This window comes from Ixodes scapularis, unplaced genomic scaffold, assembly GCF_016920785.2.
Source record: "Ixodes scapularis isolate PalLabHiFi unplaced genomic scaffold, ASM1692078v2 PGA_scaffold8__174_contigs__length_109621045, whole genome shotgun sequence".
NCBI classification, from domain to species: domain Eukaryota; kingdom Metazoa; phylum Arthropoda; class Arachnida; order Ixodida; family Ixodidae; genus Ixodes; species Ixodes scapularis.
Window position 1 is genome coordinate 68,830,534 of NW_024609883.1, and position 62,360 is coordinate 68,892,893.

The window sequence follows — 62,360 nt, forward strand, 5'->3', positions numbered from 1 at the left end:
GCTGCAGTCAGAAAGTGGCATTCTAGGTGCTTATGGTTTGTCGATGATAGGTGATATTTCTATCGAAGGGCCAGTAGCCCCGTTAGGCAGATCAGGAGACGGAGAGTTGTAAAGGCGCGCTGTCATCGAACCTAACATCTAAACATTGTGCTGAAGAAATTGACTGGCTAGATCCAACATATCTCATAAAAAACTGACCAGGAGATGTTTGACAAATCTCGTTTCTCCTTAGAAGACACGGAATTGATGGAAGTGACGGTATCGCGTCTGATTGGTGAGAGGCTGAAATGACGAAAGAGGGAACTTTCATCATTTGTGCCTCTAACCAATCCGACGCAATATCGTCACTTCCATCACTTCCGTTTCTTTTTAGGAGAAACGAAACATTTGTCGAACATAGCCCCCCAGGTGTGTTGAACATTGGTCTTGGGGGAGAAAAGGACGGGCATGTCAAATGCACCTCCAAACACAGCTTTATTCTTTACCACATTAGCCTGTAGTTACTGTTAAAGCAACTGGTTTGTATTCGCACGCGTTATGCAAAACAGTTTCGCGTCTGTGCAGTTTTTTTTTTTTTTTTTGCGTAGTATATGAATAGCTGTTTTGAAATACCTTTACCGCGACTTTACCTCTACCTGTTTAGACTATGTTTATTGATCTTAGGTTTATCATTTTTATGCACATAGCTTGAAGGCTAACATCCAAACTGTTCGTACTATCGTGTCTGTTCGCTAATACCCGCCAGCAACCGCATCATTACATGTGCTGTTTGTAACGTTTTCGTATAAATTGTACTATGTATAGCGAAAATAAACATTTGCCTGCTTGAAATAACTCTTGTGTGAATAAATCACCTGTGATTGTCGTCCAGTGGTGCGCACGTCACAATAAAGCGAAAACGCAACGCAAGCGGACGCGAGAAACGGGTAAACGAAATGCCATGGGGGTCGCCATCTTGAAAAGCAAAACGATAAAAAAGAAACATAAAATGTGGTTAGTTACCCCATCCGTGGTGAGAGGGCGCTTTTACAAGTTTAAATAATTATTTGAGGAACTTTCGCTCTTTTTGAATTATTTGGTTATCAATATAATTTATATTGTGTGAATAATATATAATGAGTTTAGTTCTACAATGTACTTTTATTCACGCAAGGCCCTCGATCACGTGGTTTGCGATTACCACAGGCTTATTTTACAGTGGGCAAACTGTATGATGAACTGTGGCTAGGGCATCCTGTCAACGTCATCCTCGCCGCAGCTTTACTCGTCCCGAGACCGCCTACGTCACGACTGCACCAGATGTCACGTTCTGTAGACTGGCTGCTCTCCGAGCGCACGAACAGAGTAGGTCGTTTATATAAAAAAATATAGCTATCAGGCTCAAAACAGCAACGTGCGATTGTCATTTACGGATATTGTGGATCATGTTCAACCTATCTCTGTACACGACGGGTATATTTCAAATTTCTTTAAGTATTCTTTTAATGGGGGAGGCTATGACCAACGGTGATGAAGAATGACACCAAGTCTACGATGCAAGGACATTATACGTAATCGCACGATTGAAGCATCTCGGTGACTAGTTTTCTTAACGGTTCTATGGGAAGCTGCACTAACGTACTAGAATGAGCCTGATCGTTTTAATGTATTTTTATTACTTAATTTGATATTTTTTTTATTTTCCGCATAGTACTGGAGTCGCCTTCTAACCGCGTTGGGTGGGCTTTTGTAATGTTTGTCTGTTTGTTCGCCGAGTCCCTTCAAAATGCCGCTCCATGCAATCGCCAAACACGCCGCAGGCCGGAAGGAGTGGAAAGGAAAGGTTAGGGAACAGTAAAACGGCGAGGAGAGGCATGGGAGACAAGGATGAGATTGCGATGGACGGCGAATCAGCGATTTAAAATGAAAGTTACTGTCGATATGCCACATGTCGGTAAAAACTAGAACTTAAACGCCTCCGGGAAAGTTAGTCTTGGGGTCAATCTGAATGATAATCAACAATCTCTTTCTTCCCCTATTGATGTCTCTTCCTTTCCATCTTAAATTATCTACAAGTGCTACTAAATAAATATTAATGTGATACAGAGAATAAATATTTATCTCATCTCCACCTGCCTGCTTCGGATCACTTCTCGTGTTTGTAATTAGCGTGTTAAACGCTTAAAAACAAACATCTGAGTTTATTCGTTAAGTAGTTTATTGTACTTAACATGGCAATAAATTGTGTGTTGCTCCAAATAATTTATTGGAAAAATCTTACATTACAGGTAAATTTGTATTTGCAATATACTATACGCACAACGAAAAGAGCCATCTAGTGTACTCATGCTCGATTATCAAATTTCTGAAATTTTGGGGTGTCCCCCACCGATAGTTTGGCCAAGCAAAGAGGGAGCCCTAGGTGTAAGATATTATTGCGTGCTACCAGTTCAGTACGAACCCTTCACACAGTCTTCGAATAAGACCGCTCGCTGACAAGCAAGTTCCAGTTCACTGCTTGAGTGACGATCCTAGAGACCTGGTTGCTGACAATTTGTTTTCGAAAATTTCGCGGCACTCTTTCGTTTCCTCTTTGAACCAAAACTAAACAACAACCCATTGAGTATACAAATACACTATCCTAATATCATGGAAATCCGAGTCAAAGGCAGAAGTGCCTCGTCCACAACTGGGAGATTTGAAGAAAACGAAATATTGCGGTTTCGAAGGCATGGTGATGATTATGCCAAGTATATTGCATATGGCCTATTAAGTATGTGCATTTCTTACAATACTAGAAGCTATGACCTACATCTATTAAAACGTAATTTCAGAGTAATAGGTTTGGATAAAAAATATGGTTCTGTTTAAAATTTAATTCGGGAGAGCTCTAAACTTGGACAACCGTCGATAAAGGAACTGTCCTACGGTGCTCTATCGGCGTTGTATTTACTACAATCCAACAACGCCTCAACTTTCAAGCGTAAACTATAGAAGAACATACTACGCGCTCTACATAACGTTAAACACTTCTAAATAAATATAATTAATAATGTGCCTCGCTGAAACAATCCAAGTGAAACTGCCCTCATGAAGAAGCACATCGAGTACAATCAAATTTGAAGTAAAACAAAAATAAACAATGTCACTAGGCAGGACAGCTGGTTGTTATTCGACGTACTGAAACCCAAGAAGGAGTTGTGTTTGTCTTCCTTCTTTTGCCCCCGACTTGCGTTTTAGTATGTTGAAGAACAACCATTCAACTTCACCAAATAGCCAGGATTAGATAAGAGTTTCAAGGGCGAGTTGTAACAATGTAAAAGTATATTGAACCGTAAGAAATTAACACAAAATAAAGATTTTATTCGGTAACCACAACCAAACGACTGAATTGTTTTCACATATTCATTGGGCTGCAAGTTATCGTTTGACTCGGAAAAGCTTGATCGCCTTCAGATGAGTCATCAATATGTTGACAGAAATCTGTTTTTGAAATGCTTGCTTGAATCATTGAACATGGAGTAAGAACTGCTATACACGATATTATTCTCGACGAACCACGCGTATGATTAGTAAGAAGCTCAACTCATGTTTCACAGTCTTTGGTGCTAGCACTACCTTAGTAAACAATCCAGATTATTTTCATCATAGACACTGCACATATGCATCTTGGGAACATTTCCACGCGTCCTGAATAACAACAAGTATAAGCTGCCCTTGTCATCTTTGGGAACGAAGGTAATAGAACATTTGACTTGACTTCTGGCAGCAGATCTAAGTGCGGTGGCCACAAGACGGCCATGATGTTTCTTTTAAAATGGTTTTACTTCTTTTCGTCGACAAAGAAAACATTTGCACCTAGGAGGCATAGTGGATCCGATGAAGCTTAGCTTCTGGTTGGATCTGTTGCGTCGACGTTCTGCGTCGCCCGAACACAACCGTCAGAATTACAATCACGAGAAGAACGATAGCTACTGGTACTCCGATTAAGAGACCCCAGTTCTTCGAATCCAGCGGCTTCTGCTGCTGCCCAGGAGAGGGATGCTCAAATGTAGCCAGGGCGATGTTGGAAGCTCCCGAATCGAGGCCATCCTTGTTCAGCACACGAGCAGAAAAGTAGAAATCTGTGCGGTTTTCGATCTTCGCCTCGGACACCACATCTTCCGGAATCTTGACGGTGACGTTCTGCTTGGTTCGTGCCGGAAGCGGTGATAACTGGCCTTCCATGACGTCATTCTCGGAAATCTGAACACCATCCTCAAAACGCTTCAGAAAGCTCGCCATGTTGGTGCTCACTCTGATCTCTACTTGAGAAGCTGCAAAAATATTTTTATTTTTTTTACAAAACCAATTTGCACCATTGAAGCATTAGAGCACGTACAGCCTGGCATTGCGTTAGAAAAACGGATCTGTGGAGCATGAACAGCTGACGAATCAGTAAAGCATGTTAACTAAAACAAATCAAGCTAAAACATTCTGAAAGGGCGCTTTCGTGTAAATTCCTCTAATCGCAGACTCAGGCAATGCTATCCACTCGGATCTTGTGCGAGGAACAAAATTATATTTATTGTAGCTGGCTCGACAGAATATTTTTTTTAAATTTTAATATCCATTGAATGATCTACTTGACTTGAAACAAATTGTTACTTCTAAATAGCAATTATTGTTAATTGCTGGCAGGTTATTAAAGATGGCTTGCAAAAACTTCAAGCACAAGTGTTATCACCTTAAAGTTAGAAGATCCCATCAGATTAAGTGCTTAATCATACAAGGGTAAATTACTTTCAAAATGTAATTTAATTACAATAATAATTAATTTGCTTCAAAAGTATTTTAACTACAATAACAATTACTACTACGTAAAAGTAATTAATTGCAATTACCAATTACTTATAAAAAGTAATGCAATTACTTTACAATTACGTATTTCTTAGAGACACCCGACTGGGGCCATATAACTTTAAACCGGCGGTAAAGAACGCATAGTATTTGTTCATTTCTTGCCCCAATGTTTGAGGAGGCTTAATCATCGCTGCGTAAATGCCACGTGTTGTGCTTTCCTTTTATAAATTTTGTTAGATTAATGATGGAACTTGACAGTCTGAGGCAATGAAGTACTCGGTTCTTATATTTTTTTTATAAATAATAATGAATTAGTTCATGTGTTGAAAGATGCCAGATCGCTAAAGAAAAAATGGGTTTATAGAGTTTTGTTAGCCCGGGAAAATAAAAATGCGACAATTAGTCATACATGAATAATCTACAAGTGTTAATATAGAACTAAAATCCACACGCGCTAATACGACCGCATTCACATAAAAACATCATGGTATAGTAAATTATTTGCATTGAGTTGAAATTATAATTGCTCAGAAATATATCAAAACCGAATAGGGGCTCCCGAATCATTAGTAACAATATTCACAGGTGCGAGGTCAGTCTCCAAGATGCTTATGCAAAAAATATACAAAGTAAAACCAACAGGAAATAAACTTGAAAATGCTACAGATACAAACATGCGACGTACTGAAAGAGGGATGTCAAAAACTGGCAAAAAAAACAACTTTATAGACAATTAAAGTACCTAGCTCAACTAAAAGCTGAAGCTTATTTTTTTTTTTCGGTACTTTCAGTATTTTGGCATGTTTACGCTATTGTTTTCTGCTCGCACAGCCGATGACGCAGCAAGGCGCCGTTGAGGTAGGCTCCAAAGAGGATTTTCTCATCCCGCAGTATAACCAACAAAACAACAAACAATGTGAGGCTATTTATGTTGTGCGTGTGTGTGAGTGTGTGTCTTCGCGCGAGTGTTTCACCGAGAGCTAGGCCGCTTGTGCGAACGCTGAGGCTTTCAGAGAGGTTCCGTTGGCGCCGCAGTTTTGCAAAAATAATTGTGCCTGAAATTTTGCAATTACTGACGCTAGAAAGTAATTAAATTACAAGTACAATTCCTTCTGGTCGAAAATAATTAATTACAATTACAAATTACTAAGAAAAGTAATTAAAGTAATTCAATTACTGTAACTGCATTACTACCCAAGTTAATATGTTACGCTGGCATGTTCTCGATATAGATTCCCAATACAAACCTTGCGGCACGGCTCTGGCGCTTTTCTAGCTCACCTGTATGCGCATATTATCTCAATTCACGAGACAATATTAGAGACAAAACATAGCCTTTCTTTTCGCAATTTGTTCTGGCCTTCACACGCGGCGTCGCGTTAATATGCCTAGCTTTGCCGGTTCAGTTCGTTCAAGGTAGACGAAAGGTTGTGGCTACAGCCACCAATCGAGCTACGCTTAGGCTATCGACTACCTGAGCCCTAGACATAGTGTCGGCAAACTCAGAAGAAGGTATGTTGCTCTGTCGCAGACTTTTTTTGAGCATTTCTTGTCGAATGGAAAAGCGTTCCCTGCAATTTCAGATGAAGCTTTACATAACTGTTATTCGTAATGTTAAACAACAAAATGGATGACGTGGTGTTACTTTAAGGCACTGCTTATTTAGCAACTCTAATACCTGAGTCCCACTAGAGCGACAAACAGAAACAGTGGACACCTACTGGTCTCAAACACGCGCAGCGTGTACGCAGAAGTACTTATCTTTGGCGGGCTTGCAGTTTATTGGTGCTCGTGAAGTAAGCACGAGGGACCGCAAGCCTACCAAAGATACCTTCGCGTGCATTCTGAACGTGTGTGAGGCTTGGCGATGTTGGTTCTTTTTGTTTGTCGCTATAGTGGGACAAGAAATGGTGTGGCAAGTTTTTTCCAGTAGTTAGAAATACGTGTAATTATGATATTATTTTATTCGCAGCCGCCAGCATGACGAGGACACATGTCCTAAGACGACTGAAAACTTCGTCAGAGACTTGTCAGTCTTAATGCGGCGAAGATGCTGTCATGTGCACTTTGTGTTCATATAGTCCACTATTGAATGTACGCTCCTGCCCGACAAATCACTCGCGCGTATTTTTCAGTAACCCAGAGTTACAAACTAGTTGGCCCGACGTTGCAGCTTGACGTAAAGTCCCTGTATGCGGGAAAGCAGTTCAAATCTCCCTCTTCACACAGTTGTCCCCTCTCCCGGTCTCTTGACGCTCGTACGTCTCCATGCCGCCATGTTCGTTCGAAGACGCCAAACATTTAATTTTTTACGCCCTTTTCAGCGCACATGGGTCTTAATTCAAAGCTGCTAGTGACTCTATTTACGAGACGCAGCAAAAATTATATTCTATCGAGCGGAGTTCTTTTTTTTTTTTCTCAGAAAAACTGTTTTTTGTTTTCTTATTGCAGTCACGTTACTTGGCGACTGTACCAAGTGGCACCACTAATTTTTCACATAGTCTGAGCTCTCGGCGACGCATGCGGTGCTTTTATTATACGACAAACACAATTCTTTTTTTCTGACTGGCAGCATACGAGGTGTGACCAGAAAGTTCCGCCTCTGATTTTGTAGCGTAGAAAGAGAGGGCAGCACAGTGATACGCGCTCAGCAGTCAAAGGAAGGGACCTTCATGTCTTGTTATACCAAAGGGCGCCGCTCTGTGAACTTTGGAGCTGCGTTTCACGAGTTTTCGTGACTACGTGCATGGGCACAATGGCGATGTTTCTATAGACTAAAAACTACAGCGAGAGCGAGCATCCATTTTGCGTCAAACTTGACAAATATAAAGCAGAGATTTTCGCTATGATTCAGCAGACTTGTGTAAAAAAGCAGTGAATTTCGCGAAGTGTTTTTAAGTGGCACTCGCGCTTCACAAACGGCAGAACATCGCCGGAAGACGAAGAGCGGTGGGGCGACTTTATCCGACCTCTCCTTGACTTCGGTCACGTTGTGCCATTCTTGAAGCGCGAGTGCCACTCAAAACACCTCGCACACCTTCCTTTTTTTTTACATAAGCCTTCTAAATCATTTTAGAGGTCTCTGTTTTATGTTTGCTGAGCTTGACGTAAAATTGATGTTCGTTCTCGCTTTGGTTTGCAGTGTATGGAAAGATCGCCATCATGCTCGTGCATGTGGTCAAACAAACCAGTGTAGCGCAGCTCCAAATGTTCACAGAGCGACGCCCTTTGGTATAATGAGACACGAAGGTTCTTTATTTTGACTGCTGCGCGCGAATCACTGTGCTTCCCTCACTTTCTACGCTACAAAATCAGTCCCGGAACTTTTTGATCACCCCACGTATGTGTTGGTTTATAATTACCTCATAGCCATAGTTTAAAACACATTGCCACAGTGCACTAACACCAAAATTTGTATAATGTTAAGCCGATTCAATGTTTATCAGTGCGAGCTTTACGCTTTCTCTTGAATATTCACATCAAAGGAAATGTGAATTAAACTATGTTCAAATGCCCAAGTTCAGACAGAGTTAAAACAACTATACTGAATGCAACGCGAGGCAATGCAAAAGGTGACTTCTTACCTTGGCCATAGTCCAAGTGCTCTCCCGGACAAGTCCAGGACAGGACAACGCAAAGAGTGCCGTTCTCAGTAATAACATCAGCGACTCGAAGGTCCTGGATCGAGGCCGGTGGAATCTTAGACACATCGATCGCGCCGTCAACTTGGAAGGAGCCCCCATCTGAAAATCTTCTGAAGCTTGGAGCTTTTTCGCCAACAACCTCTAGTGGTTCGGCAACTTCGATGTCTTCATCCACGTAAACAAACTGTTCAAACGGAAGTCCTTCGGCTCCAAACTCCGGAGAGGCAGAAGCCGTTTTCTCGGTAGCTGCCACATTTGTAGATACTTCTGAAAGATAAAATTATTTCTGGAAAATTGGGCCCGAATACATACGGTAACCAGCAAAGCTGTCGAAAGTCTTTCTGGTGGCAGCTTGCAATGCAAAGTTTGACAAACATGCATGTGTTCACCAATAGATTAAACACATTGAAACCTCATACGATTACCAACACTACGCCGTGGAATTATTTCTTGAGAGTGTTTACTAACAGTTGTTCTGATGGCGCAAACCTAACGTACTCAAAAAAGCCCAATAGCAAAAAAGGGCACACAGCAAAAACTGTCGTCACATGCATCAGGCAAGACCGATATACAAAAAGGAAGTAGAAGACTTCGTCTATAGCGGTCTATCTGAGAAATGTCTATCTATCACAAAGTTCTGAAAAAATGCTGATTCATCGTTTCCGTTATCTGTCATGATCCTGGCACATCAAACCTGTTTTTTGCTTCTCATCTTATGAAATCTTTGCTTGTGATGTCCAGTGGCCGAGTGTGTTAACTCACCGCAGCTCGCAGTATATGCAGCGAAAGCTCAAGCTGCAGAACCCAGAGACCCTGGGTTCCTTCCTCACCCTCGCACGTTCCGATCTGGGTGAGCATTGTACCGACGTGCGGTCGTCTAATCACTACTGCGCGATGCACGTTCGAGACCCTAGGGTAGTGGTGGTACTGCACCGGATGAATTCCTCACCTACAGCTAAGAAATACGCCCACTGGAGCTAATTTCCCGCTTTTTAAACAAACACAAAACAAAATTATTAGTCGATATCTATTGCGTCTACCTCCGGGAATGCGTTATCGCCGGCAACGTACCAGGTGGAGACGCTACAACGGGAAGACCTCCGGAACCCCGTCGTCCTCTCACAATAATTGCCGAGCCATCGCCCACAACTTCGGCCACCACAGAGTACCTTCCGTTGCCCTTGAACTGCGTGAAGTATCCGCTGTAGATGCCGTCGTTGGCCGTGACGTCCGCACCTGGTAATAAGTGAACACAGCCGATAATATAATGAAATAAACAATAGGATATAGAGAACTCAAGGCGAAAGCCATAAGCCGTCGCAGGGCCCTTTTTTTTTTTTTCTTCCCCCAAAGAACAAAGAGCGAGAGTACAAAGATAATTGAAAAAATAAAAACACTTAGAGACAAGTACAGACAAGGACGAACAAGAACAGACAGGGAGAAACAAGGACAGACAAGGAGAGACAGAACAGTCCTGAGACAACTGTGCTGTCTGTCCTTGCTTCCAAGTGTTTTGTTATTGTTTTATTCATTCTTGTTTCATTTATTTTCCCGAAGGCTCCTGTATGTGCGCGAGCGAATCCAGTTGACGTGGCTTCGTTCACCTCCGTACATAAACTAGACAAGACGTCCATCGTGATTATCTCAAAAGTCACCCACACCGGTCACTCCCAAGAAAGAAAGAAGCCCAGCTTCAGTCACTGACAGATTAAAAAACGCAAGGCGTTGTTTATCACCCTCACGCTTCTTGCTACGTGATTTGTTCTTCGGTGCTCTTAGCGGTGCTCTTATTGGCTAATGCAACTATCGCATTGGGTGCCGTGCCACAACACGTGACTTGGGCCCCCCCCCACACGGGTAGTCCCCGTTTCGACCCATTCCCGATTCAACCTTACCGTTTGTACCTTCCCGTTTCGACCCGGATCAAAACGACCTTCTCGTTTCATCCTTTCCTATTTCGCCCTTTCCTGAAACAACATTCCCGCTTCGGCCATCGTTCGGTTAGTTTGTATTATTCGTTAACAGTTGATTAGGTTCAAGTGTCCAGTGTCTGTTCTCCTTGCTCACATCACTTCTCCCTCTTCCGAAACAACCTCGTAAAATAAACTCTGTCAGGGAGAGCTCGCCCGAACATTTACAGCTTCATCGACCTGCAAACGGGATGAGGCCTTGATAGGGATATCGCTGCAGCAGCTTGCAAATGGTGGTGCCGTGCGGGCCAGGTGACCGCCGCGAACTTCTGACGGCGCGATTTTCCTGCTCGACATCCTCAACCAGGGCGATAGCATTTTGTGGTTTATGATTCTTGCCCGTGTACGCGACGGTTCTGTGTTTGACCTTGTCAGGAAATGAAGTCGCAATCATATGCCCGTCAGCCTGTCTGATTTATCACTTTTAAAAATATCCCGTTCACTATAAGGAAGTTTTAGAAAAACGTACGCAAGCGCTTCGGGTAACCTAAAAATGGCGTCGCGGTATGAAAACTTAGGCAACGCTAATTTTCGCTTACTCAAAACTCTGGCCTGCGTTACTCTAAGATTTTGTTAGGGAGTTTTCGTAGACCACGTTTCCCCATTTCGCTAAGCCCTCCGCAACGAAGAAGCCGCTACTGCGCCTGCGCGCCGATGCCCTTGACTGTAGAGTTCTGGGTATCGTAGCGGGTTGCCGAAAGCGTCGCGTGACGTCGAAAACGATCTACGAAAGCTCCCTGGCGAAACCGTTAGCGCGAACAAGCGACTGTTGGTTTCAGCTACTTGTCTAAAAAAATCAGAAGACTGCCATCAATATTATTAGTGAGTTTAAAAGTGCTCCTCTGGGCCACTAAGCGGTAAAATGTGGTACCTTCTAATACCATTTCGAAGTAAAATTCGAAAAATCGCCAACATCGTGTTCGTGGTAACGTTGTCGCGCAATGTACACAGTCCATTTCGTAGTTACATATTTTGGGGACCATCTTGAAAGAAACAGTTTAAGTGGTTCAAGTAGAAATACATTTCGTTGAAGCTTGTCTGAAAGTATTGCATATTTTAAGAATACGTTTACAAGCAAAAACATTTCACAACATGACGGAATTGCTTACCTGCACCTTTGCATTAATGCCATTAACATGATTTCGGGACATATTCTTATGCATAAAAACTGCGCAAACCAGGATTAGAACGATGGACACTTTTCGCGAAAAGGTTGAGATGTGCGGGGCTTTATACCAACGGGTTCAAACGAGACAAATTCAAATGTAAAATATCTATTGGCTACGGGTTCAAATATGAAGGGCGTTTCGGGAACGGGTTGAAACGGAACAGGTTCAAACGGTAGGGTCGTTTCGGGAATGGGTCGAAACGGGACGGGTTCAAACGGGAAGGTCGTTTCGGGAATGGGTCAAAACGGGACGGGTTCAAACGGGAAGGGGTTGTTTCGGGCTACACCCCTCCACACCACCCGCCCCTTCAACCGTGGTCACAGTACTGCTAATACATGATACAAGAGTCGGTCTGTAGACATCCTCTGGAGCGTGTTCCTTCCTAAAACATTGATCGTGTAAACACTGTTTGAAGACAGGTTTGAACATATGTGTGAGGCGAACATGGTTCCGACGTGCCTGAGATCTGTCCGCAGATAAATCCGTCACCATGCTTGAAGCGAACGAAGTGCCTTTTGTAAGGTTCTGAGTTGTGTGAATGCGGCTTTGAACTGGCGGTGTTTATAGCTCTACGCATTTTAGGCACCTTTTGTAGTGGAGATAGCCCTGCCCTTTGTCTACGTGGTACAGGCTAATGAAACGCACCGACTCCATCGTCGAAAAGCTCCACGATCAGCTGCCCAACGTTCTTCTGGGGTGTCAGGACCTTGGCCAGGACCTTTGCACGCAGAACTGCATGGGGACCCTTGGACACTTCCGAAAAGATACAGGCGTCCAGCGCCTGGTTGACGTCGAGTTTCTTGAGAAAGGTACGCAGCCGAATGGGATGGTCATCGGCTGCCACAGCCATCGAAGTTACGCGAACGTTTACTACATCCGTGTCGGCTTTCGTCGCCAGAGCAAGATTCCAGGTACCGGGCTACGGAAAAGAAAGGAGACAACATGCGATCTTTAAACTATGGGTAACGTTTTTAGTTTCTTTTGCTGTCACTCCCACTGCGTGTGAACGCGTTTTTGTCCCCTCATAAACCGCGTGGAACGTTCTTACTCGCGATTCGCCCGCGTCGACGTCGGCGCGGCGCCATTTCGGGTGCGTGCGCATTCGTAATGGCCAACGCGCCTTTTGCGTTCTAAACCGAAAAACAAATAAGACACGCGCCGCGATTATGCTGAAAGCACGCGTCTGCTCTCACCCAGGAGAGCCGGGTGAACAGTCACGTGATCTGAACGAATCCGTTTTCTGCGGCGTGCGCGGAATGTGTGACTGACACTTTATGCATTTCAAACGTGAAAATAAAATTCGAGTCCATTTGAAGCCTTTCTTTGTTAGCTTAAAAATTTATTTAGTACATATGCGTTTATTCTGTCTGCACGTGGCGCAGTTTATGTAGCCTTGAGGCGTTGAGAGTACACCGGTGGAAGCAGCTGTCCGTCGCTGCTTACGGGTTTACCTACGTTGGCATCGACGCGTACGGCCGTCGCGCGTCGCGATTTCACGAGCAAGAAACAGCTCCACGCGGGTCACGCTTTACCATCACGATAGTCCTAAAACTTTACTTACCGCCAAAATCAAAAAAGGTAACTTCATGTTCCGGACGCATCGTGACATTTTCTTTATTAAAATAGAAGTCTGCCGGCCAGGACCGCTTCTAAGTTCGTGACTGGTAACTTGAGGAATACTGAACACAGAATGGTGGAACCTCTGACTAATTAAATCTTGCGTTCATCACAATGCTTCTATTAGCATATAACAGATGGTCGCACCTTTCAATAGTGTCGTAAAAAGACAGGTAAGTGTGTGAATAGAACATATTGGACTATGACAAAACGTACCGCAAACATCCAATTGAAAATGTTTAGTTCCTTCAGAGCTAGGGTTGTCAATAACAAATAAAACATCCATTGAAACTGGCTGTAACTTCGTTAGCAAAGTAAACAGCGTGAAATTGAAATGGTTTTCAATACTCGTTCTTTTTATTCTTTTTTTTTTGAAAAAGAGAGAGAGAGAGTAAGCATGTGTTTCAGGTTATGGGAGATCTAAAGTCAGCGAAGTTTGCGCCGAGACACTATGTGACCTCCATTGTGGCATTGTAGTGATTCAATCAGTCCCTATTAGTGAGTAGAACATTTCTGAACGAAATAGTGACACTGAATATTAAGAATGTTGCAACCCTAATATTTGTGTCATATCTGTCATTTAGCCAGATTAATTTTAAGAACCCCCGGCACAATGTGCTCACTGCCCTGAAGCAAAGTACGGGTGCTGGAAATGTGCCGTCATCTCACCATACTTTTTATTGAAAAACACTTCTGTCTAAAGAGATAACAAAGTTTTCTGATATGATAACACATTTAGTCTAACACAATCAAAACACCGAAGAATAAAACCTGAATTTCATACCATTGCTGGCGAAGGAATCTCGACGGTTCGCCATTTTGAACCCGAGTTCGAAATACGGAAGGAGCAGGCCTTGCATGTGTTTCCCATGGGGTCCAAAACGTGAACCTCCAGGTTAGTTTGGCTGCCCGACACGATGACGACCTTCGTGTCTTTACCGAGCTCCGGGTCAATCATGATTGGAATTGTTTTACTTTTATTCAGTTTAATGGACTCGTCCAGAATCTGTGCAAAATGAAAGTAAACATCGTGCATGAGCAAACTCAAAACGCTCCATCAAAACCGCATTGCAGTTGCATATGCTCCATACGTTTTTATTTTTAGGCCGGCCCTTCAGTTTGCTTAAGACACGTCAAAACTTATCTGTGAGCAATGTATCTTGTGAGCACCTGAAAGAACAATCGTGGTACCATTCATTAGGAGTTTGATTAGCGATTAATGCGGGATAAATATTCTGAGAAGCCAAATGAAGAATACGCTGGTAACCCAAATATGCTCTGAGCACATTAGACGTTTTATTTGGTGGAAGAACCGACATCTTATCATTTCTACTAGTTTTTCTGTTGTTGTTTTTTGTGTTTTTTTGCCGAGTTTTTTTATTGTGTTGTAGCGATTGGTTGCCTGGTTGCACCGCAAAGAGGTGTACATGCGAAGTATTGCTGACAGTGTGTCAATAAGTAAAGTCAGAAGCGAAATAAAGAACACGCCTGAAATGTATGGGCGTCCGGGAATAACAAGTTGGCATCGCCATGTGTTCATTCGAGAGAGCCATCTTTTACCACGCTATTGTACACTTGACCGGTTACCAACCCACCTCATCACGACACCACCAGTCTGATAAAAGCCTGAGGCCACACCTTTGTTCGATGATGGGAGGCTTGAGTCATCTCTCTACGTTTGTGCGTATTATTGGGTCGGTAGCTTAATTGCCGCGACATGATGCAGCTCGAGTCTTGGAGCTTTTGCGCTGAAAGCACACACAGCGATTAAGTTTTAGATGTGACTGCACTATTTTCTTTGAGCCACTATTCGCACACACATGGCGTCGTTGATCTATCTTGATCCCACTTTGATACTCACTTGTGAACCAAAAAAGACGAAGCAAAATGTTTGGAAAAAATTACGTTTATAATACGTTTACGTGATGTCTAAAAGAAAACGCGATTAATACTGGCGACATGTCAATAAAATAAAGTAAGCCTCGTTTAGTGTAACTCGACCGTGTAGTTTAGTTTTATTTTAACTAAGCGAAATTAATCCCGTGTTTTTTTTTTTTTTTTGCACATTTCATTTAAACGTCGTGTAAACCTAATTTATGTCCAACCATTCTGCTTCATCATCTTTGGTTTAAACATTAGTACATAAGAGGCATCAAGAGCGCTCAGTAATACCGTCGGCGTGTGAATAGTGGCTCAAATAAAATAGCGTAGTGTCATCGCTAGCTTCATCACAATGCGGACCTTCAGCCCAAAAGATCCAAGACACGAGCTGCATCATGTTGCGGCAATTTTGCAACCAATCCAATAGTGCGCACAAATGTAGGGAGACGGCTCAAGCCGTCCATCATCGAAAAACGGTCTGACCCGATGCTCTTTTGAAACTGGTGGCACAGTGAGGTGGTGGGTTGATGACCGCCCAAGAGTGCAATAACGTGGCGGAAGGTGGCACTCTCGTACAAACAAATGGCGACGTCACCTGGTTATTCCTGGACGCCTATAAATTCCTGTACCTTTCCCTTCTGTGTGAGAGCCATGAATGCCGCAAATGCTATTCGATTCCAGCTACTAACCGCACACCTCTTAAACCGCAGCCACACAGCTTGTACATCATGCAAAAGACACATCAGTGTTCGATGCAGACATACGATGACAGACGTATCTGCAGACATGCCTCAAGCAGTGTTCGAAGCATGTTTCCTTTATGCATACGCATGCTTCGTAAATGTTTCTAGTCAGTTCTCGTATGATCAATGCGGAAGGACCGTCATGCTAGAAAGGATGGATGGATGGATGGATGGATGTTAATGGCTACACCCTTTGTAACGATCGGTAGCTAGCGCCATCTAGCCTAAGTCTAAGACACGTCTCAGACGGTGTCTGCAGTCTCTCTTTTGTGTGATGTGTAAGCAGTTAGACCGCGGCTTAACTGATACTTCAATGCCGATGACCCGATCTTAAACGTGTTGCAGGAGTACAGGACGCAGCAGTTACTGACCGTGATCGGACGGTCAGCTTCGTCCAGCTGGGTGGTGGTCGACTCTACGAAGGCCGACTCCATGGCGGCCTCGATGTTTGCCTGGCTGTCGCTCAGCGAGAACGCCTTTCCCCCCGTCATCAGGGCGAGGTTTTCGAGATCCTTTTCTGCGCTCGTACCCAGAGCCAGGGTGTTCACCACAACTTTCTCGTTCAAAAGCTCCGGCAGCACGGCTGCTATTCTTGGATCCCTGTTTTCCTCCCCGTCGGTCATGAGAATGATGGTGTCACCCTCCGCCGTTCTGCCTCCTTCTTTCAGCACCTTGAGTGATGACCGATAACAACGTCAATACCAATCAAATTACAAAGGGATGCACGGGTACCGTAATGTGCAGGTTTAAATGGCCGGAGGAGGAAGCTCACGTAGTTTAACTCTCTTCGTAGCACGCTAGGCTGCTCCTCTGTTAAGCAGTGGAATGGTATTTTTATTACAATTTTGCGTTCTAGGTAGACGGTCGATTGAACCGTAGGCCGATCCAGTTTTCAGTGATTATAAGCTAGAGCGTCAAGACGTAACCCAAAGCACTCTTTGATAAGGGGTCACTTGGAAGCCTCAGAGTGGCAACCGTAGCTCCTAGCTGGCAAGTCTTCATTCCTTTAGGTAATGATGACTCTTGGAACGTTTCTCCTGCTTACGATGCTCATGGATTATGGTAAATATATCTTGCTAAAGATTTTGATGACTCCGATTTATTTCCCTCGCTGAAAAAGCTGATGGCTCCTTGTATACCTCCTCCGCTTAAGTTTTTGATGGCTCCTGGTAAATCACTCCTGCTTAAGGTTTTAATGGCTTCTGGAAATTCCTCCCTGCCTAAGGTGTTGATGGCTCCTGGTAATTATCTTGCTTGAACGCCACCATAAAGCTTCTAAAAAATTATTTTGTAACATTTTTTTTTTAACCTGCCTCGACAAACGTCGTGTTTTGTTTGACCGCTCCTAACTGGCATGCAGGCGAGTATCGGCAGTTCACCTCTTATATTTAAACTGCATTAGGTCCGGCATAATTCCTTAGACTGAGAATGCATTTATTAGGTTACTTAAGCCTCAGAAATGCACGCGCGAGTTTCTACACAAGGCAAGTTCCTTCAATGATAACAGCGTCTCCGAAGTTTCTAACAGAAAAAGTGAACATATTATTTCGACATCAATCCTGCGAGCTTTTCATCTCTCTAATTACATCATCGCCTTTCCGACAACTAAGGTCCGTGACATCGTTACATCACTGGTTTTCAATCAGGTGACAATCTTCGTTCCTGTCACTGTAAGAAAGCTGCGAGCCACCCCGTGCTAAAGACGGAATCATTTGATAAGACTTGTGAAAACCTGACGGCAACAAACCGCTATTCAAAGTTTTTGAATCCTCATTTCCGGAGGCATTGTATACACAAACTCATCTCTGTGACGTCACGGCGCGGTAATGGCGCGTCGGTCGCACTTCCGGTCTGGGGTTGTGGGCAGAAGTCCCCATGCCAGATGTGTATTCCTGCGTTGTTTTGAAAGGAACCAGACAAAAACCTGCCTTCTCGTCAAAACGCCGCGACTGGGGACGTACCAAAAGTGTCGAGAAAGGTTTGAAGGTCAGTTTTCACGTGCTCGGTTCGTCCGAGAATCTGGATTATGTGCCGTGAAAAGGGAAAAGCAGACGCCGTCGGACAACGATTGCTTGGGCGGGAAGCATTTTGGGTTGAATTCACGGATACTTGTGGTCATCAGATTTATTCCTTCGTTCCAACATGAACGCCAGAAAACTGTCAAGTCGTGCGGACCACCTGTGGATTACGTTCAGTGCGTCTTTAAGTTCAAACGGCCGCCTGATTGTTCGAATTGTCGTCTGCTCTTTCAAACGTTTCTGCTTGTCGTCTGCTCTTTTAGGCGACGCCGGTCCGTAGACCAAATGTTGGCCCGGTGCTTGCGATAAGAAGTGAGTGCAGGCCTCAAAAGACTTAAATTTGAAGGTTGGTAAGCAGGCTCGATGTAAACAGTAGATACAAGGAGATGTTGGTCATTGTTACCAGTGACCAACACCGACTTGTTATGCCTAATTCAGTTGGTCCGATTCTGCTTGCGATTTTCAGTATCTTCGTCGGCCATATCAGCTACGGTTCACGCTTTTGCAGCCTGAGCGGCGTCGCGACTGAAAATTCCGAGCGAAATCTCATCATGCGAATCAGGCTTTAGAGTACAATCTCCGGCGTCCACGCGGAATGAATCGCCACATGTCACATTATTCACGCGAAGTTTTGCGGTGTAACGAGCCTCGGTAATTTCGCTGACCCGCTCGAGATAGTCAGACATCGCCAGGAAGACGTAGAACCAACAATTCTAACGCGAAAAAGGGCAGGGAGACTCACACCGATGCCGACAACATCGCATTTCAATGGTTTGTTTATGGGCGACGGCGAGCTTTTTGCCCACACCCCCATCGCGCATGCGCGGCGCCGGTGGCGTCCGCTAGGGGCGCTCCCGGCGCTCCGGTTTGTTTGTAAACATGAGTCGGTGTATACGCTTCATTATAGCAAAATCAAGATTAGATTATCAAAACAGTGTATATTGTATCGCAGCTTCTCGAGGCATATTATTTGGATGAATTAAAAAGACCATGATACTATATAAAACACGAGTGTTTAAATAGCTGCATATCGCTTACTGGGAAAACGAAACCTACAGCACGGAAATACGCTGCCATAAACGTTATTTTCGCCATTAATTTTTAAGAATAAGAGCAAACGAATACTTTTATTCCCACCTTTGCCAAGCCAATAGCACCAAGAGAGAAGGCCTCCGTCTGATCTCCTCTCCCTCTATGAAACGTCATCAGAGTCGGATCGCGCAAACTCGGCTATTGGGCCCGAGCCCGGTTTCCGACGCCCTGATTGGACACGAGCCCCAGCCGCACACTGACACAGCACTCGTGTCCAATCCCGCGCTTCGATCAATCTGACTGTGATGACGTGTGGGGAGGTATTCTGTCTAGGTGGTGTCGGCCAAGCTCCCCACCGTTTGCCGAGGTGTATTCATGGTGCGCAAACCACCCAAGTATAGCTCAGGAATCTGATAAAATCGCTACGTCACTCCAACTGTCCTCGGTAAGAATCAACATGACTATAGAGCAGAGAAGGAAGACCAACACGTATTTTCAGTATTGTTTTGTGTTGAAGTTATTGCACCGAAGCAAAAACAAATTACTCTACTCTCTTCTATCAACGCGTTCAGTCGTCTATAGCGGTCAATATTAAGTAACCACCGGAAATTCCATTCATGATCAGTTTTCGACACGCGTGACCCATTTAAACGATCAAATGTTCTTTGGTTTTTTTTTCTGTTTCGAAAACATGAGAATCTGACGAAAAAGTCAGCACCTGGAATGATGCGCCTTTATAACCTCAATCAATTACTTGGAAATTACAAATATATTATTTATGGGCTTGACAAATTGATTGCCGCACGTACGTATGCCACTGTACGGTAATTCCAGCTCTAGCAACCGTCTGATATAGATATCTTTTTACGTAACGTCATCGGACCAGGCTAGTGGTAATTCCTCTTACTCTTCCTGAGAAATATAAATTCAGTGGTGAAAAATATAAGCTACAAAAGGTCTGCACTCAGCAGCAAGGAAACCACAATGAAAAATTGTGTAACGTCAGTGCCTTGTATTACAAGGCAGCGACGTCAAGTGCCTTGTAATACAAGGCACTTGACTTAAATACAAGGCCTTGCAAGCCTTGTATTTAAAGGACTTAAAACTCCGTCTCACCCTTTGATGCACCACAGTAGACGCTGCAAACCATCGGAGCCAGTCTGGTGCACAGAAAGTGTCACGTGACCTTGCACTTAGGCGCAGACAAATAAAAAGCTCACTGTCACGTCACACTCCCACTGCGCAATATTTCCGACTGGGATAGCTCAAAGCATCGGCTGTGGTACGTCGCATCTGCACACTTGCATTAAAGCGCTACCTCAGCGCTATCACTGAGCCTGCTGATGCTGCTGATGCTGCTGATGCTGCTGATGCAGGTCGGGAAGAGCGCTGGGATAGCGATGATCGAGCTGGTACACAATATTAGTCATACAGCGCTGGATCATCTGTAAGTTATGTTGAAGTCAGGGCTGTATCAGCGCTGTTCTTAGTGCTGGCTTACCGCTGTTCCTCATGTGTAAACCGGACTTCCAGGCCTGTTCAAGTCAGCACTATCGACACACACTGACACCGCTACATCAGCAGCTGCATCGCGCACCGCTGCATACAACCCGGATTAAAAAAAAAAAAAAATTTAGCGCAGACTCAGTGATGAGTCACCACTAAAACTATCGATGATGACGTTTTGACTTTGTGCTCTCTCAGCGCTGGGATGGATGTGTGAACCGCCCTTTTGACGTGGCACGGGGAGGGTGTAGAATAAAAATCAATATGATATAAATCTCGATTTAAATAAGACACGTTCTATTAAAATAATTTACAGGAAACCATTCCGGAAAAAAAAAATAATCCCGAAAGTATGTGTTTCATTGTTTGCCTATAATTGGATACTTTCTACGCGCATATTTTTTTCGTATTTAAATGAAATAATAGTCACACAAAGAATACTTATAGAAGACTGAACAAGAGAAAAAGGAGGCGTTCTTCTGAACAGATCAGAGCGTTGAGCTTGCTTTCTGCCTTTCACTTCTTTCGTCAGCTACGTAACCTCCGAGTACAACAAAATCAGAACGCAAAAAAAAGCTAGAAAAGTAAAGTCCCTTTGCAATCAAGTCAGAACGCGAGACGAAAATTAAAGCTCTTCTGCTACCTAAAAAACGAAGCTGTTCTTGTTAATAGTGTGGCGGGAATTACATTTAAAAAAAAAAGTTGTTAATTGAGCTCTACTTTATATGCACAGAAATTCTTTTTTCCGCATTGTTATCAGTGATCGGAAGAATTGATCAATTAATCCGCCACGTTAAAAAAAAAAATACATATTCTGCTAACGAATCAATATTTTACAGCTACAGGGGTTTAAATGAAAGTAACCTGATTGATATCAACTACGACGAACGATAACAAAATTCCAAAACTGCTATTGTATCGAAAAGAAAAAAGGACAGTAGGATGGTGCGCGCGCAGCAGTCAAAAGTGTTGAGTTCTCGCAACTAACTGGTAGCGCCACCTGCCGCCATGCCAAGGATTCGGAAAATGAAGTCAAGCTTATGCTGTGCCGGGGACGGTTCACCGCTTTCCGGGCTTGCCGTCATGGGGTCGTGCTTGCTGTATAGTTTACTGTGACCTAAAAATACAAGTTAGCGTTTTGACGTTCTCTCGCGTGCATAACAAAACGCAGGGACCCTCGTGACTCATTATGCCAACGTAAACTAAACATTTGGAGTTGCGCTACACGAGTTTTTGTGACCACGTGCACGAGCATAATGGCCATTCCACTATAAACTGCAAACCAAAAGGCGAGTGAATATCAATACCGCGTCAAACTCGGCAAATCTAAAAGAGGGACCTTTGAAATGATTCAGCAGGCTTATGTTAAAATCCAGTGGAACGTGAGAAGTGTTTGGAGTGGCGCTGGCGCTTGAAAGAATGACAGAACATCAATGGAAGGCAAAGGGAGGAGGTCGCCCCCTCGGTCTTCGTCTTCGAGCGATGTTCTGCGATTCTTGAACCGCGAGTTCCGCTCAAAACACATCACACAATTAATTGTTGCTGTTTTTACATAAACCTCCTGAATTATTTCAAATGTCTTCGTTTTATCTTTGCCGAGTTTGATGAGGGATTGATTCTGGCTCTCGTTTTGGTTTTGCAGTCCATGGTGAAATGGCCGTTGTCATCGTGCACGTCATAACAGAAACTCGTGTAGCGCAGATTCAAATGTTCACAGAATAACGTCCTTTGATATAACAAAAAACGAAGGACCCCGACTTAAACACTCGCGCGCCCATCACCATGCTGGCCTCTCTATTTACGCAAAAATATCAGTCTGTGAACTTTTTGATCGCATCTGTTACACCTGATTTAAATAAAATAAACATAGCATTTACTAACTTCTCTTCTTTTTTTGTCTTGTGACTTTTTTATATTTTGCACATAGGGTATAGTGCAAATGCACAAGCTTACCTGGACGCTTTGCTTCAGGGCGCAGCCGATGCAAGTGTACCCATCAGCGACCAAACGATCGATGGCTTTGGCCACGTCAGTACGGCTGGTGTCATTCACGGCTGTCAGCCTCTGAGTCACCGTTGCCGTAGAGCTGAAAACCACGATGCCGAGTAGGAAGTCGTTCGGAAGGACGTCCCGGACGAAGTGTGTGGCCGCACTCTTGAGACGAACCAGTCGCTCGTAATCCTAAGCGGGGACATCAACGAAGTGAAAGGTAAAAATGAAAAATTAATGCTAACTGGCAGGCACGTAGCCAGGATTTTGTTTCGGGGGGGGGGGGGGGGGGGGGGGGGGGGGCATGGGCTTTTCTTCCTTGCTACGTGCCTGCTAACCGGGTTGTTCTTGGACACGAACGTGGACAGACTTTTCTGCATGTGTGCATTCTATAGTAACTGCCAACTGAAGAAAAGCAGAGTGTGGCCTATTGTGATCCCGAGTCTTGCTTCCTCACTGGTTCTTTAAAGTTCTCATCGCATGACGTCGCATACTGATTGGCTGCAGAAGAATAATTTTATTTTCGACGAGTTACGCCCTGCGTTTATTAACCTCTCAGTGACTCTAGTATACGCACTACGTAAACACCAGTAAAGATACGTAGTTTAAATTGCGGTTGCAGCAAAAACTATATTAAATTTTCCTCGTTTTCCTTTGTTATATTTGTTGCGTGACAGGACTCATTCAAACTTGCTCACGTTGCTGAGGGGCGGGGATACACTTTCAGCGCTTCAGCGCGCTCGACGACACTACAGTCTGGCGAGTTCAGGGGAAACTCCTATCCCTTTTCATTTTAGCAGAGGGAACACTGGGGAAAAAGCGAATTCCTCTCCAGCGTTATCTGTGCTAAGGGGAAAATTGGTGGGCGTAGCCTTCCCTGGAAACGTACGCTGTCACTGACGTACAGATGCACTCTGTAACATGCGTATGAGTTCAAGGCGCACTTACATTCATGCTATGTGAAATATCCAGAGCCATGACCACTTTGCCCAGGCTGTCGTTTCTTTGCTGCACCTCTTGAAACTTCACCTGGACCTGAGTTTCGGCTACCGGGTCACCTAGGCTACAAGTTGCAACAAACATAGCGCCCAGGATAAAATGTATGTGAAAGTGCGTCACCGCTATGTTGTACTGACACACAACCAGCCATAAATCTAATCTCTGTTGCAAGTTAAGAGAAGCAGGGCTAGCTCCTCCCAGAAAGCTCTGCACTATATTTTCTCTAGCGGAGCGAAAACTGGAAAGGACGCGAGTTTCGCCTCCTGTTCAATCCTCGCTCTGGTAAGGCGTGAGAAAAAAGGGTTATTTGTGAACAAATGTTTGTCCAGATTTTTTCAACCTGAAACACAGATAACATGCGCAATTTGGAACGTGACACAATCTCATAATTGTTTTCGAGTGAACTAGAGCAAGAAAGGCTTTTTCCGGCGTCAGGACTCCAGTCTGCAACTGCTAGAATTGGTTGCAGAGAACCGTTGCGATAAGATAAAATTTTTGGGGGCCTTACTTCTGAAAGTCCGGGTTGTTACTGATGACATCCCAAGTAGACCTCTGTTGGCAGATGTGGTTTTGCTTGCTCGGGGCAAAGATATTGTGTTTCCGTTTCGAGTCGTCGCAAAATTGGGACACCTAGAAAAAAAAATTTAAACACGATGTTTCTGGAGAGATCACTCGAAGCTTTGATGGAGTTATACAGAAAGAAGTTATGCGTATTGGCACATAACATAGGAGAAGCGCTAAAGCGCGAAATGAATTGAAAAGAAAGTAAAAGGCTAACTTGCTCGCTTACGTATCTCCTTCGGCCTAAGGCGGTTCAAAGACGATTATATCTAGATAACATGCTTAATTTCGGTAATGTATGTTTACTGGAGGAACTATGAGTAACATGTCACTGTGGGTAAGTGAGAAACCTCTCATTTTGATATGGAGTCGACCTAGGATATTGAATGAAACAATTCCAAATCGTACAGCCACTCCAACGTTTGATAACTCAGGTTGCCTGCTCCATTAGGTTCTCTTTTGGTTTTATCTGAATAAGAAAAGTTTCTAAAAATGGCATGTTTGCTTCATATTACCAAGAAAAGACATTGAGCCCTTTATTTCAAGAAAACACCAGATCGCTATGGGCTTCAAAATCAGAGCGATTTTGAAGCACAACACGTGGCGGTTACTTCCTGTGTTCTGCAGAATGAGCTTTGCCCATAGCCGAGGCGTTGCTCAGACCGCGATACACTGTTACACATCTCCGTTTAAATTTAGCGCTCATATGCCCCTTTAAAGGGAGGCTGAAGAGGTTTTTACATTTAAGGAAACACACATATCGACTTCATTTAATGTCCAAAATCACAAATATCGATTTCTTTTTCTTTTTCAGTTTGGTGCATGGGGGCTGCAGAAAATATTTTTTAAGGTACCGCTGAAGGCGCTCCTTCCCGGAGCTTGACGCCATAAAATGAGTTTCCGCAATGCCCGATCTCGCGCATCTTCAGCGCATATAAAAGCTATCATGATGTAGAATACCCGAGACTGTGGTAAAAGCTGGAAAACTTGTATAACTTCGACCTAATTTCCCAGCTTTTACCACAGTCTCGGGTATCCTACACCATGATCAACATCCACCAGCTCGCCTGCACACTCAATGTTTTTTTTATAAATGCTATGCACGCGCACTCTTGCTATTTTTAAAAAGGACAGAAAAATACGCCACGTCTGGTGCCAGCGAGGGGGAATATACCTGACAGACTCGCAATAGACCTCTTGCTAAATTTACCAACTGTCAAGGAGAATGCAGGGATTCGTGTTCCACGCACCAGACGCGCACGCCTTCCCCGTATAAAATATTCGAAGTATATAACCAAAATAAATCATTCACGAACGCGCTTCCATGATGCAATTTGGTTTAGGCATATGCTCTAGAAAAGTTACTACTGCTGAGGCTTGCCCGTGTGGCGCGTGGAATACCAATCCCTGCATTCTCCTTGATGCCTGCTTAATTTAGCAATAGGCCTATTGTACGTGCGGCCCTCGACCGACAGGCACATGGCGGCCGAGAGATCCTCTTATGACGTAACGACTGGTAGGAGGTTTCCGTATTTTCTCGCGTTTAGTTACAAGTTCGGCGAAAACGAACATCATATTCAGATTCACGGTATAAGACCACGCTAGAATCAACCTCTGTCTTAGATTTTTCTTGTTTTTATTAAAGACGTGTTTCAGCTTCCCTTTAAATTCAACGAACGATGTAACATCGTCTACTGACGTCACGTGATGTCTTGCTTTAGGGGACACTGTTTCGTTCTATTTAAAGGTGAAATTGTGAGGTCGCCACATTCCCCACCAAATATGCCGTGTATATTTTTCAGCGAAATTTAGCAGGCGCTATCTACACACAAACACAGACCCCCGGGAACCGCCGCAAAACATCACCAAATAGGGGAGCTTTGACGGATCGTTACACGATACCTCCGATAACGATGCCCGATAATGTCGGCGGAATACCGGTGTGATGAGGTGGACTATAGAAGCGAGAAGAAAGGAAGACGAAGTGGGGCCGGGCAGTGTGGTGCGCGTGAAAAAGGGGGCTTCTGAAGGCAGATCGGCGACTGCGATGCTAAAAAAGACATCGGTGGCTCCCGCGGTCCCGACGGCAGCAACGACTGGTTCTGGACGGGCGGCTAGAGGCCCGTGAGAGCTAGCCCTGGCCAAGGGGACCGCCGCCTACGCCGGAAAGCGACCATTCCCCAAGCCGACCCAGAAGGCAGCACCCGTGGCCGCCGCTGACGACAACGTGAAGGTGCGGTGCCTGACTCGAGTGAGACTACGTCATCTATTTTCGTTTTTTCTTCTGTACATAATACACCTCTCTTTCTTTCACTCGCCGTCCTCGGGGTCTTTGTCCTTTATTCACCATCTTTCCATCACAACCGGGTATAGTTATCGGGGTCATCAGTTAACAATCTACTAAAACAGCTTAGTAAAGGCTATCGCCCTAAGGGAAAAAAAATATTCGCCAGGCTTACACCAGGAATGTAGGGCATGAACATGATGGAAGATTCCACTGGGTCCCTGGTGTTCTGGTAGAACTTTGCGTTGCACTTGGTCGACACTTTGCAGCCCCGGTACACGCGGCAAGGCTCGCCGTTCTTAGTGGAAGCCGTGAACCGCATGCGGACCGAGCAGGCGTTGGCCCGAACCTGGTCAAAGAGCAATAAGTTTCTGTTCAGCCATAGCGTATAAAATCTCTGTTTGGTCAACAATCGTAATAACAACATTTCTTTTTTTCATATCTTAAAACGGAGGACGAGGACAAAATGTGGCATGAGTGGCTTGACCGAGGTCCTGGCAACCCTAGAGCAGACGAACTCAAAAACACACACAAGAAAATAGTACAACACGAAAGAAATTTATTTGCACGATGCAGAAAGAAATACTCGTTGTAAGAGAGGGTAGATGCGACTGATATAAATAGACGTAATGTTTCGGTTCTTATAGCGTCTTCATTCCTTAAAGTATGGAGCTGCCCGTAGGGAACATGGTACGCCACTATTGTGTATGTCAATTCTATTTTTATTTGCATCACCCGCACGTACACACTAGCTGTTACACTCCTTTGTTTTTATGTTTTACTATCCCGCAATATATGTCTCTGCTTCGTTTTGGGCAGCAGTAAGTAAGCTCAACTCAACTGAAGAGTTCTGTGCACGTCCAGGACCTTCTCACTCAGCGGCGAAGCCTCGAACTACGATTGGCGTCCGAAGGGGAAGTTGCGCTACCTTTCCTACCTTTCGCATGACACATGAGGAGTCGTGGACAAGGTAAGAGGGGTAGTACAACTACCCTTCTGGATGCCGATCGCAGTTGGAGGTTTCGCCGCTCGCGATCGTCTTTATGTGTAAAATGTGTAGTGCGTCATGACGGGAAGACGCATCAGGCTTTGCGTACCATTCCAAACTCGCAGTAGAGGCTCGGGTACCGGTAGTCCCCAGCCGCGCCGTATTCGTCGAAGACACCGTACCTGTAGTGAGCCCATTCGTGGACCAGCTGGAAGGCTGCAACGAATTTTAAGATGTCATTGCTAAACAATATTAAAAAGACAGCAAAACTTCAATACAGAAAAGTGGAAAAGTTCTACGCTCCGATAAATAAGCATTTGAAACCCAAAAGCAAGGGAGGACCATGAAAAGTCTTCAAATGTGAGCCCTCAACTGCAAACAGCAAAGTTTTTTTTCGTATACTGCATGTTTCTCCTGCATCTCACACATTCATTGGTCCATAAAAACATTTGTAAAGGTAGTTACAAAACCAATAAGCGCTTAAATCGATGCTTCTTTATCTGAATGAATATAGTGACAAGCTTCGCACCAAAAGAGTGCGCGAATTTAAATGCAGGTTAAAAATATTTAGGCGAATACAACACGAATATACAAAAATATTGTAAAATTGTCACTGCACCTTCTGCCTCAGTTCTTACTGCAATACAAAGCGTTCAGGTAGCATAATTATTCCTTGGCTAACATGAATTTTGTATGTTTTATTTTTGGTGCCTGTCTTATTCTTGTTTACTATATCACAAAATGCTATATACTGCAGTTTTTTTTAATAAAAGTTTTGCTCTTATAATAAACACAGTGTATAGTTTGTCTCCTCGTTTTTTTGTTTTTTTTTGTTGTATTGCCTGTAGGCTCCCCCCCCCTCCCCTCCCCTTCTCAAATAATAAAATAATTGGGCCCCATATGCAAATGAATAAATATAAATATAAGAAAGAAAGGTGAAAACAACACAAGTGGCACTCGTGTTCGTCATTCTTATTCCACTTATTGGTAGCCCTCTATGTACTTTGGTCTCCTCAAATGTTTTTACTGGTGGCTTGTTATAGGATAATAAAGCGTACAAAACCCCTCCTCATCCTAAAAAAAATATGGCTGCTTCCCGGTGCTGCAGTTGCGAATGTTTTTCTAGCACTTTGAGTCTTGTGTTCAACATATGATGATAAAATAACAAAAAAGGTCGATGCAGTAATTAGGGCCCCATTCCGAGCTTTCTCTGTGTTTTTCTTGTTTTGGTTCTAGAACAGAGATGGGCAATCATGTACACTGCGCGGCACTTTTAGCGCGAACGCGATTTGGGCGCATTTTTGTATTTTACTTCGAAAGGGTACTGGCGAGCATCAAAATTTACCCTATCCGAGCACTTTCCACCACTATAGTACTTTTGACGACCGTTCATTAAAACTGAGAAAGAAACAGAAAAAAAGTACTGATGACTTTTTCGCGCTAATAGCACCTGTCGCAGAGTATGTACCTTGAACAGAAGATGCTTTTGCGATCAGGTTACAAAAAATGTAAACGATATTAGGGTGACTTTAGCGTGAGAGCGGCCTTTCTTCCATTTTTTTTTTTTTATTTTACGCAAAGTGTCAGGTTATTTTAGCTTAAATTATGTTTCGTTTATCACATCGTTTGAAAATGGAGGTGTTCAGCGAAACAAAAAAAAATCAAAACATATGAGTAATTTATCAGTACCCTCATTTAAAAGACTTCATCCAAAGTTAGCCTTATCCTAGTAGAACTGTGGAAATGATGAGGAGACAAGGTACATATAATAAACAATTGAAAAGAGGTGGGTCGGTTTCCAAATCCCTAACGAAGAAAACGGTTTAGAAAACCCCAAATACGTGGTACGCATCGTGAGATTCTACCCATGTTTAACCTGCTCACTAAGCACCACAAGTATTCCAAACACATACGCTCGTCAGGAGAATATCCAAAAACGATAACAAACGGTCGTTAAGCACGAAGCTTATTACCCGTTTCTTTTGTGGACGCGGCAATTCTAGATCCCTTTCGTCACTTTGCGAAATGAAAGAGAAAATTACTATTGCACCTGCAACACTCGCATCGAAACTGGAAAACACCTTATCAGAAAGATACGACTGTTTGAAAGCCCGCAGATTCGGGTACTGTTGTTGCTCAAGGTGCAGGATAAAGCGCTAAAGTTGCTCAAGGTTTTCCTGGTCTTCCTTGGGGCTGTCACTGAGAGTTGGGGTAAAAGCGAAAGCAGAACGCTCGCAAATACAGGGCGCTGATATCGGCGATTCCGATATAAAGAACGAGAAAGAGAGCAACACAAAGGTGGGGGAAAAAAAACACACTATAGACCAAAGGTTACGTGGGTTCGTTTTGCCGCGACGAGCTCAAGTTGTGCGAGTGCTTGTCAACTTTATGTATTTCGTTTTCTTTTCTCGTTTCTTTTTTTTTTTTTTATACGCGATGCCGGTGTATTTTGTTTCGTTTTGCAAAGTAAAGCTAAAAACTATCTAAGTACAAATCTTACAGGGGATGTTTTACTGCTCCTTAGTGTGTATACTAAGGCGTCGCCACGGATAGACACCTATCGGTCAGGACCAGCCACTGCAACCATCGACGTTTGCGGCTGCGCCGCGCCCTTCCGGTACGGGCCGAATGCACGGGACCTTTCACTCAAAATCATTATATTAACTCTATGGTAAGCTACTATACACTGCCGTGTTCTAAACTATGAATCGCCGTGTGCCCTTTTCTTTTACTAGCCTCAGTCCACCATCGCTTCTCTCGTCGATGCACAGCTGGAACCGACTTAACGAACGTAAGGCTCGCTGCTGCAAAGATCCAGCGTACTAACCTAGGCCATACGGATCTATATAACGTCAATCCGGAATATCATGACCTTGAAGTAAGTAATACAAAGGAAATGAATTGGCGAGCTAGTTAGTACACCAATTCTGTTCTGCTGCCGCTTCTTCAGTTGGCTCCTTCCTCTTGCGAGGCATTGTGAAGACTGGCGCAAGCAGTGAGCACCTCGTCCCTCAACCCACGTATGCGCGCAATAAGAAGGGGGGGGGGGGGGGGGGGTTGTTACGACGCACATAAGCTTCGCGACATTGGTAGCGCAAACAAGCGATCGCCGGCTTTTTTTTTCTGCATTTATTTTTAGTATTGAAAGGCCGTCTTAAAAACCACTATTGTGATGAAGAGGGCTTTATTGAGCCGTATACTGTTCATGCATCATACAAAAGGCACCCTCTTTTCTCCGGACATGGCAGAAGTATCTGCGCCCATGGGAAAGTGACTCCAATCAGTTATTGTAGGAACAACGTTGTACAGAGCCGTCGTACAATGAAATAAACACGCCTCGAACAGCGTCTAGAGACTGTCGTTTGTATCATGCGTTAGAGGACTGGCCGCGGCTTTAGGGAACTATCCCAAGCGGTAGAATGTAGTGCCCGCCAATACCTCTTCGAAGCAAGATACGAAAATCGGCTGCAGAAACCACTATTCTTGGTTGTTTATGAGCTGCGATATAATTGGTCATGAGACTCACGGCGCAGCTCATTGTGAATAGGAATTTAGCGTGAATACCGAAATTAGCGGGGAAACTGAATTATTAGGGAATTGTGGTAGACCGTTTCCGCAGCCCGCTAAGCACCCGGATAGGGCTCCGTAATCCGCCACAAGACCTTGAGCTATGCAGAGAAGGCTGGCGGCGCGCATGCGCAGCTGCGGCGTTTTCTTCGGGGATACCGTAGCAGAGGAGAAGAACGATCTACTACAACCCCCTAATGCCTAGCTTACGTGACGTCAATGGTTCCGCTAAATTTAGCAGGGAACCTGCATTTGTCTTTAGACCCCGTTGCCTCCGGTCACGTGACGTCAAGTTTCCCGCCAAATTTAACGACGAAACTGAATTGACGCATAGATCACGTAACGCCAATTAGGAGGCATTAGAAGGTCAGAAAGGTCTACGAAATCAGGGAAGAGGGGGGGGGCGGGGGGGGGTAACTAAAAGGTGCTACCGCATTAAAGAAAATAATAACACTGATGCCGTGTTCGCGCTAACAGTGTTGTGTAGTGTACCTTACCGTCCCATGCATCTGCGTTTCAGAATGACGACCGGAATTTTTCATTGGGGCAGGGATAGGGGGAGGGGGGAGTGGTTTAAATAAAAAAAGTTTACAATATTTAAAAGCAAATACCCGGGCTGCCGTATGTCTTCGAAGTGGTCCCGTTCAAGCCGCTGAGGAAAGCCGGCGTGATGTGGATGTATTCTCCGACTTCCCCGCATCCTCTTGGCTGGAGCGTGTACGGCGTGTCTCCGTACTCCGGGTTCGGCTCAGCCACGCGTAGGTCGGCACCGTCGAACAGATTGCTGGCCGTGGCCTCTGCTTCCTCTCTCCGGGGCCAGGTGGACGGCACGGCGATGGTGACGTCCTTGAAGAAGACCCGACCCCGCGTCGCTCGGTGTAGGAACAAGGAAGCTTCCCGGAACAGCGCCTGCATTGCAACAAATATTACGAGCGAAAAAAAAGTTGGATAAGAGTGCTACTTACTATACACTTCTTAAACGATCCGTTCAGGCGAAAAGTATAAGGCCACAGGACTCAGGACGCATGCAAGCATCTGCTAGCCCGCAGAAGAGAGCTACTACGCGAGCAGGGAACCTGTTCCATATGCCCAAGATCCAACGATGGCTACGAGCGCAGACGGAGATTATTGGAAAAGTTCGCAAACAGAGGCTTTCTTGTCGCATCTAGAAAGTCAAGCTTGTTTCATGCCTATCTAGCCAAAGTCAGTATGTCATACAAAGCGTCTCATTCCTCCACTGCGGGTGGAGCGTCTCCAAGTTTCTGCTATGCACTCAACTGGTATTTCAGACGCGGTGCTGTATCGAATTGTGTAAAGGCCTGTTCACACACTTGCAACCGAGTAGGACCGGCCGAGACAAGGCTGTTTTTTAAGCCCGTTGTGAGGCTTAGAACCTGCTCCGTAGCAGTGCATTCGGTCCAAAACAGTCGCAAGAGGTTTAAAACCGGTCTTGTCTTGGTCGGTCCTATTCGGTTGCAAGTGTGTGAACGCGCCTTAAAGGGATACTGAACCGAAATTTCGAGCTCACTAAATAAGGCCGGGCAGATAGGCGGGAAGCTGCAAAACCAAGAAATATCACTCATACGGCGATATATCTAACGGATCGCCGTATTTTTTGGAAAAGAAGTGCACGATTGAACCCGGCCGACGAGACCGACGAAACAAGGCCCGTCACGATTCCCATTCTCTCTCCTCCTCGATACGTCCCGTCGAGCTGGTGAACCGAAGCGAGGAAAAGAGAAGCGAGGCCGCTTCTCCTCATTCTGAAATTCTCCCGGAGACAGTTACGTCAAAGACCTCGCTTGATCGCGCCCTTCTTTTCCAAAAGTACGGCCATCCGTTTGAGATATCGATGTACGAGTGATGTTTTGGGGTTTGTAGCGTCCCCTTCAACACTTCTGCAGCCTTACTTTGCGAAATCCAAATTTAGGTTCAGTATCCCTTTGAGGGGCTACACTGCCCAGAAAAAAAAATCCTGCAAAAAATGTTGATTAGGAAAAATTAAATATTTACATCCACCAACATCTAGAGAGTATTCCCAGAAAGTTTAATTAGTTTACACTGCATAATTAATTTTTTATAAATTATTTTCTATCCACCGAAGCTAAAGAAAAGGTAGGGTTCGAGCACTTTGAATGCATTTTTCTCCGTTCCACTTTTTGGTAGAAATTCCATTTTAGTCAATCTATCGTTTGATAATGCAAAACAGGGAAAGCCCATCCTTCCCTTTTCCTGACTGGAATTTAATAAGGAGTGCGGCTATAGAACTTTTTTGTCACTTTACGGATGTCTTTTATAAAAAATGTTGACATTTTGTCGAAGGCACAGAAGACCAAAAGCTTTACCAATTTCGCAGAAGAAAAACTTTATAAAAATAAAAGACTTTTTACAAAAACCTTTCCGTAGCCGCACCATCTAGGCGTTTTGCTACATATCTAGCAAATAAAGATCTCGAATATTGTGATAGTTTTTCGACGAAAGATTAACTAATCATTGTAGGCGTGTTGCTGATAGAAGCTGCTCTAATTTCCTTGCCATTTAACCGACAGACCTGAAATTTTGTTATGCATCCTCTAGCATGACCACCAGCCTACCCTGTAAATTTCAATAATTTTAAGCCAAGTGTTCAAAAGTTGACCCTCCTAGGGGGTCCCCCTTAAGTGGCACTGACAGAAACAATTATATATATATATGTATTTTTTTCTTTGAAGTCATATAAAAAGGACACTATCTTGAAAATTTTAGTTTGTGAAGTTCTTTTAGGGCCCTTTCGACGATCTCAAATTCTTTGAGACTATGCGAGGTCGAAGAGGACGCGATATGAATTTTTGTGAGCGACGTGAGGTGCTGCGTGAAAGGCTGCCCCGGCGGTGCCACAACCGAATCGACGGTACACAAACACCAAACTCGGTTGTTTTGACCGCTTGACGATTTTCTTTTCGAAGTTTGAGAGGTCGTCGGGCTCCGAAAAGAGAACTTCGCCCGATTTCCCGAATCCCCGATCATCCTCACTGCTACACGTGCCGAGCGCCGCCATGTTTTTTAAGGGAGGATAAAACGTCAGAAGGTGACATCAATTCCGAACTCCGATTTTCAATCTTTCAAAACAAGGGGGAGTAGTGCGTTCGCTATTTCGTTAAAAAACAGGCTTTATGAAGGCCGTTATTAAATAATATACAAGCGTCGCTTACTAGTCTTCTAAATTTCATAATCGATTGCGTCACAAATAAAAAGAAGCAAAGGGGGTAAGAAGAAGTCAACCAAGATTGTTTTCTGTGTGAAAATTGTTTTGCGCGTTGTGGTGTCGTGCCCCTTTAAGCCTCTTACGACGCAGTCTGTCGTTAGCCGTCACAAAAGATTTAAAAACCGGTCTTTTCTGACTCGATCGTCGTCAAACGCAAGTGTGTGAACGGGACTTTAAGGCCCGTTCACACACGTGCAACCAAGTATGACCGAAGCAGACAAGACCTGTTTTTAAGCCTCTTACGACCGGATGCGAAGCAGCGGAGCTGGTGGAAAACCGTCTGAGGATGCTTAAAAACCGGTCTTCTACTCTTATCTCAGACGGTTGTTCAGCGTGGGCGAAATCATAGCCTCCTCTATTAGCCCCGAGAAGTTCGCGTGGTGCCCCCCCCCCGCCCCCCCCCCCCCCCCCTCCCCCTTACGGCGAACCGGGGTGACGTCACGGCGAGGAAAGAATTTTTCCCCGACTCGCCCCGCTCGGCCAGTGGAGGCTGTGACGACGCAAGCTGTCGGCGCGCTCGTTTCTATTTTTTTTTTTTTTGCGTGTTTTTCGTAGGAAGTGTAAATTTTTATATGTGCCTTTATTGAGGTATGGCCTGTAGCTACAGGTGAAACTTCAACCAACATTTTAAGCATGCTTGACATGGCAGGCAACGCATGAATCGCAGCTGGTATATGAAAATAAAGAAATATGGCCACAATTGCAGGAGCATCATTATAGATTTACATCTCGCACATAAATGCTGTTGATGGTCTGAATGAATTGGCAGGTTATGTATACTATTTTTTTTATCTCTGCTTTTAAACAAGATCGCCGAAGCAGAAAAGCTGCATGCTCCACGAGCAACATGCTAAATACAGTCTGGGCCATGGGAAGAGAATCACAAGTAAGACAGCCCAAGTGCAGGAGCAAAGTAAAAAAACAAGGAACATTTTTATATACATTGCTCGCATTTCACCTTTGCTGGATTCGGATAGTATTTCAAAGGACTACACGGGTGGTATTTGTGGACTTGTTTATATCAACCCTCAAGAAATGTATAACAAACGTACGCGAAGATGTCTAGCTCATTATTAGTCCCTTAAGCCCGAAAATTGAGACTTTACTTAAATCAAATTGTCCTGAAGCTAAAATACCAGAAGCTTTTCTCACGCAGACTGTCGCCCTTCACAGGTTCCACATTTTCTGCTATTAGTGCTGCATCTACCGCTGGACAGACGTTAGAATGCTTGCTTTTACTCCTGTTTTCCTGTGTTGTCAGAGAGTCCAGCTGTAGGGAGTTTGGAGGCTGAGGAAGCTTTTGGGGACCTGCAGCAGCCTCTTTTAATTAGAAATGAAAATTCAGACTAAACGGTGTATTTTTTTAATACCCAAGGCTGGAATAAAGAATGTCAGGAAGAACTATAAACATTCCATATTACGGCACCATTGCTGTGCATATTTTGGGCAGTTCAATACATATGATACAGGCAACTGGGGGCAATTCGGCCGTTTTTGCTGCTACCATACAAACTAATATTCAGTAATGTTGCATCTTTAAGAAATATGCCTGCATACGTGCATAAACTATATAAATTATTCACGAAGAAGCTACATTTATGTAAAACAGCCCTGTCCTACGAGCACTTCAAAGATCATCAGACACAGTTTCTTTAAAACATCTGCGAACCAGCGCATGCAGAGTGGAAGCGCAGAGTCAGGGTCGCGAGCTAATTTGCCGACCACCCAAAGGCCCTTGGTATAAATGCCACTTCAAATGCCTTGAAAACGGGATGTAATATCATCCTAAATCATGAACAGGCAAGTAACAGAATTCCAGCGTCTCAAACACTTGCGCCACCGCTTCACCGACTGTTCGCAAGATTGCCTTGTGTCGTGTGGACGGACGGGGAGTTTCATCGGCGGAATTGCATCCTCCGATAGCTTACGGGATTTGTAACCCAATTTTAAAGGTAAAAGAGGCAAGCAGGCTTATAAACTGTACGGAAGCACGTCAATATCGGCCTAACTCAACGTCTTGTACACCGGGTACACGAAGTCCAGCTCCTCGAAGAGCTTCCGGGACACAACGCCAAACCGGGAAACCGGTGCTGGGAAGCGAGCCGATGCGAGGTCGCGGAGCGGAGTCCTCCCCCTGACGTCACGGTACCCCTCACCCAATCAGGGCGCTGCGACCGCAGCGACGCTTGTGTTCGCTCTCGGGGCTATTACGGAGAAAGCCTGGCGCGTCGCGAGAAAAGACGGCCGCCGAAAATGGGACAGGAGGGGCGGGGAAACGGGAGCGGAGGGAAGATTGCCTGCTGGCGCCACACAAGAGCGAACGGCCAAACGCAAAAACACTTTTTTTTTTCTCTTTTCTTTTCGGTATTGTGGACAGGAGAAGCTCAGTGTCAACCCTTTCCCTTTTCTGCCTGCGCCCGGATCTGCGAAACGGTTCTTGAAAGCGAAACCGACGGTCGCGGCCGTCGGTTTAGTTTAGTCAAAACTGCATGGTTCTTCCGCGGCACGATACGATGGTCCGACGACGACGCACTCCGCTGGCACGCCGACAACTCCGCCGACGCCACCGGTATCGTGCGTTGCTGCCAGAGCCCTTTCAAATCGCCGCAACAGTTTCTCCCGGAGTACGAAAACGACGGTGACGAAAGCGCGAAAACAAACGTGGTTCGGGGAGCGGCCAAACATGACCTAAGCGCTCGCACACTATCCCTGCCCCTTCTGCTCTGCGCTACCATATTGGTCACCGTTCCGCGCGCTCCTCTTCTTTTGTAGCGTGAGCTACACTGGTCAAGGTTGAGCAGTTTCGCGTGGTTCCCAAAGAGCCGTGCTGCGCAGGCGCGAGGAGCAGTGACGTCACACGGCGCACAGCTGGCGCGCCGGCGCCGCCGCCGCGCGCTCTCCGCCGCCACCACGCGCGCCTCGCCGGTCTGCGCATTCCAGAGGAGTGACGCCATAGCCGCGGCTAACGCACTGGCGCCGCCGCGTGCCCAGCTGTGCGCCGCCGTTGCGCAGTAGCCAAGTCTGACGCTGCACCGGAGCCGCTTGATAGCACCTCTCATTTCGTGCGCATAAGCTCACACTACGTATATCCTGCCATAGCCGAGCTAAGCCACCGCCATTTTTCCTGCGGCCGCGCGCCCTATGGCTTCGTCGTCGACGTGCCAGGCTTTCTCAGTATAGAGGAGGCTATAGCGAAATGAATTGAACGCAATTTAAGCTGACCCCAGAACTCGGTTTCGTAACTTGTCGCGCTGAGATTTACTACAGAGATTTCAGAAGTTGGTGGAAGCTTTCGCTAGAACTGTAAAAGATTGGTACATGTGAGAAAATCAAGAAAACTCAAAAACTACTTTATCTCTATACTTTGCATGTACACCCGCCGGCAGGCATGTACACCCGCCGGCAGGCCTGCCCCCAACCCCCCCCCCCCCCCCCCCCCCCCCCCGAGATCTTCCATTTTGCTTTGACCTCCTCCCCCCCCCCCCTCCCCCTCGTACAGCATTTTGTCATGGGCGGCCTGCCCGGCGGCAATATGAAGGTGAACACCTTACCTGGTTTCTTGCCTGTTTTACGGCTCCCTGAAGGTATATGAACTCTCAAGGTCTCAAATGGTACGTGGCTTGGGCTCTAAGCTTTGCGTTCTGGCTACGTGCCTGGCTACGTGCCTGGCTACGTGCCTGCCCGGCGGCAATATGAAGGTGAACACCTTACCTGGTTTCTTGCCTGTTTTACGGCTCCCTGAAGGTATATGAACTCTCAAGGTCTCAAATGGTACGTGGCTTGGGCTCTAAGCTTTGCGTTCTAGCCCTCTTCTGGAACAGAGCTTGTTCCAAAACTTGCAGGAGTGTCCAAAACAAGAAGAGGGCTGTTCACCTTCATATCGCTCAAAGGTGTACACTAAAAAATTAAAGAAGTTTACAATTTTCTGTAACACCCAATTAGAGCGCAGCTCTTGAGGAGGGGGAGGGGATGGTACGGAAGGGGAGGGTATTCCCGCTTTTTCCCCGCTAAATTTAGCGAAGAAATTTTTCCGTAAATATAGTGGAAACATTTTCCCCTCGTGACGTCACACGTGACGTCACATGTGACGTCAGGAGGGTAACTTTCGTTACTCTATTGAGAGCAACCCTCAAAACCCTCACGAGGGTACCCCTTGTGGACCTCGTGAGGGTAATCCCCGTGACCCTCGCGACGGCAGTTCCGTGAAACTCGTGAGGGTAACCCTCGTGACCCTCGTGAGGATAACCCTAGTAACCCTCGTGAGGGTAGCCCTCGTAACCCTCGTGAGAGTAATCCTTGTAACCCTCGTAACGTCATTATGAGAACTTCCCATAATGCAACGCGCGGTTACGCTGACGCCGACGGCGACGCCGCTCAAGCTGGAAACGGGCGCATAAGAGCTGCAATCTAAAACAATAATATGCGTTACTGTGGCGCTTGTTTGGGCCAAATGAAGTGAAGAATAGGTAAACCAATTCTATTTTCTTTCCGTTTCACTAATTTTTCAATCGCAGTAAACGCCAGAATAGCCCATATATATATATATACATAATACAGAGGAATACTTCAAGGCAAGTGGCAGAGCGAAAACTTGGGATGGAAGGGTATTAACATGTAAAAAGGAAAGGGATCAACCAGATGCAGGAACCGTGATTGTATACGGGGAGAAACTGAGGGAGTGGAGGGGATGAAAGCGCAAGGGGGATGTCAGAGCTCCAAGCACCGATTGGAAGCATTAGAGGGTGAACGGAAAGGCTAGACGCCTTTTGCCTCCACCCACTGTCTCCCTCCAGTCAGAGCAAACAAGAGCATCGTCTGCTCCTCGCGCAGTGACTCGCGTTTGAACACCAGACGAAGGCGTTCGGCGTTCGAACGCGCTCGAACCGCGATTAAAGCGCGAAACACATGTACGACGAAACCGTCCGATCCGACGTCCGACCGCGCAATACGACGGTCGGAGGCGAGGGTTTTCAACGCTCTCCGATGCTACGAAAACCCTCTCCCCCCAAGGTCATTCCGGCAGTCCGCACGTCGGATCGGACGGTTTCGTCGTACATGTGTTTCGCGCTTAAAGACGAGGCAGCTCGTCTTCGCCTACCCACTCTCCTTCTAATCAAAGCTCGGTACTCTGACCACCCCGCGCACCTCTCATACTCTCCTCCCTCTGTGTTCCTCCCCTTATTGTGTACGGTGTGGAGTCTGTGGGTTCACCTTGATGTTGACGATGATGTTCTCGTCCGGTGTCACGGATGGGTGTATGGCTACGACAACGTCGCGGTATCCTCCGTCCGTCGTGTCAATACGCACGCCGCCGATAAGCGGGAAACACAGAGCCGCCACCAAGGGCAACGATAAGGTAGCTGCCTTCATCTCGGACCTAAGAAGAAATAAAAACGCCGTTGAAGCACGTGTTGTATACGGTACGCTAATTCAAACACGCATACGGCAATCAAAACCGGCTGAGGAGCATCTATGAGGGGCGGCACTTCGTCTACCTCTTTCGCGGAGGTGGCGATGACGTCAGAACGGCGAGATCTGATTGGCTGGATTGGAAGGATACTGGGTGGACCTCGAGAAAGCTAGGATTGAGGTGTACACACTATCCTTCCAATTCAGCCAATCAGAACCAGGCGTTCTGATGTCATTGCAACCCGTGCTCAAGAAGCACCCTCCGCATATCCGCCCACAACTAAAGAAACGCGTGCCGTGGCGACTTCCTAACACGCTATCATCACATCGCAGCCAATGAGATTACGGCATTGGTATCAGAACCCGGAAGACCTAATCACAAATGTTTGGTCACCGAGAGCTGGAGAAACGCAGGGCGTCACTTATCACGTTAAAACTTGTCTTCTACCTGGTTCGTTCTCCGGAGTTCTTATCGGCTAATGCCGCGTTCTCTTTGGCCGAGGGGCAATAATGTGATACTCAGGACGCAGGCGCCGCTCCCTCCGTTTCTGAAACTGTCAGTAACTATGGAAGCGTGAACGTAAGAAACCAAGCGAGGCGTTTCTTAAGGTGTCCAATGCTACAAAACGTCATTTCCTTCCTGAGTTGTAGGAGCTTCGTATCACCAACCTGTTCATGGGTGGCTTTGTAATAAACAATTGTTTTACGCTCCGTTTGAGTAGATTGGCGGCGGGACAGGTTTTCTCCCCGCGAGCTTAGTAGACGTCTAAACCGCGCTCACGTGGCAAATGCATCATACAAAAGAAAGTCTGCCGACCCCCTCTGAGGCGTGTTTTCCTCTCGTCACATATTGGCCATACAAACACTGTCCGCGGACATGGTCGAAGCATATACATGTCTGAAGGAAACATGCATGGTTCGAAGATGCGTGAGGCGTAGGCGCAGGTAATTCTCTCGCGTCTACGGAGAACACCGTGACCTGTATGATGTAAAAGCAGTGTGACTACGGCTTACGAAGTGTTTAGCGAAATCGAGAAAAAGAAAAGCACGTTTTATGGTATCCTCTTCGATGCTCGGGGTCCATGGAGAAAAGCTTGCCTTGGCGACTTACCGTGCAGGGAAGCAGCGACGAAACTGGCAGATGGGAGCGCGTGTGTGCAACTGATACCGCTCTCGGCCGCTACTCGGTAAGGGACCGTTTTATATGGAAGCTGTGACGCTGCCCGGATAAGATAACCGAGCTGCCCCCGCATGACGTGTTGGGCGATGAGAGACGTATAGGGAGGGCTACAACTTAAACGCCTCACGAAGAAACACCTTTTTTTTATCGCGCAGATTTCACGAGTCCTTCCTTCTCGCCCACTTCCTCAAGCGGCTCTACGTTCTACACTCGGCGAGAAAGTCAACTAGGGGCCCTAAACTTGTCAAACACAAAGTTGGAGCCGAAAGTTCGCCGAGCGCGCCGATCGGACGCTGGCGACAAAAGCGCGAAGTCATCGTCGCGATAGTCCAATCGGTGCGCGCCGTGAAATTCGGCCCCAACTTTGTGTTTGACGAGCTTAGAGCCCCAGGCCCCAGAGTTTGGCCAGCGCCGCGCTTCACCTTGGCGCTGACCAATCGCGGCAGTCAGCGATTTCGACAAAATAGCAGAATTATTTCCCAACGCGCCCCAAACACGTTTGAAGCAGGTTTATTATACAAATGCATGCTCTAAAGAAATTTCTTGCATCACCATTGTGAGGGCGGTGGACGATCAGTTTGATGAACGCTGTTGCATCCACAGACCATTTCGTCGACACTGCGACGTTTCAGCGACCTATCGTTTCATCGAAAGGTTATCGCGTTCGTTTCATAGGAACATGTCTCGAGGGTTCGCCGAAAGCGTCTTTCTGCGTATAGATAACCTCGGTCTCCGGCTTCCGAATCGTAGCCTATCTTGCCGAATCCTCGATGATTCCAGTGAAACCTTGTGAAAACTCGGACCTGCGGTAATACTGAACTTTCCCCGAGCTTAATATCCAGAGAGATAGCCCATTTAAAGTCGATAGCAAATCGGATGAAAACAAGTGGTGGGCAAACTTTTGGTGTGTCATAGAAAAAAAAAAAAGGTGAAATAATGTTGTAGTTTTAAATTTTGCTCTCCTCGAAACCTTTAATCGCAGGAGGGGGCAGTAAACCAAAGACGACTGTCGTTCCCAGTCAGAAATGTTAACCTAGCTCCCGCTGCAGTTAAGTAACAACGTTTTCACCGAGGTTATTATTGGCCAGGGCCCTGCAATTAGTAGAACTGGGCTATTTTTCGGTGTTTCGGGAGAAATAGCAAATCATGCAAATAATAGGGCGTGGGCTATCTTTCGGGGGTGGGGCATCTCTCCAGAAATTACGGTAGTAACAAAAAATACGTCGTCGACGAAACGTCACAGGAGTATGCGTTCACGAAAATTTGCAGCGTCGAAGAAATTTCCGCCTCCGAAACGTTCTTCACAAAGCGTGTTTCGATTAAACGTGTTTAACGAAACGAGAAACCCACGTGAGAGGACCGTCCTACAAAGTCAAAACACTCCTCAGAAACTGTCCTTTGTGAAGAACAGCGCTTATTCTTTCACTTCAAGGGTAGGAACAAACCGCACAATTTTCAGTTTTCTGATGTGGTTACCGCCGGGTATTCGCGACTCCAGCGACCTATAGGGGGCGCCACCACCAAACAAACATGGCGGCTGAGTCCAGGTCACGTCGGCTCGGCCGGGCCGCCTGAACAGGTGGCGCGTTCAATTTAACAGATTTTCTTTTGTTTAATGCCCAATTTTATAGGTATTTGAACTGAGACAGTTAAGTGTAGCCGGTGCAGATAAACTTGCAAAGCATAGTTTTGTTTTGCCAGTGTTTTTCGTTCTTTTCATGTCAAACTTTCGTTTCGGAGATTTCGCTCAAAACCGAAACTATGAGCTCCGGAGAGACGTCAATATACTAATCAGTTTTGATCATCTAAGGAAAGCGGCGATGGCTATAGAATTGTTCCACAGAGAGTATCTTTTCAGCTAACTCGCTTGCCTCGACCATGCGACTTATCTGTCCGCGAAATCGAGCTTTTGCGCGTATCCGCGTTTAAGAAACAGCTCCAGTCGTCTGCTCGGTCAACAACTCAGGCTGCACGAAAATTACGAAAATTAAGCAAGCGCTTCTTGAGCCAAGGACCATGTTAACCCGCCGGCGCCCCACTAAGCAGCTGATACTCGTATTTTAATTCAGGTTTTAGTAGCAATCGAGAAGTCATTTTGACGAGCGTGTTATGTATTATATTACGTACTATGTCCCACTAAATCGATATTAGTACACTCTTCGGGTTGAAATATGAGCTTAGTTGACTAGCTATTAGGTGAGCTGCTGAATAAAAGTATATTTGACAGACAGAGAGATACTACTTAAACTTAGCCAAATGGTTCTATAGCCGGCAGCACGGAGACAAACTGAAGCGTCTTCATCGAAGATTCACGCAGAACCTTTCTGCATTGAACTTTGCTTCGAATCCTGAACGGAGAAAATGAGTATTTTTTTTTTTTTGGCCGGTCAACCTGGCCAATGTAGACTTATATTGTTGCTGGCTTCGACGTCCTCGTAATATAAATGGAGGCGCGAGAGGTCAAAATGCCGTGACAGCATCTAGACTCGTCCCCCACCTTTTGAAAACAGATAATTTCCCTCGTTCATTATTTGCAGCGAGCAGGTTTTCCTGAATCAAGTAATTGCGCAATCAGCCCAACTCCTTCAGTGTGGTCCAGAGGCTTTTTCGGCTAAAAGCAGTCAAGATGAATAGCCAACGCACCGACCGGCGTGGGTGGCTCAAACTTGAAGCTAACCGAACACAACCAAACTCAAGAAAAGCAGCTATCGAACCTTCCCATTCACTTTACTGCAACGTTCGTGTTCCCTCCAGTGAAAGGCCTCGTCTGTCGTCCTCAGTCCACTGTCCTACATCCTTATAAAGAAACCACTTATCAGTTACCAAGTAGTCGTAACTTTGAATGTGATTCGAGACAGACAAGAAATCAAAACGTTTTTCCGCGATTCCTCCCCATCCAAGAAATCGAAAGCACGCGACCGTGTGTTGTCGAGTAAACGGGCTTTCAAGCACGTAATAGAAGAAAACAATCTACTGAGGCTTCACCACACTAATTATCACTCAGGCAAACTTAAGAAATATTCGGACCTTCGTCAAATTACATTGTTCGCCACCGCGCCGACAACACGTCTCCGCGAAAGCCACCAGAGACGCGGAGGGGCGCGGAGCGACCTGGACCGGCTGGTTCCCGGTTTCCCCGCTTGGTGGCGTCCGTTTTGCTGGAGCCGCGAATAGATGGCTTACACTTCTACAGCACGAACTTCGCGCCATCAAACTTGTTATTCTCAGCAAGAACAATTAGAAATGACCACCGTCATTGGCGATCACGTCACGTGCAAGCCATGAATGCCCAAACAAAACTCTCTGATGTTACGGCCCTGCGGTGCGCTGCTGTCCGCTCTGCGCATTAGAAAGCCTACCGCGCATGCGCAAACTCTTCATCTCGCACGAGTCTGCTTTCTGCGCACGCATAGCGTACGAAAAGCACGTACGGCGTGTTGGTGTATTGGCGACTGCAGCGAAATCGACGGCCCCTAACGGCTAGTGCAGAAAGCTCTAGCGAGAGGTTCGCTCGCAAGAATTCTCAAGCGAATCTGATAGTCACAGCGCCTGGCGCTGTAAAGACGAAGCCGTGAAAGTATATGTTCTAAAAAGGCGCGTTGAACACGCAAATACCGATACAAAGTGTTCTGCAGGTTAACGTGTGCCTTGAACGCGATGCAAGAACTGCGATTTTTTTCTCTCGATTCGTTGGCTAATGAACAACCAGAAAGCGCAGTAATTTTCCCATGAATTAATTATATAAACAAAAACGAAAGCTCTGCGCTTTTTCGTCCTATCAGCGGCTCTGTACGGAGGCACAATAAACATTCCACCATTCCAAGACTAAAAAAAGAAAAAAATATAGCAGATGCCAGAGTAATGAAAACTTTAAAAGCATTGATGCTAAATATGTATCAAAGTCCAAAAATAATCACTTTTAGCCAAACGCAACTGATCCAATCACTAATATTACTTAAGAAGTAATTGAGTTACATCAATATAATTGCTGTAATTAAATTGCGGCAAAAGTTTGGAATACCTGTCGTTTCTCCCGACTGCATTCACTGGCTGTTTGGCTTATCGGTTATACCTTGGCTAGAAGTCAGAGCGCAGTCAAAGGCTATGGTCACCAACAATCTGACAACGGCAGGGAGGAGCTTCAGCTGTTCCGGTTCTAGCGCTAGCCTCCTACCTTCGACGGCGCTTTGGGGTTACTGCACACACAGCGCACGCGCGAGGCAGAAGCCCGATTGAAGGTAAGGATCGCGTGTTGCAGCGTTCGAAAGAACCCCCTGTCATTCTCATTCTGTTGGTAACCACAGAAGGCGTACCAACACGTCCACATGTATTACTAAAAGCGGAAGGTCACGGCGCATTAACTGGGTTTAGATTGACCGATGAAAGCAACCGCACAACAAGACGCCATATATGCCATTCCGTTGCACTTTTAGTGCTCTCTGATTGGCTTCCATTACAAACCTGAGACAATTGGAACAATAAAAACAAATTGACACGTCTCTTGACTCGGGTTTGTAATAGAAGTTATTAACCAGCGGGGCCTAGGTTTTTACCTTTACTTCGCTTTGGTTGGCCTCATTGAATAATTACAAGATGTCTCGCAACCTGAAACCTTTGATCGAGAATCACGACAACAGAGAGCTATTGCGTTCGAGGCGGATGCGTCGCCGTCCTCTATTTTGTTGCATTATCAGCCCGTAATACGCCCCTCGAACTGTCTTCAAAAGTTGACGCAGATAGGGGAAAGGAGCATATTATCTTTACAGACGAGAAAAACTGCGCATAAGGCATTGTTGTCGACTGACTAACGGACGTTATCTGTTGACTAGCGAGCTGGTTCACTCGGAGTGATTGGGTGTGCGCCTAACGCGGGATGATGAGGGTTAGTTCGAGCCAATGAGGCGCCGAGGATGGCACGCGTCACAGCGCTTGTAGCATTTGAATCGGGTAACGGTATGTTTGGAATGTGTGACATCTAATCGCAACCTGTAGCGCAGCATTTGGGCGGGGATTGTGTTCGGCGATGCGTTGTTTGTTTTTGTGTAAAAAAAATACAGACAAACCGTAATCTTTTTTTTTAGACACCTGGGCTTCTAAACTTGTCAAACACAAAGTTGGGGCCGAAGTTGACGGAGCGCACCGATAGGCCAGTACATATTGTTAGTAACCTTCGAAAGCTTAAGGAAAAAAAGCGTGCTTGAGGCTATTTTGTTTTGCTACCGGACAAAGATTGTTCACTGCCGCGGCTGGACCGATGACCGGAGCCATGAAGCAATTCTCCTTTTAAACATGGGACTTTTAGCATAGGGTACAGTGTTATGCCCGAGTAGGGTAAGTAGGGACTATGACTCGATTGTTGCCGTATGTGACGGAACCGTAGTGGCTGCTCTATATGGCCACCTTGTGGCGCAATGTCTAAATTTATTAATTACGTAGTTAAACGTTTGGACCATATGGCCTCATTGAATTTACGAATCATACTAATAGCCTAATAGGGGACTTTAATATCGATCTATCGGGCTCGGATCCGCTCTGCGGACAGTTCCTTGATACTATTGAATCGTTCGGGTGCAATAACGTTATTACCGCACCAACAAGAATAAGTCGGGATAATGCAACCATAATTCATTTATTTATTACAAGCAACCTACCGAGCGAAACAATCTCTAGAATGTCCGCCTGTCCAGTCAATGATCATTTACCTATATTTAGCATTTTTCCTGCTCGTCGAATACGAATAGATACAAAACACTTCGTGGCTGTCACAGTTTGTAGGAGTATCAATTATGCCAATATACCGAAGTTCTATAACCTCGTTTGAAACATTAATTGGGATGATATACACACAGCAAATGTAATGCCGGTATATGCTACGAAATTTTCATAACTACGATTAAAGAATACTATGACGAGGCGTTTCTTTCGCGAAATGTTTAAAACATAAGCAAATAAGAAAACCATAGATTACTCATGACCGACACACGGGCTTGACGTCCCGGACCAGCGGCGGCGCTGCGATCGCGCCGGAGCCGGGTGGTGTGGGCAGAAGGGCTTGCGTTTTGCATGGGCGTCATAGCATTTCAGCCTGCCGCAAGACTGTGTAGCCGCTAATTGCACCTAAAAGTACAGCAAAAATAGCGGAGTGAGTTGCCACAAGCTCCCGGTGGGCTCTGAAAGGCGCAGAAGGTGGATAATATCCTAGGATCGAAAAAAATGGCCGCCTCGCGAGGACGACAGTTTGTGCCGCAAGTACTTTCTTGAAGGGAAGTGCGGCTTCCATTTCAATCTCCCTCCCGAGGCTTGCTTATGTGCAGTGGAACCGTTCTCTGATCGAGACCAGATGGATTTTGTTCCTACGGTGCTCGCACGCAGGGCACCGGCCAAGCGCGCGTCGGTGGCTCGCTACCAGTGTTGGCGGCAACGCGTTACAAGTACCGGCGTTACCGGTAAAGCGTTACTTCTTTCGGTAACGTAATAACGTGCTCGTTACTTTTTCAAGACAATAACAGGGAACGTAACCACGTTACCTATTTCGTATAACGCGTAACGTAATTACGTTACTCGCTATATATTCTTCTCAAGACCTGAAAAAAATGTATTTTTTTTTTCGTGCTTTCATACTGTTTTATTTTCAGCCCAAACGTAGCCGACGCTACGAGCTGGTGCGTACAACCAGGCATCGTCAAAAGCCCACCATCGTGGTGTTCGTCATGTTTGTGTACGTGTGCTACCATCGCTGAACCAATCATTAACAGAAAAGGCACAGTGACTTGCACTTGTGAGGCTACTTGATTAGTCCCATGAGGTCATAGCGTCGGCTGCGCCTGGACCTAAGCTGAAACGAAGTATAGGCGACAAGTCATAAATTATTGCACTACATTTCACCTGCCTTCAAAAGTCTGCTCGTCTTTTCTCAATGCCAAAAGTTCCACTTCAGAAAAACCCCAACGACCACGCTCTTCGTCCCTATGTAAAAAAAAAAAAAAAACGCTGTCGCCAAAAAAACAACACTGTTACCGTCAATTTATAAGTAAAAAGTAACGCAAAAGTAACGTGCGTTACATTTATCGGTAACGGTAACGCGTTCTTTTGATTTTGAGGTAACGTAGGTCAGTAACGCGTTCCTTTTATTGGCAAGTAACGAGTAACGTATTCCGTAATTTTTTTTGGTAGCGCCTACAACACTGCTCGCTACGCCCGTGCTACCCAGCCGAAGGAAACCGGTGGAAGAACGGCAAAAGCGTTACCGCTTGTCGTGCCTTGTGGTCATGAGTAAAACAAAATATCATGCCTTGACTTGATGAACGCTGTGTGTAATTAATCAATTAATAAATACACTTTCGCAGGGCAATAGTGTGCTGATCCACTGTGCTAATCCCGCCGGCTATGCGGATGGCGGCTCGAAGCAAATTGTAGGCCTCCAGAAGACTGCACACCTGCACCGTGTCGGCCGTGAGCAGCCTCAGCAAAAGCACTAAATAAACGACAACGTGAGCCATCGACGTCGGTGGCAGCAACTTCATATCGGAGCTCCTGCAGTCCTTGTTTATACGGATCGTGTACGTGGCAACACTGTCCGCGCACAGTTTGTCTCGATACCGCTTCCGTTCAGACTCGGGTAGTGAGCTCAAATAGTCAGGCACAACATACGACATACGTTTACAGGAAATACTACGCACAAATAAATCTATAAAAAAAGGGTATCACCTTACACCCTTTTGTCCCATATAATACACCTCAAAACTTCAGTTCGACGTACAGCGCACTGCAGTCGAACAGACCCCCCACATTTTACGAGGGGTTTGATAACGGTGCGATATAACTTGTTGAACAACTAAAATACGGATCAAAGACCACATAAAAAAAACGCTGAGTTTTCGCAGTAGTGCCAAGAAAACCCCGATTATTTTTTTCATACTCAGTAACACGTAGATTAGCTATTTTAATAAGTAGTACCACACGGCTATCAAGACCCTCGCAAAAACTTGGGGCCGTCTTTTCGACTATAAGGCGCTGTACGTCGCATTGAAGTTTTGGGGTGTATTATATGGGACAACGGGTGTAACAATACACCCCTTCTCTTCTGCGAGTGTGGAAGCGTCTCTACAACGTCAACAACGAGCGCACGCCACTCAACGTAATGGCGAAAACACGGAGAGCCTGGCCGCTTCTGCCCACATAGCCTCTGCGCATGCGCGGCCTTCAGGCCGTCTTGGTAAACAGACCTGGGCCCCGTGTCGGTCTATAGAAGAATAAATCGGCGAAATATGCTCCATGATAGTTTTATCAGAACAAAAGATGACTTGGTGCAACGCGAAGATAAAAAGATAACGAATAAGCTAAACGCAAACGTTAAGAAATCACGCAAGCAGTATTCCGGCGATAAATTCGCGCCCGTTTATAACGATCCTAAAAAAGTATGCAACGCTGTACACTCTCGAAAATTCCTCCGCGTCTGCTTACCCGCAAAACACTTGAACAGCCAATCTTTGCGATCTACGAAATCAGCTGAGCGAATGATGAGGCGTAACATCTGTTTAGATCTCAAAATGAAGTCTGTGTTGTGGCATTATGCAATGCAAGCATGACGCTTTTGCATTGCCTAATGCCACAGCGCAGACTTCATTTTTAGGTCTAAACGGATGTTCCCCCTCATCATTCGCTCGGCTGATTTCGTAGATCGCAGAGATCGGCTCTGCGTTCGCACTGGCCACGTGAGCGGCGCTCCGACGCTGATCAAAGGCCGTCGCAGCGGATGCGCGGGGGCTGTTGGGGTCGCGGCGCAGGCGATAGCGGTCATTAAATGTTTACGTGTTATTGAACCGGTGTGCTGTGTCATTCTCCGAGACGGGTAGCAGCAAGGGAAATCCCACAACTTTCAATATCTTATGAACTCGAGACTTCGGAGCAAAGTGGAAAACGCACACAGGGTCCTCTCTGTTTGTTGCGCACGTTGTTTTTCCTTATTTTATTGTTTTACTAATTGTTCGTGCATTATAATTAGGGTTTTGTGTTTTCAGTAAATACCGATAAACTTAAAAAAATAACCTCCAAAGACTTTTTTTTTTTTTTTTTTTTTTTTTCGGGGAAAACTGCTGAATTTTGAATTGGAGCTGAGGGAAATCCCTGGTTTTGAGGAAAGAAATCTTAAGCATCCTTTCTGTGACAACTCAATCCGTACTATCTGTCCGTGATGTTGCTTTTTTCTTCGGGAGCCCCGGGCCCCCGTCTTCTACTGTTGTCGATACCGGGATTACGCTTTTCAAGTGTCTGGGTCACAAGCGTAGGCTCCATGGACCCTGGAAGGGGTCAGATATTTATACACCAACTCATGTTTATAAACAAACCGGAGCGCCCCTAGCGGACGCCACCGGTGCCGTGCATGCGCGATGGGGGTGTGGGCAAGAAGCTCGCCGTCGCCCATAAACAAACCATTGAAATGCGATGTTGTCGGCGTCGGTGCGAGTCCCCCTGCCCTTTTTCGCGTTCGCATTGTTGATTCCACGTCTTCCTGGCAAGGTCTGACTACTTCAGCGGCGTCAGCGAAATTACCGAGGCTCGTTACACCGCAAAACTTCGCGTGAATAATGTGACATGCGGCGACTCATACCGCGTGGACGCCGCAGAATGTACGCTAAAGCCTGAGTCGCATGATGAGATTTCGCTCACAATTCTCAGTCCGGACGTCGGTCGGGCTGCAAAAGCGTGAACCGTAGCTGAGATGGTCGACGTCGATGCTGAAAATCTCAAGCGGAATCGGACCAAGTGAATCAGGCATAACAAGTCGGTGATGGCCACTGGTAACAATTATCAATACATCCTTGTATCTACTGTTTACATCCAGCCTGGTACCAACCTTCAAACTTGAGTCTTTTGAGGCCTGCACTTCTTGTCACAAGTACCGGACCCACGTTTGGTCAACGGGCCGGTGTCGTCTAAAAGAGCAGACGACAAGCAGAAATGTTTGAAAGAGCAGACGGCAGTTTAAACAGTCAGGCGGCCGTTTGAACTTGAAGACGCACTGAGCGTAGTCCGCAGGTGGTCCGTACAACCTCGCGGTTTTCCGCCGTTCACGTTTTGAACAAAACAAATACATTTGATGACCAGAAGTATCCGTGAATTCAATCCAAAGTGCTTCCCGCCCAAGCAATCGTGGTCGGCGGCGTCTGGTTTTCCCTTTTCACGGCACATATCCACCATCTCGGACGAACCGAGCACATGAAAACTGGCCTTCAAACCTTTCTCGACTCTTTTAGTACAGCCCCAGTCGCGGCGTTTTGACGAGAAGGCAGGTTTTTGTCAGGTTCCTTTCAAAACAACACGTCTCGCATGGGGACTTCTGCCCACAGCTCCAGACCGGAAGTGCGACTGACGCGCCACCACCGCGCCAGGACGTAACAGAGATGAGTTCGTGTATAGGTTGAGTCGCTGCATAACATTAGCCCAAATGAAGCACGATTGATTGCCTGGCGCTGAAAATAAACACCAAAAAACAACAATTCTAAAAAAAAAAATATTAAACCCTAAAAAACGTTTCCAAATTACAAGAAAATGAACCCCCAAACAAGAAACCAATTATAATAATATATAAATGCGCCAAATTTATAGTATTTTGATGTTGGTAATCCACACTATATCTCCCCCATCTCGTAGAAAAGTTCATGGGTATCAACGACCGGTGTATGGTCATACAATACCAAACGTCTGCTGCATGTCGAAAACCTGTATTGTAAAATGTATTGATATAAATAAATTGGTCATAGACAGCGGAGACAGTGGCGTAGCCAGGAATTTGTCTTGGGGGGGGGGGGGGGGGGCGGCTAAGGTGGCTGGGATGTCCATGACGTCGAGTGCGAAGAGGGGGATGGGGAGGGGGTAAAAATGCCTGTGTATAATATAGGGTCGGCTGGATTTCGGGGGAGGGGGGCTGAAGCCCCACAATCCCCCCTCCCCCACCCATGGCTACGCCCCCTGAGCGGAGACACCAAAAACGCCACTTCGCGAGACTAACTCCCTGCAGTCTATGCCTCCACATAACAAATCAGCCGATGTTAGAAGACACAGACATCCTGGGGGGGGAAGGGGAGGGGAGGGGGGGTGTATAGACAGCAAACAACGAGGGAGATTGCCGAGGAGTACCACATATCTCGACGTGGAGATGGTGCGTAGGTCCGCCCTCAATCGCTCTGTTTGATAAATAACCGGCGTTCCTGGGGGCACGTGTTTGATCAGTCACAGTGCATGACAAGGTGATAAGAATTGTTTCCTATTTATTCACGGCGATTTTTACGTGTTACGTAAAAGGCAACAACAGAGACACAGGTCTCAAGTTGAGACCTGTGTCTGTGTTGTCCCCTTTTTTCTTCTCCTTTTGTCCTACGTCTCAGGTTTTACAATGATGAAAACAGGGTTTACAAATCTAGGTTTACGAAGGCTTATACAGTTAGTAATGAAGATGTTGCGATTAACCCAATCAAAAGATGCTAATTAAAGAAGTAACAGCGAGTGCGAGTCGATGGTCGACGTCTCCCTGCGAGGTCCGTCCAAGGTGGAGGAGTTCCGGCGGTCGGCTGGCTCAATATGGGCGGGGCCCCGCTCACACGCTCACACACAGCGGAACTCCGTCCTGGGTAGCTAAACAAGTGGAGCAAAACCTTTTTGACGTAGCGGGGGAAGTGACCAAAAGAACGCCGCAAAGTTTCCTCCTCCCTGCGCGCGCTCAACTTCGCAACATTTGACGAAAAATCCCCCGCGATGCCTAGGCGGTGCACGAGAGCACGGACCTGTGCGGGGAGGCGAGCGTTCACGCCGCTCGCTGTACGTTGTCTTTGAGCTCTCTAGCGCCGACAATCCCGTCATGCCTCGCCCAGGCGAGGAGCGAGAGCAGACGACGAGAGTTCGTCTTCTACGATGCGGCATTCGCACAGCGGAACTGAAATAAAAAAAGTTAGTTTTTTGCTCGAAATCGCGTCTCGCGGGCCACAAGCTTAAGCGCGAGCTTGAATTGTAAGCGTCTGATATTTTACGAAGGGAAGAACCGACGGCCCGTGTTTTATTTGCAAAATTTGAGTCGTTTTGTAGCCGTACAGGCGCTGAAACCTACGAATGTGTAATGAAAGGCCCAGGACAGCCACAGAGGCCGCGAGATTTAGCATTATTCGTGGATGGGTGAAAAGTGGAACATTTTTCGACAAAGCTGCCACAGCAGAAACCTGTGACGCATTCACTCAGTGTCCGGGAAGGCTAAACATGGAGACGTTGCCCGAGACTCAAGCAAAGTCATATTTGAACGGCAGCTATCTTGCCCCGCCATATTTTATTTATTTATTTTATTTAGTAATACTGCTAATCTCACATGGAGATCATAGCACGTGGGGTACAAGCATAATGAAACAGAATACACAAAGTCAACTGTACAGGCACTCACATCCTCCGCCACACAGTAACAGACAGAAAAAAAAATATTACACTAAACGCGCGGCAAACAAATCAAGAGATCCCTGCTCAATTGTCTCTTGGGGAAGCTCGTTCCACTCCTCCGCGGTCCGTGGAAAAAACGAATATTTAAAACAATTATTACGAGGCATGAATGGAACTATGGAAAAACTATGTCTTTGTCTCGTAGAATAGCCCTGTGAAAAAGTTATATAATCTTGCACATTAATTTTATAATACCCATGAATAATCTGATAAAAAAATTTTAATCTGCACACCCGATTTCTTTCAGTGATCGGCTGGAGGCCAGCTCTTTGGACAAGATTTTGCACTGATGTCCTCCCATATGAATTAAATATGAACCTAGTGGCTTTGTTCTGAATTCTTTCTAGTTTTGTCATATTTAATTTTGTAAATGGGTCCCATATGACGTTACCGTATTCTAGCATAGGCCGAATGATAGTTTTATAAGCTAGTAATCTCGTGTCGGAGGTGGAGTATTTTAGAGTTCTTTTCAAAAAGAAGAGTTTACGAAGAGTATTCGAGGTAACGTAATCAATATGCTTATTCCAGCTGAGACGGTTGGTTATCCAAATGCCTAAATACTTATATTCTGAAACCTCTACTAGGATGTGGTTTCCTACATTATATTTAAACTGGAGGGGCTTCTTTTTGTGACTTGCTGACATAAAAACACTTTTCTCATAATTTATGCATATCTTCCAAGAGCCACACCATTTATCAATCAAATCTAAGTCTTTGTTTAACCTATATTGATCACTAGAATCATTTACTTCGTAATAAACTACACAATCATCAGCATACAATCTCAGTTTAACAGAAATATTATTCACAATGTCATTAATGAATAACAAAAATAAAAGAGGTCCCAGAACTGATCCTTGCGGAACCCCTGAGTCTACAGTCACCTTATACGACGAAGTATTGTTAAAATCTACGTATTGCTGTCTATAAGAAAGGTATTCCACGATCCAATTTACAAGTTGATCATTTTTAAAAATTTCGCGTAATTTGGTTGCTAACTTGTTATGCGAGACCTTGTCAAAGGCCTTCGCAAAACCTAAAAAAATAACATCAATCTTATTTCCTTTATTTATGGAGGATGCAAAGTCATGTGTCATTTCTACTAACTGTGTGGTTGTGGAATAATTACGCCTGAAACCATGCTGTTTTTGTGTAAGAACGGCATTCTCTTCAAGAAATTCAAAAATATGGTTATGAATAATATGTTCGAGTAGCTTACAGGACGTACAAGTATAAGCGAAATTGGTCTATAGTTGGCGACGAGTTCCTTGTTCCCTGTTTTATGTAATGGTCTAATTTTGGCCGTTTTCCAGTCCTTTGGGAGGGAGCCTTCAGACAAAGATTTTTTATAAATGATAAATAAATACTTAGATATCCACTCAGCGTACCGCCTAAAAAATGCATTTGGCAAGCAATGGGTCCCATAGACTTCTTTTCGTTTAGGTTCAGTAACATATTCAAAATCCCACTCTCACTTAAAACTAAATCTGAAATACTAGGCAAGTGTTCATGCCTTATACAGCTTGGCATGCTTCCATTATCATCTGTAAAAACGGACTTAAAGTGATCATTAAATGAGTTGGCAATTGCGGTATTATCATTCATAACCAGACCGTCACTAATAAACATATTAGTGATAGGGGAGGACGGCTTAATGTGTCTCCAAAACTTTTCCGGAGAAGTTCTAATAAATTGACTAAGTGTAACGTTAAAGTATTTGTACTTGTCTGAATACATTTGAGTTTTTAATTTGTCCGACAACATTGATATTTTGTTCTTGATCGCAAAGAAGCCATTCTTTCTATACGATTTTCTTGCTCGACTGATTTGGCGCTTCAAATGTATCGAGTCGCGCGATATCCATGGATTATGAGGGTTAATCTTCTTAGTTTTACAAGGAACAAAGCGCAATATACAGCTCTGAGCAAGGTTTTTAAAGTACAACCACAGTGAATTGGTACTACAACCACTAGACAGAGAAAAGCTGTGAAATTTATCAAACTCAAAGTTCAACAAGTCAAGAACGGAAACGTCATCCGCTTGTGCAAACTTTAGAACAGTAGACTCCTTCACTTTTGTGAGCATATTTATATTAGATAACGAAAAAAGCACGGCCCTGTGGTCTGAGATACCATCAACAACTTCATACTCATAATTATTTCCAACTTCGCCATTCACAAACACAAGATCTAAAATTGATTTCGAGTCACCTTGTACTCTAGTAAATTCATTTACAACTTAACAAAAATCAAAAGTAAAGGCAATGTCCAGAAGTTCATGGTTGTGCATACTGTGAACAGCACCGGCCGAAAAATTAGGCCAATCGATATTAGGTAGGTTAAAATCTCCGCACAGGATTACTTTTGTGTTCGACTGGACATGTTTTGCTAAATAGTCTCTAAAATTCTGTAAGACAGAGAGAGGTGCATTTGGAGGTCTGTATACCGCCCCAAACATATATGAATTGTTATGAAAATGTGCTTTACAAAAGATTCCTTCCACATCAGGAATATCCTCCATTCCCAAAAGCTTAACAGATTTGTCATGAAGGACAGCCACACCCCCCCTCTCCAGTCTCTACCTTTGCGAAAAACATTATAATTCGGCGGAAGAAATTCACTGTCAAAAATATTTTCATTCAACCATGTTTCAGTTAAAACTACAATTTTTGGACAATATAAGAAAATTAAATGCTCAAGCTTTAACACCTTATTTACAACACTCCGACAGATGACATTTATAATTCCGAGAACCTCCGGCGTAGGGCCACGACGTCAATCTCTGATTTCGTTTTGTTGTTCTAGCACTCTTTTAGTTGACTCATCCCATGTATACACCTTTCCGTTTACGACTGCCTAATCGTAGATCAGTTTAACTTTTTCTTTATTTGCTCTGTTTACAGCAGTACTCTCCCAAAGATGCCTACGAATTTCACGAACCCTAAGCGAAAAGTCCTCGGTCACAAATATTTTTAAACCCTTCAGTTTACGGCAGTTTTTCAATACAAATTACTTTTCTCGGAAATCGATCAGTTTCAAGATGACAGGCCGGGTCTTATCTGCTACCTTCCTTCCTAATCTGTAGCATCGTTCAACCCCTGTTATCGAAATTCCAAGCCTATCTCGAAATACACCATTAATCAGTTGGTCATGCAAGCTATCTGTAGATTCATCTGGCAGTTCTTCCATGCCATGAATAATGAGGTTGTTTCTACGGCCTCGGTTCTCTAGGTCGTCTATTTTACCTTGCAGAAAAATAGCATGCCTTTCCAACTGAGAAGTTTGTGTCTCGCACCTAACCATCTTCTCTTTTAACTCTTTGAAAGTTCCCAGAGTTGTTTCAAATGTTTCTAGACGCTTTTCGAAAAATGACATTTTTTGTTCCATGCTTTTCTGAGCAACCATAACCTCCTGTATTCCTTTCGCAATTTCTTTCTGACCTGTAATAAGCTGTAAAATTAGCTGTGTGTCTGATGGAGCAGGGTTTGTGTAAGATGGGCCAGGGTTTGTTTCCACATCACCACAAAGTTCTAATAGGTTTACAACAGCATGAACACAATCTATTAACAACTGTTTACATCTCTGCGGGCAAGGCAGCAGCACAAGAAATGGATCATTGCTACGATAATTCCAAGCAGGATACGCAGGACTAACCTGCTTAGCATCGTTGACGGTGTACTGCCACCTTGCCCACTGACGAACCAGGACGATGTGCCGCCTTTAGTAGATTCTTGATCCGGATATGACGTCACCATAGTCGAGCGGCGCTGTTGGGTGTCGAAGAAAAGGCTTCCGTCGACAACTTGATCCGTGATAAACGGCTGTTCCGCAGTATCACCCCGAAGAGCGACGGTTGAAAGCAGCGATTCAGATGCAGCGAAGCAGGTTTTGTTGTCCGCAGCATGCGCTTCGATAACACAGCTCAGGATCTGTATAGCAAAGAAGACGTGCGTGCTTAGCATCGTTGACGGTGTACTGCCACCTTGCCCACTGAAAAAGTTTTGAAAAAGCTCTTGTTCTCAATTCCCTCACCAGGGAAATAAAAAGTCTTGCGAAACTTATTGCTAGATGTTCCAAAGAACTAGATTTAAGCCGTACCCTTTCAGTGGTTCACTCATAATACTATGCTTAAGGCCACGGTCCCACTGAATATGGAAGTTTAGGTACTTTTTGGCAGGTCATTACTCATCTCCTTTTAAATACTGTTTTGTGGGATTGATGTCATTCCAAAGGCAATGCAATCCTCTTTCATTTGATATTATGAATGTGTTGGTTTTTACTGTTCATGCGCGTTTGTAGTGTTGCGAATATGATGGCGCGGACCCTCAGTTGCTTCGCTAGTTCATGTTTTATGAACGATTCATTAAAGATAGCACGGTTCCAATATAGCAGTTTTGTTAAAGGGGCACTCAAGTGCTTTTTGGAGAAGCTTGTTTTTGGAAGCATATTGTTAGTTGGGCTTCAGTCAATAAAAATGACCAGTTCTAAATGGCAAGGCGCCCTAGTAAACTCACAGCAATAGAAATACACAGGCACTATATCCTCTTGCGGGGTCCATCCCGTGTCTCCACCACCTCCATAGAATTCGACCAATAGAAATAGCGAACTGCGAAAAGATTGCTAAAGTTATTATTATTGCCCTTTTTAGGCACATGCACATTATATTTTGACAACAACGTCAAATCTTTGGCTGTAGGTGACGTAATACAGCTATTATTGTTTGAAAAAGAGCGAACTACGTTTTCTCCTTGCCTTGTTACGCGGGAGTGATGTGCCCACGCGGCGACGCGGCTCCGTCGTGGAAAGCGCGTGGCTCGCAGCTTATCTCGCCGCGAGAACGATAAGGAAGAGGATCTTCTTCCCGAGGCTCCCACTACCCGTTCTCAAAGCAAGGTTCACCGAATCGATCGACATCCACGTGTTGAAACGTTTATTCGTCTTCGCTTCCGTGTGATGCCGAACGTTTGTGTGGTAAAGTTGTGCCCGAATCGAAAGGTAAAAAAATATTCGAAAAGGTCTCTGGTTTTTCGCTTTGCCGGAGAAAAATCCACGAAGGCACGAATGGTTACGTGTCGCCGGGCGAGATGACGACACCGAGGACTTGAACCGGACTCCCCGTTTCTGTGCCGAGCATTTCGAGACGTCTGCATTTTCCAGCGGTGACTGCAAACGCCTTCGATGCACAGCGTGGTGTAGACTGGAACTGTAAAAATTAAATTTGGGCAACTGCGCATGACAGCACAAGGACACCTAACCTCAACACCATTCATACTTGGAAAGGGAAAAACAGTTTCCAGTCTACACCACGGTCCCCCCCCCCCCTCTGCAACACTGTCTCCTTTCAATCATTGACTTGTTCACAAAGCAACCTATTATATTGACACACCTTGCTAATTGATGCCCTGGCTTGTTTTATCACGACCTTCTGCATGATTATCCAAGCTCCAAGGAGCATGCTGAAAGTGCAGTTACACACAGTGGCATCTGGAACAGTTGCAAACGCCAACACATGCACACTCAACACTTGGCTATATCCCCACCTCTCCCCTTCGTGTGTTAGCAAAAGATCCAATTTTAGCTGAAAAGAATGTCAAGTAAAGATGCCTTTTTACTGGGTAACTTGTATGTGCATTGCAGGAATAAGAACAAGAATTCCTAATTAGTGTTCGAGTCTTCCTAGCCAATTTGGCTCCGAGAACACAGCACTTGGCTAGGCTTTACATGAAGACAATCTGTCCATGCTCGTGTTCTCGAGTATTTCCCTTCGTCTGTATCTAGTGGCGTTGTTCCAAAAATAATGTGTTATTCACAAAATCCGTCAAGTTGGTAAAAAAAAATATCTTGAAAAAACGTGCTTTTTCTCAAAGGTTTTGGGAAACTCTCAAAGTGCCTTGGATTCGCCTCAATGGCTCGTAGCATCCACAGCAGTCGGTTGTTAGGTGACACGGAATATAGCAGTAAGTGCTCAAAGGCGCCAAGAAGATGGCAGCCAATGAAAACTCCCAATGTTCCCGCTGAAACATGAAAATCGATAATGACACTGAACTGGACAAAAATAAGTTGTCATCTGGTTCTAACGCCTAACATTACATTTGGGCGAAGAACGACTGCTGGGCAATGCATTGTTTAGCGCTTTTATTTTTTTAAAGGGAGGGGTACCGAAACCCGGAGTAGGTGTCGCTGGCAAAGTGACCTCTAATTGCCTTGACCATGCAGGAGGGCAGTGGTCGCCTGTTCTTCTGTCCAAGTCTCCGCCACAGCCAAAGCACACACTGCCTATAGGCAGCGAACCGGAAGCGCCTGAAAAAATGTCCACATTTATTGAATGTAAAGAACACCCACCTGAGGCAATGACCAGACTAATCAGATGTAATAAGCAATATTCGCTACTCTGAAATCTACACCTCTCTTGTGATTGTTTCCCCGGAAAAACCATCATATATTATGGTTCCCTTTTATGTTTCCTTTCGCTGTGCATGTGATGTATTTGCAAACAAACAAATGATCGGCACAACTAACTATACACCAACTCATGTTTATAAACAAACTGGAGCGCCTCTAGCAGACGCCACCGGCGCCGCGCATGTGCAATGGAGTGTGGGCAACAAGCTCGCCTTTGCTCATAAACAAACCATTGAAATGCGATGTTGCCGGCGTCTGTGTGACTCCCCTTGTATTTTTTTGCGTTTGAATAGTTGACTACGTTTTCCTTGCAATGTCTGACTACTTGAGCAGCCTCAAGAACCGACGAGAGACAGTAATCCAACTCTGACTCCATGTCAGTCTATAAAGTCACGTAACATCTATTCTCCCGGCAGCCAGAAGAATAATTTCCCCGAAATTCAACCGGCAGTTCACTCCCATTGGACCATTGACTGTCGCCAAGGGAAAGCGGAGGCGAAGAGGGGGGGTTTAACACTGGCCCGAAGGATACACGCGCGATGAAGTGTCCCTACAGCGTGCAATTAGCGTAACGAGTGTCGATGAAACGGCAGCGTCGACAATACGTGTCCAGGAAAAGTTGTCCATGAAACGTGTTTCCATGAGATGTTGGAAGAACAAGAAAATCAGCATTCTACTTGCAGTTGTATGATTTCAGACAACCAATGGGAGGCGATCGTCGGTAGAATTTCGAGAAATTATTCTCCCAGCTGCCGGGAGAATAGACGCTGTCATAAAGCTACCCGTCCTTATCCTTGGCCCGCGGCTTGGGAGGCATGGGCATGGAACCAAAAACGCACGGCAAACAAGAAAAAAGCAGACACGCAAAGCGAAAAACATTCAAAAGCAGTTGAACGCTAAGGATGATTTCTATTCAAAGCTATCACGTCGCTTCAATGCATGCGTACGCAAGAAAAACGGGGGCCGAGGCAGAACAGCAAGTTTCGCGACCGGTAACACGAAGTTGTACTCACTCGTTCGAGATTGCCCCCATGTTTCTTTCACCATAGTGGCGCATGTTCAACAAGGCCAGCTGTAGCACACCCGGATCGAGGCACAGCCCCTTGAAATCCGGGTGGCTTGTCACGCAGCTCTGCCGGCCCTGCTGCTTGCGAACGGCGGCCGGGTAGTCACGGCAGCAGACACACTCTGCGACGGTTTCCATCGGCACGCAGCAACTGCACTGGCACCTTAAAACAGAAAACCAGCATCAGCTATACATATGAGAGGTATAATAAACAGCTCATCACCTACCAGTTGGTGTTCCCAAGCCGCTGGGTTGCGTCGTCGGTTTCGTCGTCTTCCTCCGGTGTCGACATTGAGCATCGCGAACTGTCGTCCGAGTCCGTCGCGTTCGAGGCATCGGCGTCGCGCGTAGGAGTGGCGTCGTAGGAGATTGAGCTGATATCTGCCGTCCGCCGAAGAATTTCCACCTCCAACGGTGTTAGATTTGGCAGGTCCATCTCCGCACGACGCAAGACCCGAAGTAAACAAAATGAGTCCCAACGAGAATCCATCAAATACGCGCACATTCGGAAGATCACTCCGCCGATTCGAAGGATCAATCCGCCGGGAAGCCGTCACTCGTGATTGGATGGCGCACGCCCTTCCCTGCTGCCTTCCCGTCCGACAGCGCCCCTGACGGCGTGCGCCTAGGCGCAGAACAGCGATCTTTGATTGGATTTTTAATAGGGAAACCGGCCGCCCTTGAATGCAATTTTGGGATTTCTAGGATGCTTAGAGCCCGCAGATTGAGTTATGACAATAAATAGACGATCTCTGAATCCACTTGAGTGCCCCTTTAAGATGATGTCGGAGCAGAATGTAACGATACACCTTTTTGGTATTTGCACAACTTTGTTTTTTCATCCCTCCAAATATTGCCCTAAAATTGACATTTTTCAGCACAAATGTGTTTTTAATGACAAGCGCTAGGGCAATGAAATTAGCTACAGATGTAGTGCTTTTAATTGGTAATATGCAAAAAAAAATTTCTTGTGTAAAATTTTTTTGTTTAGATATTTTATATCAAACGTATCACTTTTTTGTGCTTCGAGTCATGGTACTTCAAATGCCGCTGAGGAAATAATTCAACTATGATAAAATGTTTTATAGCATTTAGAGCTACAATGGTTGCCCAAGAGGTGGACGATGGCTTTTTTTTTCATTTTTTTGACGTATATCTTTTTTGGACATCAAACAGATTTATTGGCATCTAATAACATTTATTTTTTGGAATAGATATGCATTGCAATGTATTAAAGTTTCCTAATGATTTTGCTTTGGTTTTTTAATAGGTGTAGAGCTTAGCTAATTTTAAAAAATATTAAAAACTGTTTCGGTGTTTTGTTGCGCTACCTGGCGGATGGCAGACAAACTGCCGATTTCCAGTGTTCAAAGAATTTCCGAGGGTGGCGTTGGCGTCTGTATCATCATCAATCTCCGTGTCTTTTTACCTTCACATTTAAAAATATATTGGAAGATTTACTATCGATAAATGAATGGTTTAAATACTGGGTCAGGTTAATGAATCTAATACAAATAATTACACACGCGTAGCGTGATATAATGTGTGCATTATTCGATATGATTAAAATCAATAAACAATAAAAACGAAGAGGAAAATAATACACCCGAGTTCACTTCATGCCTAGAGTCACTAAATGAGCTTTAAGGTATCGGCACTCCGTACCCCAAAATTGCAATCCGCTATTCGGGGAAACAAGAATCCTAGAGAGACACAAAGATAAATTGACCCGCGAGGTTGTGGAAGCCTACCACATCATATCCGCCGCTAATCAATGCATAATTGTTGAAT

At 45.2% G+C, this 62,360-nt stretch overlaps 1 protein-coding gene across 1 annotated transcript; it reads right to left on the reverse strand.

The window, feature by feature from the left end:
* Positions 1–3,789: 3,789 nt before the first annotated feature.
* On the reverse strand, positions 3,790–40,620 carry LOC120836244 (calcium-activated chloride channel regulator 1). Its single transcript, XM_042286632.1, has 14 exons — positions 40,554–40,620; positions 39,245–39,410; positions 31,401–31,698; positions 27,332–27,438; positions 26,410–26,583; positions 23,898–24,019; positions 23,339–23,453; positions 22,355–22,582; positions 16,217–16,516; positions 14,006–14,227; positions 12,250–12,523; positions 9,537–9,701; positions 8,406–8,732; positions 3,790–4,295 (listed from the first exon to the last, which is right to left on the reverse strand). The coding sequence occupies exons 2-14, from the start codon at positions 39,401–39,403 to the stop codon at positions 3,838–3,840; spliced, it is 2,949 nt and encodes a 982-aa protein (XP_042142566.1). The 5' UTR covers positions 39,404–39,410; positions 40,554–40,620; the 3' UTR covers positions 3,790–3,837.
* Between the last annotated feature and the right edge of the window lie 21,740 nt (positions 40,621–62,360).

What these genes read in the sequence shown, in the direction of transcription:
- LOC120836244 (XM_042286632.1), bottom strand. Translation starts at nt 39,403, where the DNA reads ATGAAGGCAGCTACCTTATCGTTGCCCTTGGTGGCGGCTCTGTGTTTC. An exon ending in TCTACTGCGAGTTTGGAATG is followed by an intron (nt 26,584 to 27,331) that starts GTACGCAAAGCC and finishes CTCTTTGACCAG; the next exon opens with GTTCGGGCCAACGCCTGCTC. An exon ending in AAGCTGACCGTCCGATCACG is followed by an intron (nt 14,228 to 16,216) that starts GTCAGTAACTGC and finishes CATTTTGCACAG; the next exon opens with ATTCTGGACGAGTCCATTAA.